The following is a 71,472-nucleotide window of genomic DNA, read 5'->3' on the forward strand; positions in this document are numbered from 1 at the left end:
ATATAGTAATAAGATTATTAGACTGACAAAAATGAAGTCCCGCTCTAGTACGCCAGTGTTTAAATTCTCCTCTGAACACCACACTATCCTAGAAGGGTGTTGTCGGTGTATCAGGAACCAGGGGTCCCTGAGTCCCGAGGCCAGGCCAGCCGTCCGTCACGTGTCACCATCCCGCGAGGTCCCTCCTGCGAGATGAGGAAAATCTAAGTTCCGGGTGAAGGTGCTCGGGGCCACAGCCTCTGGTCCCCGAGCACCCCAGTTCCCCGATGACCCGCAGAGTCCAAGTACCGGGAAGAAAGTGCTCGGGGAGGTGCCTGGTCACCCCCGAGCACCCTAGTCCCCCGACGATCAGAAGAGCTAAGTTCCGGGAGAAAGCGCTCGGGGGGCTGCGTGCGGCAGCCCCTGAACGCCCGGTTCCCCGAGGGTCAGTGCAAAAGTGCTCGGGAGAGAGTGCTCGGGGTTGCACGTGGCAGCCCCCGAGCACTCGGTTCCCCGAAGGTTCGTGCGAGAGTGCTCGGGAGAGAGTGCTCGGGGAGGTAAACAGTGCCCCCGAGCGCCCGGTACCCCGAGGGCAAGGGTAGGCATTCTCGGGAGAGGGTGCTCGGGGAGGTGAACAGTACCCCTGAGCACTCGGTGCCCCGACGACCCAGAAGGGCCCCCGAGGGGCCCGCCGATGAGGTGTCAACCAGTCAAAGGTCCGAGGCCGCATTTAATGGATGTGCGCGGCCTGACATCCCTAATTGCTCCCGCAGCAGTGTCAGTCCCTGCCATGCTTTGGCAGAAAGGCGTGGAGCCATTAATTGCACGGGTCCCGTCCCGTATCATCCGGTGTGTCTCGAGATAACATCGCCAGGATCAAGGCGTTCCGCCTGCCGCCCTGCCGTGGCAGAGGAACAAGACAGGGCGGGCGCGCCGGGTGCCTCTGTGGCTGCCCGGTGGGCCCTCTCAACGACGCCCGTCGCCAGGGCGTCCACAGTGACGAGTGACTGGACGCGCGCCGCGTTTTTCCACCGCCCCTGTCACTTCGCCCAGAGGAAATGATAACGCCTTTCTCAGTCGTGGTGTCTTGGAACTTGTGCCCCTTCCTTCCCGTTCGGGGTATGTCGTGGCCGGCAAGTGCATAAAAGGATCGACATACAGAGAGAAGAAAACATTGGATTGAACACAAGCCCAAGCAGTCGACCGTGCCACACTCAGGCGAAAAAAGACGAACCCCACAACGAACCAAGCCAACAGACGAAAACATTGCAAGCAAGCCTGAGCAGAGCTCCTGCCGAAGAACAAGGAGCCTCAAGCTCTTAGTTAGACACTATATTCTTGTAACCAGATACATCCCTGAGGGATCCCCCTCAGGATAAGTTATTGCATCCATACAGGAGTAGGGTATTACGCCCCCGTGCGGCCCGAACCTGTCTAAACTCCTGTGCATTTACTTCCCTTTGCACTAGGTCGATCATCCCCCACCACCGGTCGTTGCATTTACTTCCACTTCCATTTATTTCTCCGACGAACTTATTCAGAATCATCCCCCTGGCCGAATCTTTAAAAAGGGGTCTCTCAGGATCCCTGCCACAGGAGTTAATCCTCCGACAGCTGGCGCGCCAGGTAGGGGGGAACATCCCTGAATCTGTTCGTTTGTTTTCTTCCACAGAAAAATGGCCGGTGGACACCGTCTCCAGCGTTCCGGCTCCACTTCCAGTGAGGAAATGCTGCCCGACGTCCAGGTAGCCCCAGTCGCTGCTGCGTTCCAGCAGCAGCCACTATCTGCACGTGCGGCTTTCTCCTCCCAAGGGGACTAGGGTGCTGGGCCCAGCAGGGCCGCCGCCGCCGCCGTCGGTGCACCTTCCGACCCCCATCAGGTGGTCGAAACTCCGGCCGCCAGGTCCGCCTCTGGACAGCGCCGGGTGCCACTTCGGCGTAGACTCGCTTTCAGCGAGGCCGGCCCGGGGAGCGCGCTGCTTGCGGCGCATGCTCTCCTCAGGCATCCGCCTGTCCAGGCAACGCCGAACACTCCGGAAGGCCGGTGGATCCAAGACGTCGTCGCCCTGGTCGACACTGCTCGCCGCCAGGTGCTGGCCGGGAGTTCTCGCGCCACCACCCAGCGTAGCGCTGCCAGAACTGGCTCATCAGTGGGCAACGTTCGCGCGGGCCGGGGGGCCTCCATGCGGAGCGCCACCCCCCTGGCCGCGTCCGAAGCCCAGGACCTCCGCTTGCGTCTCAACGAGCGGAGGGGCCACGAAGATGCGCGCATCACTCTCGAGCACCAGCGGGAAACCTGGCAGGAGGTCGAGGCAGAGGATCAGGCTTCCTCTTTCCCGGCCCACGATCGCCAGGAATTCCCGGCTCGTCAGCATTCGCCACCAAGGACTACCGCCCGCACCATGGGGTACGACACCGGTTGCCGTTCCTTCACCACTGAGCTCCGTCGGGTCAAATGGCGCTCCAAGTTCCGCCCTGAGCTGCCGGAGAAGTACGACGGGTACATCGACCCCGTCGAGTTCCTCCAGATCTACACTACGGCCGTCCAAGCGGCCGGGGGCAGTGAAAAGGTGATGGCAAATTATTTTCATGTTGCCTTGAGGGGCTCTGCCCGTTCTTGGCTCATGAACTTACCCCCAGGGTCTATTAGCTCCTGGGATGACCTCTGCCACCAGTTTGTGGCTAATTTTCAGGGCACATTCATGCGCCCCGATTTGGATTGCGACCTCCACGCCGTCAAGCAACAGGAGGGGGAGATGCTGCGGCGCTTTATTCAGCGCTTCAGCCAAGTCCGCAACACCATCCCGCGGGTAGCCCCCCACGCTGTCATCGTCGCCTTCCGGCAGGACGTCCGCGACGAGCGGATGCTCGAAAAGCTAGGTACGCACGAAATCGAAACCACTGCGGAGCTCTTCGCACTGGCCGATAAGTGCGCCAAGGCGGCGGAGGCCCGGGCATGGCATGCTCCGCGCTCCACCGCCGACCAGCCAAGTTCTTCACGTTCCGACAGGCGGGAAAAGAAGAAGAGAAGAAAGCGCGAAGCCGCTTCTGTCGAACCGGCCCAGGGCCCCGCCCATAGGCCGGCCCAAGAGCCCGACCACCGGCAAGAACGTCGGGCGGCCGCCGACAGACGACCCGCGCCCGCAAGGGCCCCTACCAGAGCCCCTCCTCGGGACCCAGCCCCCGCGAGGGCCCCGGCACCAGTTAGGGCACCGGCTCCTGCAAGAGCCCCGGCACCTGGCTGGGCTCCTGCTCCAGCGAGGGTCCCCGCTCCCGCGGGGCCTGAGCCAGGCAAATGGTGCCCCATACACCAGACCAGATGGCACGATCTCACAGAATGTCGTACGGTCAAAGGTCTCGTCGAGCAACGCCAGAGGGAGCGCGACGAGTCCTGCGGGGGAGGCGATGCTGAGGCCGCCCCCGGCAACACCGAGCTCGGCTTCCAGGAGCCCGAGCATACGGTCGCCTTCATCGACGGAGGCGCGTACACGCGTTCCTCGCGCCGTGGTATCAAGGTCATGCGGCGCGAGGTGTGCTTGGCAACCCCGAGCGAGGAAGCCGCTAGGCCTCTAAGGTGGTCGGACGCCCCGATCACGTTCAGCATGGCCGACCACCCCGCGAGTACTGCAGCCGTGGGGCGACTACCCCTGGTAGTGTCCCCCACCATCTGCAATATCAAGGTCGGCAGAGTGCTGATTGATGGTGGTGCTGACCTCAACCTCCTCTCCAAGGAGGCTTTTGAAAAGCTGCAGGTGTCCTCCAGGCGCCTAAGGCCGTCGCTCCCATTCTGCGGAGTGACACCCGGGCACTCCCTGCCCCTCGGGCAGGTCCAGCTACCCGTGACCTTTGGGAGTCGGGACAACTTCCGCACGGAGAACGTCCTCTTCGACGTCGCGGAGCTCCCCCTCCCCTACAACGCCATCCTCGGGCGTCCGGCGCTCGCCAAATTCATGATGGCCGCGCATTATGCGTATCTCACGGTTAAGATGCCGGGCCCAGCAGGCCCCATCTCCGTGATTGCCGACTCCGGCGGTGCCGTCTCCTGCGCCGAGCAGTCGTACATGGCTCTGGTTTCAGTGTGGGCCGAAGTTGAAGGCTGCACAGGGGGCCCGGGACCCTCTTCATCCAAACCCCGACTCGCCGCCGACACCTCTGTTCCTACGAAGGAGGTCGTGGTGGGCGAAGGCGCTACCCAGGTCGTCCGGATCGGCGGTGACCTGGGCAGCAAATAGGAAAGCGCGCTCGTCACCTTCCTCCGGGCCATCGCAGACGTGTTTGCATGGCAACCGTCCGACATGCCCGGGATCCCCAGGGAGGTGATCGAGCATCACTTGGCGGTGCGCCCGGACGCCCGTCCGGTGAAGCAGAAGGTCCGGTGGCAGGCGCCTGAGCGCCAGGAGTTCATCCGGGAGCAGGTCAGCAAGCTCCTTGACGCCGGATTTATCCGAGAGGTCCTCCACCTCGACTGGCTGGCAAATCCAGTCATCATCCCGAAGGCCAACGGCAAGCTTCGCATGTGTGTGGACTACACCGACCTAAATAAGGCTTGCCCTAAAGATCCTTTTCCCTTGCCCCACATTGATCAAATTGTAGATGCAACCGCGGGATGCGATCTTTTATGTTTTTTAGATGCAAACTCTGGGTATCACCAGATCCGCATGGCCGTTGAGGACGAAGAAAAAACTGCTTTTACCACCCCGGTGGGGACTTACTGTTATACGTCAATGCCTTTTGGTTTGCGCAATGCTGGGTCTTCCTTCCAGCGCGCCATTCGCATTACCCTTGATTCGCAGGTTGGCCGCAACGTCGAGGCCTACATCGACGATCTCGTGGTCAAGTCCCGAGATCGCGCCACCCTGCTCGAGGACCTTGCCGAGACTTTCAACAGTCTCCGCACCACCCGCCTCAAGCTCAACCCCGAAAAGTGTGTCTTCGGGGTGCCGGCGGGCAAGCTCCTCGGTTTCTTGGTTTCCGGCCGAGGAATCGAGGCCAATCCAGAGAAGATCCGGGCCATCGAGCAGATGCGACCCCCGGCTTGACTCAAAGAGATCCAGCGTCTCGCCGGCTGCATGGCGGCCCTCGGGCGCTTCATCTCCAAGCTCGGGGAGCGAGGGCTCCCCCTCTTCAAGCTTCGGAAGAAGATCGGTCGTTTCGACTGGACGCCGGAGGCCGAACAGGCCCTCCGCGATCTGAAGAAGTACCTCACCTCAAAACCCGTGCTGGTGGCTCCCTCCGAAGGCGAGCCCCTACTGCTCTACGTATTGGCCACTCCTCAGGTCGTAAGCATGGTGTTGGTGGTGGAGCGCGATGAGTGCGCGGGGCCAGGTGCTGGGTCCCAGCTCCCGGCCGCCCCCGGGCACTCCCCAGTCCTCGCGGCTCCCCCCGGGCAGGGGGTCGAGCCCGAGCACTTGGCTCCCCTTGATCAAGGGGTCGAATCCGAGCACTCTACTCCTCCCGACCAGGGAGTCGAGCCCGGGCACCCGGCCAACTCCGACCACGCCGCCGAGCCTGGGGGCTGTAACAGCCCCTCGGGTGAAGCCGCCGCCTGGGCCCGCTGGGTACAACGACCGGTGTACTTCATTAGTGAAGTCCTCCGGGAGGCCAAAGCAAGGTATCCTCAGGCTCAGAAGCTGCTCTACGCCATGCTCATCGCTTCCCGGAAGCTGGCCATTACTTTCAAGCGCACAAGGTCTCGGTGATTACCACGTATCCACTGGGACCCATCCTCCGGAACCGAGAAGGCACCGGGCGAGTTGTCAAGTGGGCGGTGGAGCTGGCGGAGTTCGACCTGCACTTTGTCAGTCGCCAGGCGATCAAAAGCCAGGCGCTCTCTGACTTCGTGGCAGAGTGGACACCCGTCCCCGAGGTCGTCCCAGAAGAGATTTCTGCGTATCCCGGGCACGGCGCGCCCGAATACTGGGTCATGCACTTCGACGGTTCCCTCACACTGAAAGGCGCGGGGGCCAGAGTGGTTCTCACCTCCTCAACGGGTGAAGAACTCCGGTACGTTGTGCAGCTGCAGTTTCGCGCATCCAACAATATGGCGGAATATGAAGGCCTCATCGCCGGCCTCCGAGCTGCGGTGGGGCTTAGGATTCGTCGCCTCCTGGTCAAAGAAGACTCCCAGCTGGTGATCAACCAGGTGTCTAAAGAGTACCAGTGCACGGATCCTCAAATGGCGGCGTACGTGTCAGCAGTCAGGAAGCTGGAGAGGCGCTTCGATGGCCTCGAGTTGCGGTACATCCCTCGCCGCGACAACGCTCTGGCCGACGAGCTCTCCCGCCTGGCCTCCTCCCGTGCGCGCGTCCCTACCTGAGTCTTTGAAGAAAGACTCACACGGCCTTCCATCCTGCCTGCTGAACAGGACGAAGGGGAAACCTCGAACCCAATTCAGGGGACCCCGGCGGTGCCCTTAGTGGGAAGCCCCATCAGGGTGCCGCCGTCCGGCGAGTGTGCTGCACTCGCTGAATGTTCTCAAGATGCTTCGTGGATGTCCGACATCCGAGGGTACTTGAAGGAAAAGTCCCTCCCCAGCGATGAGACGTCTGCCGAAAGAGTTGCTCGGCAGTCCAAACGCTATGCTATAGTAGATGGGGATCTCTACCAGCGTAGCGCAGGAGGTGTCCTCCTGAAATGCATCTCCCGGGCAGAAGGCGGCGAGCTTCTCGCTGAGATCCATGAGGGCGAGTGCGGTGGCCATTCATCATTCCGCATGCTGGTCGGGAAGGCCTTCCGGCAAGGTTTCTACTGGCCTACAGCTCTCCAGGATGCTTCCGAGCTGGTTCAGCGCTACAGGGCGTGCCAGTTCCACGCAAAGCAGATTCACCAGCCAGCTCAGGCTCTTTACACCATCCCCCTGTCATGGCCTTCCGCGGTCTGGGGGTTGGACATTCTGGGTCCATTCCCCCGAGCAATCGGGGGCTATGAATATCTCTACGTCGCCATAGACAAGTTCACCAAGTGCCCGGAGGCGGTCCCAGTCATCAAGGTGACCAAGAACACGGCGCTCCAGTTTATCCGCGGCATCACCAGTCACTTCGGTGTCCCGAACCGGATCATCACCGACAACGGCACCCAGTTCACGAGTGCCCTGTTCGGGGACTACTGCGAAGACCTCGGCATCAATCTCTGATTCGCCTCCGTCGCTCATCCTCGAAGTAACGGGCAAGTCGAGCGCACCAACGCGGAGATACTGAAGGGCCTCAAAACCAGGACCTATGACGTGCTCGCAAAGCACGGGAAGGGATGGATGGACGAGCTGCCCGCCGTGCTATGGGCTAATCGGACCACGCCAAGCCGCGCCACTGGGGAGACTCCATTCTTCTTAGTGTACGGCGCTGAGGCGGTCCTCCCCTCCGAGCTCACTCTAGGCGCCCCTCGGGTGCATGCATATTCTGAGGGTGAGCAAGAGCAGCAAAGGCGCGACGACGTCGACTACCTGGAAGAGCGCCGGCGGCGTGCCGCCATCCGGGCGGCTCGGTACCAGCAAAGTTTGCGGCGCTACCACCAGTGCCACGTCCGGGCACTGTCCTTTGAGGTGGGGGATCTAGTTCTCCGATGCGTCCAGTCGCGCGAAGGAAAGAATAAGCTATCCCCTATGTGGGAGGGTCCCTTCACCGTGATCGGGGTCCCGCGAGAAGGTTCTTTCAGGCTGGCGGCAGAAGACGGGAGACCGCTTCCCAACCCGTGGAACATCGAGCACCTGCGCAGGTTCTACCCGTAGATGGCTATGCTCGCGGCTCAGGTCAACCAGGCCGGGGGCTTCCCCCCCCACCTAAGTTGACCGGGGCTACCACTAGCTGGGTAGGTAAGTCACCCAACCTTATAAAATTTGTCAATTCAATGTAAATATTAATGTGCAGTTGTATGTCAATTTCTTTTTTCCGGATTCCATATGTTTAATCTGTCTGGTGAGGTGCTCGGTTGTGCGAGAAAAGTTCGCTCTCTCTTTTTCCCCACTGATAAAAGAATCCCGATCGGTATGCGCGTGGGCAGCTGCCGCTGACTTACGTCCGATGTGGTAGGCTGTGGTGTTCGGTGTCCTGGCTGATCTCCGGGCACTACCGAGTCCCTGGGTGCTCTGGGTAATCCTATCGCTCGAGCCGCTTGAGTAGTCCGGAGCTCAGGCCCAAGGGGCAGGCTGTCGGTGCTCGGTCTGGTCTGTCATACCCGGGCGCTACCAAACCATAGGACCTCTGGGTTATGCCTCTGCCTGCTCTTGTCCGCCGGTCTGGGTATTCGAGAGGTCTCGGGTCGAAAACGAGAGCAGTCTATAACAAGTACCGCACTGACAGAGCGCACCAAGCAAAGAAATTCCCTATTCTCTCTTAAGTCACAGGTCGACAATCAAAGCAAAAGCAGCTCGACCGCGAGGGCCTCGATGCCCAGGTCGCTGATCGGCCCCAAGGGTCCTCGGGTGGTCCTACCGCTTAGGCATGAGTGGTCGAGATCACCCGACCCTGGGATCCTCGCGTGCCCCTTGACGCTCGGGCACCCCGGCTGAAGGAACCAAGCCCCCGGGCACCCCGAGCTCGGAGCGCACGCTCCTCCTGGATCAACCGGCCGAAAGGCCGACAGCTGTCCGGTGAGTGATTAAATTCAGATAAATTTATGTTCAACAGTATTCCATTCCCGAGTCATCCTCGGGGGCCCTCGTATTCTAATCTGCCCGGTGAGATGATCTCCTCGCGCACAAACCCTACCGTGTATCTACTTTTTCCTAGAACGACAGAACGGTCCGTAGAAAGGTGTACCGTACGTGCGATAATGCCCGACCGAAGTCCTTCGTGGTGGTCGTGGTGTTCGGTCCACTTTTAAGGGCCCCGAGCACTACCGAGTCCCTGGGTGCCCTAGGTAATCCTATCGCTCGAGCCACTCGAGTAGTCCGGAGCCTAGGCCTCAGGGGCGGGCTGTCGGTGCTCGGTTCGGTCCGTCTTAAGCCCGGGCACCACCGAACCATGGGGACTCTTGGTCGCATTCCCGCCCGTGCGTGTCTCCGGTCTGCTGACTGAGTGGTCGCGAGGTGAAAAAGTATTCACCGGTCATGGCGTGTTCCGTGCTGGATCGATCCATCTCCCAAGCAAGGAAGTTCGTGTCTTTGTCTTTTGACTTAGTCGATGCGGACTCGCGAGGGCTCGGGAACTGAACGCGCCAAGAAAGACGATCGGGACGACTTCATTCTCGGGGACGGAAAGGTCGGGAACGGTCCGACTGAGTACTCCCCGGGGCTTCAAGGCAAAACATCGGAAGAAACACAAAGTACTCAAGAACACTGGAGTTGCAAGCCCAAAGAAAAGCTTCCATTATTATATTCACAAAGAAAATACAAGCATTTCTAAGGGATCGCTCCCATATTTACATCCAGCCAAGACAAAAATAAAAGAAGAGGAAACTACTACAAAAGCCTAATCGGAGGCAGAGTCGGCATCGGAGTCGTCTTGGCCATCCCCGGGGGCTGGCGGCGGCGGCAGTTCCCGCCTGAAGCTGGCCGCCACCTCAGCAGCGGTGCTCCGAACTGCTTCCCAGGTGGCCTCTCCCTCGGCTTCGACCACTCCTTCCCGCGCTGGCTCCAGCGGGAAGTTCGAGTCTCTGCTCCGGTAACAGGCCAAGATGTGCTCGGCCACTGCTTGGGCCAAGCCACGTCCTTCCCGGGCGGCGAGCTCTTGGACGGCCCAGGGCAGCGCCTCGAGGCGCTCGCAGACTTGTTGAAGCCCCAGGACTTGTCGTCCGGGGCCATCGCTCTTCTTGTCCGTGACGAGTCGCCCAAGGCCGGCCCTCTCCACGGCCCGCCGCATCCACCGGAGTATGTCCTCCAACATCTGCTGCAAGTTGACCCGCGAGACAAAGGCAGTCTCGAGCTTCTCCTTCGCGGCCCGCAGCTGCTCCTCGAGTCCCTGGCCCTCGGCCGCGCCAGAAGAGCCGGCGTCGGTTGCCGGGCCAGCGGCTTGCTTCGTCCGCGCCACCAGTTCGTACAAAGCGCAATGGCCGCGGCCGCCGCGGCAGCCTCCCCCTCCCGGCGGGTCAGCGAGTCTTCCCGGGCGCCCAGCTCCGCCGCCGTAATCTCGTTGTCGACCTGCCGGATGGAGACGTCCTCCTCCCACCGTCGGACATCTCCGTCCGTTCTCTGGAGCTCATCCTTCCAACGTTGGAGGCTGGCGCGCGTCCGATCGGCCACGCCCTCTCGACGGGTTAGCTCAGCCCGGAGGTCCTCCGCCGCCTTCTCGCGGCCGGCGACCGCCTCCTCCCGTTCCTGCGCCTGCGCCTCCCTAGCAAGGGCCTCGGTAGCCTGCTGCCACGACGCCTTAGCCAGGCGGGCGGTGTCTTCTCGCTCCTGCGCGGCTTCGGCGCGGGCGGTCTTCAAAATCTCCCGCTCCCGCGCGACCTCCGCGCGGGTATCTTCCAAAAGCTTCTGCTCTCGCGCAGCCACCGCGCTGGCCTCTTCCCGGGCGTTCGCAAGCTGCGCCCTCTCCAAGTCCAGCCGGGCGCGCTCCGCTTCGAGCTGCCCCTCCTTCGCGTCCACCGCCGCGCCCAGCTGCTCGACCACCACCTGGACGCCTTCGATCGCGGCCAGGAAGGGGTCGGCAGGCCGGCCGGGCGTCGGTGGAGCACTGGTTTCCCCGCGGTCCGCCTCCGGGGGTTCGGGGTTCCCGAGGGTCGCCACACGATCATCCGCCCCGGGCTCGGCACGCCCGGGGTAGGTTTGACCGGCGCCAGGTGCTCAGGCGACGGCCGCGGTCCCACCTCGGCCGCCGCATCCGCCGGCCCCGGCAAGGCCGCTGCTTCCGCCATCATCCGCCCCGGGCTCTGCACGCCCGGGGTAGGTTCCACCGGCGCCGAGGGTTCGGGCGACGGCTCCATCCTCCCCTCGGCCACCGCTTCCACCGTCCTCCCCTCGACCGCTGCGTCCACTGGCCCCCCGCCATCGCTGCGTCCGCCTGCCTCGGCTCGGCCGGCGGGCTTGGCTCTTGCGCCAACGCTGGCGTTCCTTCGCCCTCAGCGGCGCCCGTGGGTGGCCTGCAGGAGATAGGCGAAGGTCAAAACCGAAGTCTAGTTCGGGCGAAGAGCGCCCAAGAAAAAGCAAAGAATGAAACTTACGCGGTCGTAGTTCCCCGATACTGCCATTTGGCCGCCGGGAGCCTGAACTCCGGGTCCGGCAGTGCCGGCCCGAAATCCTCCCGCCGCCTCTTTCGCCAGGGGCTCAACGGGGCCGCCGCGCGGTCTCCCGGTGCCGAGTCAGGCCCCATCCTCACAAGGCGTGGCTCCAGGGCCGGGAACGCCGCCACCGCCGATGGCGACGGTGGGGAATCTGGCACGGGGATGTAGATTCGTGGGTGCTTCCCCCGGTCTCCCGGCGCCACCGTCGCTGCGCTGTCGGCGGTGCCCTCTTCTCCAGTGCGGCGGCTGCTTCCCGCAGCGGCTCTACCGCTGGCTTGCGACTCGCTGCACCCGGCGCCCGGGCCACCGGCCCACACCGGGCTGCTCACAGCCTCCTCGCTGGCCACCTCGTCCAACCCCGGGAGCTCGGGGGCCTCGGGGCTCCGGCTCCTTGGCTGGTCGACGAGCCCCTGGGCATCGAACTCCGGCAGCTTCGCCAAGATCGCCGCGCGCTCGGGGTTAGCGCAGAGCGCCATCTCCGGCCACGGGAGCACCTCCCGGCTCGTGTCCTCCACGCCGGTCACCACTCGGGTCATGCCCCTCAGCTCCGCTGGGCCCAGATCCCAGCTTGCGCCGATTTGGGTCCGGGTGATTTCTACGGGCCCGGTGTAGAACCAACACAGCCAGGCCCGCTCCCGCAGGGGCGCCAGGCGACGGCGCAAGAAGTTCACCACAACCATTACCGAGGTCAGCCCGGAGTCGCGCAGGAATCTGATGCACTCGAACACCGGCTCCAACCTCACGTCCTCCGGCGGCGGCACCTCCCACGTCGACTTCCGGGGCTCCACCGCCACTTCCGGTAGAGCGAGACGATCATGGAGGTCGACGTCAACGAAGAACCAGTCCCGCCACCACTCCTTCCATTTGCTGCGCAGCACCTGGGGGATGTACTGCTCCCCCAAGCCATCTCGTAGCCGAAGATTGCAGCACCCCGCGACGTTCGCCGTGGAGTACCCCCTCTTCTTCCCGGCTGGCCGCAGGACGAAGAAATGCCGAAGAAGCGTCACCGAAGGCACCACCCCCACGAACATCTCGCAGAGGTGCACGAACACCGCCAACACCACGACGGAGTTGGGGCTCAAGTGCACCAGTTGGATGCCGTAGGTGTCGAGGACTTGGAGGAAGAACGTTGAAAACGGCGGCACCAACCCCGCCGCCACGAAAGACGTGAACAAGACAATGCGCCCGGGAACGGTCGTCGCCAGCGGGAAGTTCGCCGGCGTCACCACCGCGGCTCCCTGCTGGCCCTCAGGGACCAGCAGCTTCCTGATCTTATCAGCCGCCTCTTCATTCTTCAGGCGAGACTCCGGCAGCACGCTGTCCGGAGCCCTGTCACGACGGCCTCCTCCGGCTCTCGGCATCTCGACGGGAGGGGAGGTTGTCTGGTGGTGGAGAGGAAGGAGGAGAAGCGCTCCGATCGCCTGAAGGGTTTCTAAGGGCTCTGGAGCACGAAGGAGACAAGAGCAAGATCGCAAGAAGGCGTAAAGAGGGGGGCGGATCGATCCCCTCCCCCTTTTATATCTCAGAGTTCAAATGTCGCCTGCCAACGGTTCGCTCGGCGGGACGGCTTCCTCGGTCGACGCAACTGCCAGGCGAATCTCCCGCTGGTCGTGCGGCGTCAGCGGCTGCCAGGCGTATTTTCCTCGATCTGCATGGCAGCCGCGCGTGCCGCCCGTACCATTGTCATGCCCTTCGGGAGTTGTGTGGGCACGCGTCCTCCTGTCTCCCCGCTGGGCCGTACCAGAGGCCCGGATCTAAAGGGTCACCTCTTGAAAGCCTACCATGTGGCATCCACGCCAGCCTCAGCCTCGTCCGCGACGAAGGGCCCATCCGCAGTCTCCGTACCATCACCTGCCAATGGGCCCGGGGGCTACTGTCGGTATATCAGGAACCGGGGGTCCCTGAGTCCTGAGGCCAGGCTAGCCGTCCGCCACGTGTCACCATCCCGCGAGGTCCCTCCTGCGAGATGAGGAAAATCTAAGTTCCGGGAGAAGGTGCTCGGGGCCACAGCCTCTGGTCCCCGAGCACCCCAGTTCCCCGATGACCCGCAGAGTCCAAGTACCGGGAAGAAAGTGCTCGGGGAGGTGCCCGGTCACCCCCGAGCACCCTAGTCCCCCGACGATCAGAAGAGCTAAGTTTCGGGAGAAAGCGCTCGGGGGGCTGCGTGCGGTAGCCCCCGAACGCCCGGTTCCCCGAGGGTCAGTGCAAAAGTGCTCGGGAGAGAGTGCTCGGGGTTGCACGTGGCAGCCCCCGAGCACTCGGTTCCCCGAAGGTTTGTGCGAGAGTGCTCGGGAGAGAGTGCTCGGGGAGGTAAACAGTGCCCCCGAGCGCCCGGTACCCCGAGGGTAAGGGTAGGCATTCTCGGGAGAGAGTGCTCGGGGAGGTGAATAGTACCCCCGAGCACTCGGTGCCCCGACGACCCAGAAGGGCCCCCGAGGGGCCCGCCGATGAGGTGTCAACCAGTCAAAGGTCTGAGGCCGCATTTAATGGGCGTGCGCGGCCTGACATCCCCAACTGCTCCCGCCGCAGTATCAGTCCCTGCCGTGCTTTGGCAGAGAGGCGTGGGGCCATTAATTGCACGGGTCCCGTCCCGTATCATCCGGTGTGTCTCGGGATAACATCGCCAGGATCAAGGCGTTCCGCCTGCCGCCCTGCCGTGGCAGAGGAACAAGACAGGGCGGGCGCGCCGGGTGCCTCTATGGCTGCCCGGTGGGCCCTCTCGACGACGCCCGTCACCAGGGCGTCCACAGTGACGAGTGACCGGACGCGCGCCGCGTTTTTCCACCGCCCCTGTCACTTCGCCCAGAGGAAATGATGACGCCTTTCTCAGTCGTGGCGTCTTGGAACTTGTGCCCTTTCCTTCCCGTTCGGGGTATGTCGCGGCCGGCGAGTGCATAAAAGGATCGGCATACAGAGAGAAGAAAACATTGGATTGAACACAAGCCCAAGCAGTCGACCGTGCCACACTCAGGCGAAAAAAGACGAACCCCACAACGAACCAAGCCAACAGACGAAAACATTGCAAGCAAGCCTGAGCAGAGCTCCTGCCGAAGAACAAGGAGCCTCAAGCTCTTAGTTAGACACTATATTCTTGTAACCAGATACATCCCTAAGGGATCCCCCTCAGGATAAGTTATTGCATCCATACAGGAGTAGGGTATTACGCCCCCGTGCGGTCCGAACCTGTCTAAACTCCGGTGCATTTACTTCCCTTTGCACTAGGTCGATCATCCCCCACCACCGGCCGTTGCATTTACTTCCACTTCCATTTATTTCTCCGACGAACTTATTCAGGATCATCCCCCGGCCGAATCTTTAAAAAGGGGTCTCTCGGGATCCCTGCCACAGGAGTTAATCCTCCGACAGGTGTGTTTAGATAGAGGAATGATGGTGAATGGGACATGATGATCCATTTTTTAGGTATTCGGTTGAAAGATGGATGACCCCTTTGAGAAATATTCCTTATATATGCTGGATAGAGTAAGTCAAATTTTTTGGTCGGACGAGGCATCCATCTTATCTAATCTTGATCATTAGTAAAATGATTAGTACTAATTAGTATTTAATATTGTGAGATTATGATTGGTAAGTGTTATAGTGTGTGTGATTAGTGTATGATTATATCAATTAGAGTACAATTAGTGATAATTAACTTGCTCTGTTGTTAATTAGTAATTAATATGATAAGATTAACATAGATAAGTATTAGTGCGTAATTATTTGTTTATAATAAACTATTATTATTTGATATTAAGAGATATAATTTAGTTAATTATTCTAGTTATATCCATCATTATCCCCCAACCAAACACAAAATTGATTCATCATATCCATTCAATCAAACATGCAACTTGGATAGCATTATTCAAAAAATAGGGATGACCATAATTCATTCTACCTTGCTCTCTAACTAAACACACCCTAAATTGATTATCATTGACATTACACCTTAGTACATGAAACCAAGCCATTAAGGGTCCATTTGGATGGTTGGACGGAGCCGTCCGGGATATGGCCATCCACGTTCATTTGCTGTTTGGTTGCACAAGAGAGTGGATGGGGCGGCCAAGCATAGGGGAATATTCCTGTAGATGCTACATGGCTCAGTCCGGTCAAATCGGTTGGACGGAGCCATCCAACCTCGCGTGCTCGTTTGTGTACATGCACGTTACAAATTTTCATTTAACTCACGATTTTATTTAGAAGTATAAAAGTAGTCTTAAAATTCTAAACATTTTTATAAGCAATCTAGAGCTCACTAGCAAACCGTTTTAATTAGTTTGGTCAAAGAAATATGAATCAATATTTAATTAAATTTTTCTAGAAAACATACTTTTGTAACTTTTAGCAATTTTTAGCGCCTCAGATAAATTCCCAAAAATATGAAAAATCACTAATATTTTTCTATGTTATGTGCTATAAATATGAATAGATCATCATATCTACTATAATTTCATGAACCAAACAAAAAACTGACTCATCCTGTCCACTATAATCTCAACAAACAAATAAAAAATTAGCTCATCTCATCCATCCCAACCAAACAAAAAATTGAATCATTCTATCTAGAAAAATATGAATGACCCTATCCCATCCAACCTCGTCCTCCAACGAAACGCACCCTAAAAGTTACCAAATTTAGATAGCCAAAATTGACCACCTATATTTGGCCAACTTTAGAGAAGAAAAAATAACTAGGGAACAAGGAAGACAGAACCTTACCAAGATCTTGACATCGGAACAAACAATGTTAAATCCTATTAAGTTTTAATTAAATAAATAAACTTGAAAATACAGAGGTCGCCAAAAAATTTATGTGGCCAATTTCGGCCACGTTTCTCGTCAAAAAGGAATTAGAGAACAAAAACCGACAAATTACAAAAATTTAGCATCATTTCCAAAAGAAAAAAAAGAGACTCAACTAGAAATTGTTTTGTGACCATCTAGTCCAACTAGTACTAAGGAATTGGTCTCAAATTCTATATTTTAACAAGCCAAATCTACCGGTCGAACTAACAAAATTTATGTACTCTGGATCTGTTTTATACAAAATCTATCCATTTGAGTGGAAGGAGGGGTTGCCAATTGAGGCCTACTACGGTGCACAATTTATAGCGAAATAAGCATGATGCATGCCTACTTGCTCAGATAAACTCGTGATTGCCTGATGTTGGATGGTTAAGCCTAACAAGTTTAGCCGTGAAGCATTGACACGCTTTCAGGCGTAACACAGTGCCGACAATCTTGGCTAGGCATGACGGAGATAATTGTCTTTTCCATGTAGTAACGTGCCGATATTCAAATTAGATATAATTTTTTTAATAATATATTTAATTTGTTTTTAAACTAGTTACATACAACGGGTGCCGATCTAGTTACGAGTCTATTATCAAGATTTATTGTCATACAGTAATCCTCCTCGGCTTTCGCGGCAGACGAGCATCCCCAGTAGAAACTTGCTATGGATGAATTTCTGAATCACAAATGACAAACTCTATTTAGTCCTCCCAAGGTAAAAACATGAGCTTCCTCTCATGCTTCAAGATGTGGCCATCAGATAGAGAGTTTGTGTGCGGGAGAGATGGGGGAAATGTTACTTAGAGAGAGCAGAGATTTCTTTCATAGCATCCAACTTCCCAAAGAAAAAAAAGAGATCAACTTTTACTGAGAATCGAACACACGAGCAAACATAACAAATCTGCAGAACAATCATTGATAAAAAAAACTAATTCAGCCCTTCATACCCTGGAGAAAATGTGGTGGAAGAGGATGAGTGCCACCTCCAATGGCATCCAATTGTTACCCACATCGAATGTCTCTTATTCTTTTTCCCTTCTCTTTCCAAATGATTTTGATTGAAACTGCAAGGAGGAGAAATTACTAATAAAAAATAAAATCAATTTTTTTAACAATAGTTGAGTGCATGTGTGTTACAACGAATCTTAAAATATTCTTACCAATGTACACATCAACATACAACTCATTTGGTTGTTTCCTGTTTTTTTGGATCTTTCAAAAAAATTGAAAAGGTAATAAAAATGTACAAATGAAAATGATGCGGCATAATTACGACCTATACTCATATCTATCCTCTGTTACTCTCATAAAGTGAACAGGTAAGTTAAACATCATAAACCTAATATGGGAGGAATGTCAAAAGAAATTAAGTGACTTGCTTACGCTTTAATGTCCAAACACAATTTTTCTTATGCCAGTTTAGTTTCTAGCAACTCCATGTCATGATACCGCAACAATCTTTATTGAACTGGAGAAGCTAGCACAATTATATATTTGCTGATGTCTCTAGAGTTTACTGAATAACAAATAACATAACAATCCTTCTGTCATTTACAAGATGGCAAGTTGCTAGGGCACTGAACCATTATTAGATTCTATGCTTAGTTGATGCAATTAGTAACGGTCTTAGTAGTTTTAACAACAGACTTTGATCAATTTTAGCTTAGTTTTGGTTTGTGGTTTGTGTAGTTGTCTCCCTTATATTGAGCTTCGGTATGCCTTTCTTTCCTTGCTTTGTTGACAAGTGATCACGGACGAAGAGGAGAGAAGGACTAAGAGTCAATGAAAACTCGAGCTAGGATGTTATTGTTGTATTTTATGGAAATTTTAATGTGAGAAATCTCTTTTTGGGCCTCGAGTTCTGCTGCTTGGCCCAGCCCTTTTTCCTTTCGGCCCAGGCCCGCCTGTTCTCTGTATAAAAGCTGGCTGCTAGGGTTTCGGAAAGAAGAATAAGAAAAAGTGAGGGGAAGGGATAAGGGAGCTTGGGCGATGGGCGCTGGCGGCGGCTACCTCCGCTCCGAGTCCTGCGGGATTTGTGGTGCTGGAGGTGCGCCTGCTGCCGTTGGCGGCCAGATCCGAATGGAATCGTTCGGCTGGAGGGGAGCGCGGCTGGATCGGAGGGGGTTCTGATCCCTGGGATGTTCGTGCTCCTCTGAACCCCTATATCTATCTCCTCCTTTCTCCAATGGGTGCGCAGATCATAAGATTGACTCACATCTTTTGTTTTCCCTTCCATCTTTTGTGTTTACTTCTTGGCTGTGCACTGGGGATTTGAGCTCGAGCTGTTGTCGGGCTGTGGCCGGTGCGGCTGGTGCTGGGAAGTAAGAACTGGTGGTATTCTGAGCTGCAGTGCCGAGGTTTTCTCACACGTGCCGTCGCAGTGTGGTAGGGCTTTGTATCTCTGATCTCCTCTCCCTACCGGCAACGGCGGGTGATAGGTTTTCTGGGACAGCGGCCGATGAGCCGTGCCTAGCCTCTGTTATTCAGGCTTTTGAATGCATCTCTCTGTGAGTATCTTTACTTCTTCTTTGATCTGTTCAGAGGCTTGGATTTCTTAGTTCAGTGATGATTACTTGCATTGAAATTGTAGTGTAGTCTAAGTAAAGTAGCTTCAGACTTGTATATGATTTCTTAGTTCAGTGATGCTGCTTACTCAGACCATTATTGTTGCTATATATGGTATATGGTCTCTGATATGTTGACTCAGATCATCCTTATGGCTATAGCTGGTCCATGGTCCCTCTGAAATGTTTGTTCAGTATATTGGTGGAGGTGGTACTGTTATGTAGATGGTATGATCTGATTGTATCTCTTCTGGAGGTCTGATTTTCATAATTACAGCAGCACTGTTTATGTCTGTCCAGACTTTGATTTTTCTTATATACATGTTCTGAAGCTAGTTGAGACTTAGACTTAACTCAATTGGTGATATGCAATTTTGCAATGTTTAGGGAGCAGGTTCTATGAAACCTGGAGCCAAGTGTTGCAAAATAAATCTGAGAACAATGTTATGTTTAATTCCTGTCCTCCCTGTTCAGTTTCAGCAGCTAGAGTTCACATGATTAGTACTTGTTTATCTGTTATACTGCAGTCCTACTTTGTGCTATCATGTGTATTGGAGTCTTGTTGCTATTCTATAGCTTTTCCTCTGTGGAATATTGATATATATGCTCATATATTCGCACTATACTCAACAGTTATAACTCCAGCCACTCACCTAAGTAGACTTGCTTCCCACAATCCCTGCCCAAACAGGAAGCGGCAGTAGTGGAGAAAATTATTAGCAGTTTAATGAGTGAAATAAATTTAGATTCATCCAAAGCTATTAGAAGGGCCGGCGGCACTAGAGACTAACCAAATGTACAACTCCCACCATCATATTCTCGTGTATAAGTGACAACCTGGATTGCAAGCTCCGTGACCTTGGCCCCGACTGCGTTTTCTTGACCACCGCACTCTACCCCATCCAACATCCTCGGCAAGGCGTGGCTGCCGCACTAGCACCGTCGCCGCTGCACATTCCAGCTACACTCACGGCGCGATTGTCAAGGCCGAAGAAGTCTTGAGATCCGACGCCGCCCCAGAATGCCTCGGCATGCCCGGCTGGTGTTACGGTGATGGTAGCGCCCGCGGGTTTGTTGGCTTGCACATACGCATCGCGCCTACTCCCACGGTGCCAGTCGCGTGGAGCACGCGACGGAAGAAGCGCCTACCGCTGAGCAGTTCATCGCGCTTGGCGGCATTCCCTCAAGCGGATCTACACCAGCCCGCAGCATCGTAGGCTCGGCCGCCACCTCAGTGAGCCGCGCATGGAGTGCATCAGCCTCATTGCTCGCGGTAGCGGCGTACGCGAGAAGGCAAGGCTCGGTGTCCACTTAGGCAACGCGACGACCGTCTCCATCCCGTGATGTCCATCACACCGCCGCCTTGCCCATGCCACACTCCTCTCTCGCTGCTTCCCCCGTGCCCTGAGATCGTGAGGACAGTGCCACCTCATCTCTCTTTCTCTCTCAGCCACATAGATCTGGATGAGCAATGCCACCCTTCAGATCGAGCGAATTTGGCATGGCCAGATCGAGCGGCATAACCAGATCGAGCGCATCGATTGGAGGAGGATGAGATGGCGGAGGAGGGGAGGAGTGTGTCGACGTGGCAGGCGGTAAGGTGGAGGCGTGCAGGGGCGTGGTTGGGGGAGGCAGCACGGGGAGGAAGGGAGGAGCAGGCAGCCATGGTGGCCGAGGGAGGCGGTGCGGGGAGGAAGGGCGCGAACGCAACTGCGAGAGAAGAGAGCTACGATTGAATCGGGGAGAGACAGGGAAGTAGAGCCGGGGCTGATCGGGGTCAGGGGCAGCAGAGCAGAGCGAGGGCAAAATCGGGAGAAGAGTGGAGGCAGAACGCATGAGGGTACAGAAAGGCTTCAGGAACCATTTCGTGGGTATAGAAAGGCTTCAGGAACCATTTCGTATTTTTTAAGTAGTAAAGATGAGAACAAAGTATTGGTTTGGATGATTAGTGGAGTTAGTTGTACCAAACCCATCAGAGATCCAATCTGATCTTCAAGCTTTGTATCTTTGATCTTTAATAGATATTGCATGAGTACATGTATACGGTGATATGAATGTGTATGTGTATCTACAAATTATATTAGTGTTTTTAAAAATATTTTAAGTACCTAACAGAGTTTTGTTGCTTTATATTGTGCTGTAAAAATGTCAGCTGTCATCGAACATCTGAGGCTTAGGGCCTGTTTGTTTCAGCTGTAGATTCTAAAAAGCAGCTTATAGAAGTTGGATTATGAAAAGATGGATTGTAAAAAGCTGGATTGTGAAAAGCTTTTAGATTGTAGATTATAAAAAAATTTGATGGACAGTTTAGTAAAATAGATTTTCACAATCTATCAAAAGCTGAGAAAAACCAGCTTCTCAGATTCCCATAATCCAACCAGCAGATTTTAAAAAACTATAACCAAAAGCTGTCTGTTTGTTTCAGCTTCGGATTGTAAAAGCTGAAAGCCACAATCCGAAGCTGAAACAAACAGATCCTTAATTGCCAGAAAAAAAAATTCATCCCGAAACCCCTTCTCCTCTCCTTTCTATCTCCAATTCCTCATCCTCCCCGCTGAATCAGAAACCCTAGCTTCCCCACGCCACAAGAACGGATTACCCCATCCGCCGCCGACGATGGGAGCTCACGGACGCTCACCGTGACTGAGGGAGAGACCCGGGAGGAGGCGGTAGAGGCTGGTGCTGGGACTGCAGTTGAAGAGGGCGTTGAGGCCAAGGCGATGGAGGTGGAGGTTGCGCCTGTGGCTACGGCGGTGACTACAGTTGAGGAACCCCATGAGGTGGAGCCGGAGGTGGAGGAAGATTTTGAGGAGGCCACGGGGGTGGAGTCTGAGGACGGTGTGGAGGAGGATCCCGATGAGGAGGCGGAAGAGGACCTCGAGGAAGCGAAGGAAGGTGAGGCGAATGTGAGGGCGGAGGAGGAGGAGGCTGTGAATGGACCGGAAGCGGCGGTTAATGGGGGCGGTGATGAGGAGATCGTGATAGTGCCACTGGTGGTGGTGAAGCCCGGGGAGGCAGAGGAGGAGAAGGACAAACCTGAAGAGTCCAAGGACAAGGAGAAGAAGGAAGAGCCCAGTGAGGTGGATGAGGATTCCGAGGAGGCGGCGTTGGAGGAGGAACCCGAGGAGGTGGAAGAGAGTGCGGAGGAAGGCGAGGGGATGGCGAAGGATACCACAAAGGGCTTGGTTAGAGGCTCAGCAGTATACGGTATGTAGAGTCTATGCCATTTGAATATGCACTCTAATACTAAGTTTTAGCTGTAATGGTTATAGTCTCTCTTGTTTGCCACTGCGTTCCCACTAGATGCTATGTGTTCATTGCTGTGAGCGCAAGGGTTTAGGTGCTATGTGCGGTGGGGTGGGGTGTCACGTCCTGAAATCCGTAATTGTGTGTTTTAATCCTAAAACATGCAATTTCACCTTCATGTTCCAGTTTGGGTCACTGGAGCACCTCACTTTGAATCAATGAGGTGGGAGAAGGAAACTAAGAGAAATAAAGGAGCTAGAAGCAAGTCTGGACTTTTCCTCTAGGTAAATGAGGCCCACTTGGGTGGAAAATATCTCTCTATAGGTGGGCAACAACACTCTCTCTCCCCCTTAAACTTGCCCATACGTACTACTCACCCACTCCACCAAGTAAGGCTTTTTGAGGAAGCAAGTTGGAGTTGGCTGTCTCTCACTCTCTCTCTTAGGCTCCCTTTTTCCCCTTTGGATCCCTACCTCTGGGAGCAAGATCAAGGTAAGTATGTGGTACTCACGTGACCACCAGCTCAAGGATTACTCGTCCATCCAATTTATTTTCAGTTTCCCCGAAGGAATTCGAGCTGGTTCTGAACTTGTTTGGTGTTCTTTGGGAGAAGCAAGGAAGCAGCAGTTTTTCCTCTCTTCTCCAAGCCATTTTCCGTCGTTTCCTCCTTCAACTGGCGGTCACCAACCTCAGCAAAGGACATTGGGTGAGTCTGCTAGGCTCCCATGGCAAGTATGCTCATTTTGGTTGGATAGATCTTGAATCTGGGACTAAGGTTGCAAAGTTCTTAAAGTTCTTCAGTCTGGGAACAAATGAGGATTTATGTGGATTTGAGTTAGGAATCATGTTGCTAGGCGGTTGAGCAAAGTCTAGACTTTGTACATCCTTTTAGGCATTTTTACTTTTGATTTAGAGAGACTTCCAGGTTAGTTTAGCCCAGTTTTTCCCTTCGTAATGGCTGCTGTTCTGGAGCTGCACGAGGCTGATTTACTGTAGCACCCGAGACTGTTCATCCGAGCACTCCAGGGTAAGTTCACTGTTCATCACTACGGATACTGTTCACCCTGCGCACCCGAGCACTGTTCATCCCGAGAACTCCCGGGTACTGTTTGCCGAGCACCCGAGTACTGTTCATCTCGAGTACTCCCGGATACTGTTCACCCCGAGCAACCGAGCACTCCCGGGTACTGATCACCCCGGTACCCCCGAGCACTGTAGCAGTGGTCGCAGGGCGGTTATCAGGTTTTCCTGGAAGCTGGTAGCTTGTAAAATTTATAGTTAATTCGTACGAACTCCAAACTTCATGAGACCAGTTGCGTTGGCTTCGTAGGAACATGAACTACATGTTAAAAATGTTGAAACTCATTAAGTACGTTCTGAGAATTTATTTATTGATTAAATGTATTTCAGCTTAGTTAAAGCACAAATAGTCAATGCCATGTTCGAAAGTTGTGAGACCACTGGGAAAACTCTTGTCTTGCACAGTGCGATCTGGGAAAAATATTGTCATGTATTGTGGAGCATATTTTTCTTATATGGTCGCATTTCATACATGCTCATTACATTGCACGCGTTGCTCTCTATAGTGAACGCCGATCCGTCGATCCCGGAGGCCGTGGGCGATCGTGAGGCGCCCCACCTTTCTGATCCAGGGCAGCAAGGCAAGCATCTATCATATTGCACCGTGTCAATTCAAAATCTAATATGTTATCTACGCTTATGTATACATTGCATGTGTCGGGTACCGAGTTGGGTAGAACCTATGCCAATGCATTCTCCATTTTGGTCACGTGTCATGTGTTATTCCTTGGAGCCTAGTGGTGTCGTCGAGGTCTAATTATAGTTCGCTATGCTTAGTGGTACTTAGGCTTTCCGGTAGAAGTCGACGACGGCGTCCACCGTTGTCGCGAGCCTAGGGCTTATTACTTGTTCACACTTACGGTTGTGTTGATGATGAGTCGGTTTGGTGAGTGGTGAGTTGAGACGAGGTGTGGGTGGTGTTAGGGGTGTCATCTGCTCACGAGGAGTCCTCAGGCAGTTCGGGGAGGGAACCCGGACACCGTAGACCGCTTGCACCGGTTAAGGACCGACCGTCGGTGTAGTCGGCTTTAGCACTTACCTTACTCACCACATGCTGATATAATGGTAGGCGAGCTGATTACCTTCGCAGACGTGGTCATGTGGGTCTCGTCATAGACGGTGTGAGTCCGGTTTGAGTCCGGGCTTTTAGCGGTATTAGTTTGCTCGGGGAGTAGTTCTAATACCGCCGTGCCGAGCTATGGTTGATCCACATGGTTGGGCCTGGTTGGGAAAGGTTGTCACGGGTACCCCCTTGTGTGCATCTTAGCGGGTGGCACAAGCCGTATGGTCCCTGTGTCGTGTGGGTCCAGGAGTATCCCTCTGCAGGGTGTATAATCAGTTCGAACTGCCGCGCTCTCGGTCATGAGCATCGCTATCGCTTATCTCCACCGAGCGACCATGTTTTGGTCGTAGAGTTTCGATGTGGGTTGTGGCATGGTTGGATTGGGGTGGTTTGATCGGTATGTGGTTGGTGGTTTGGTGGGAATGGTTTGCTTTTATACACTTGTTGTTCATATATCTGTTCTGATCAGTTGGTTGGCAGGGTTTGAGTCGGTGGTTGGTTAAGTCAGTTGCTTACACCTAGAGTCTAGGTTGCTTACCGCTTAATGAACTTAAACATGTCTTAATCCTTGCTACAGCTTCAAATGCATGATCCTTGGAGTCGAGAATATATATACTCATACTGTGTAAGACTTGCTAGTACCTTCGTACTAAGGGGTGCTGCCCTTAAGTTGCTTTCAGGTTCGCAGGTTGGCGAGGAAGAGGCAGTGTTCAGCTACTTTGTGCCTGCCGATCAGAGTGGCGGGCAGGAGTAGCACCTTCTACTCCGAACTCCGGCGCTTTTGGTATGGAGCCTAAGGGCATACGGCTCCATACTCTTTTGTTGTATAGGTTTTTCTTCCGCTGCATAGTTGTTGTTGTTCCTCTTTTGTTGTAAATTGTGGAAGCAGTTGCATGTTTAATAATGGTAATCCAGTTTAATTATTTGCTCTCTATTAAACTGTGTTGTGATATTTGAGTTGGAAGGCATGTGTTCCGATCCTGGGCACAAAACACGTGCCGGGACTACTGGAATGGTATTCTGGTTAATCGTCGAGGTTGTGATTATGAATAATGATCCTCCTGATGATTAATTAGAATACTATTTGGACGGTTCCTCACAGCTTGGTATCAGAGCCTGGTTTAATTTAGTAGCCTAAACATAATTAGTGCGTTGTTTAGTAAGTCGACAACTTCACCTAAACAACCCATAATTTATGTTTATGCCTCTTCATGTCTAATATGTATTAAACTGCTATTGTTTATGCCCCTAAGTTAAAATGCGTATTATGAGTGACGTTTATATGTCTTATACCACATTATTTTGCTTTCGACCCTGCATTGATTCATGTTGAGCATTGCATCTTCGGCTTTGCATCGTCGGAAGGTAAGGTACGACGCTCGATGGCGGTTAATCACTGAGGGCTCAGCCGGATGCGAGGCAGGGGCCCGGCATGTTCCGTACGGTGATCCGTACGGGAAGTGAATACGCTAGCAATAGCGTATGAACATCCACCATGCGATGGGAGACATGGTCATCTACTCGTGTGGCGTTTACACGAGATGTTCCGTAGGGTCTACGGGAAGTGAATACGTCATTGTCGACGTATGGATTGTCGCTTGTACGGCATGTGGTACAAGGGCCGTTCGCGCTCTTACTCTTTCTAGCGCGAAGGGTACGTTCTGGATGTTATAAACTGCCTGTGATTTTGATGCTTGCAGGTGCGGTTCTTATTTTGAGAAAGAAGCGGTAGCTAGGTTCGAGCATGCATCATTTCATGGCATTCATGCATGCATTCATATTTATACAGGTATTACGGGATTCTAACAATATATCCGGCGAATGCATTGTGCTGAGTCGGAATTTGACGTTTCCCCTTTTAGTTTTACATTTCAGAATGGTTGTCACTCGGCGTGGTGGGGAGGTTCCGGAGGGTTCCGGTCAGAACAACCCTCCTCCACCGCCGATCATAGCGGATGTGCTCATGCAAATCAAGCAGAACCGCCAAGCGAATCACGCTCTCCTCCAGACGAACCAAGCGCTCCTGGAGGCTCTCGTGCGCAACGCGGCTCCTCATGGAGGAGGTGGGGCCGTGCGCCGAGACGACTTCTCGGACTTTTTGTGGACTCAGCCGCCGGTCTTCTCGCGAGCTGAGGATCCTCTGGATGCTGATCATTGGCTCCGGACGATCGAGCAGAAGCTCGCCCTTCTTCGCTGTAAGGATCACGAGAAGGCGCTCTTCACCGCCCATCAGCTTCAGGTCCCGGCGGGTGCGTGGTGGTCCGGCTTTCTGGCCATGCATCCCGCCTATCACCGCGTGTCATGGGCGGAGTTTCGCGAGGCCTTCCGCTCGTTTCACATACCGAGTGGCCTCATGGAGGCTAAGAGGCGGGAGTTTGAGGACCTCAAGCAAGGAGGTCGGGCGGTGATGGAGTACGTGCAGGTGTTCAACCACCTTGCACAATACGCTACCGAGGAGGTCAGCACGGATGCGCGCAGGCAGCGCCGCTTCGTGAATGGCCTGAACTCGAAGATGCAGGACCGGTTGTCCGCGCATAAGTTCGCCGACTTCAACGAGTTGGTGAGCACGTCGATCACGGTGGAGCTCAAGTATAAGAGCCACCAAGAGGAGAAGAGGCGGAAGAGGGGTTCCTCGTCTTCTGTGGGCGGGAGCTCGCAACGCGCCCGCTCTGAGAGTCAGCCTCCATAGTCTCAGGTGCCGTCGGCTGGCTACCCACGACCGATGTGGTTTGTACCACGTCCTGCGTTCTCCGCTCCACAGGGGCAGGCTGCACGACCAGCCGGCTCCCAAGTGAGCGTGACCGGTGGCTCAGGCGGTCCGTGCTTCAACTGCGGCCGTGTCGGCCATTTCTCGAGGGAGTGCCCGTATCCGAGGCCGGGAGCCGCGGTGAGTGCCCCGCGACCACCGCCGGCTCAGTCAGCACCGCAGTCTTCGCAGGCGACTCACGTTCCCAAGCGTGGTCGAGCTCGCCACACTACCGCCGACGAGGTTCAGGAGGGTGACACCGTCCTAATGGGTACGTTGGATATGAGTTTCAACTCTGACATCTTTTCTGCAGTGGTTTTGTTTGATTCAGGAGCCTCTCACTCCTTTATATCTTCGGATTATGTTTGGAAAAGTGGGTTGAGAGTCAGTGCTACCCACACGCCGTACCTTATAGACGCCCCAGGGGCCAAAGTTTTAATCAACCAGTGTGTGAATAAAGCGGCGGTAATTGTCAACGGAGTTCCCTTCTTTGTCAATCTGTTAGTGATGAACTCGAAGGGAATTGATGTTATTCTGGGAATGAATTGGCTCTCCAAGAACAAGGCTGTGTTGGACTGTGCTCGGCGGACCGTCACCCTCAATGGTCTGTCAGGTACTCGGGTCCAGTTAAAGCTAGAGGATGTCAAATCCTGCCTGTTCGCCGTAAAGGCTGTCCCCACCAGGGTTATGGAGACCATTCCTGTGGTGTGGGAATTTCCGGATGTCTTTCCGGATGAGTTGCCTGGAATGCCGCCTGGTAGGGCAGTGGAGTTCTCTATTGATCTCGTGCCCGGTGCGGCCTCGGTTTCGAAGAAGATGTATAAGATGTCGCCAGTTGAGCTAGTTAAGCTGAAGAAGCAGATCCAGGAGTTGCTGGCGAAGGGTTTCATTCGTCCTAGTTCCTCACCTTGGGGATGCTCGGCTCTATTCGTGAAGAAGAAGGACGACACTCTCCGGATGTGTGTTGATTACCGTCCGCTGAATGCAGTCACGGTGAAGAATGTGTATCCGCTTCCTAGGATTGACATCTTGTTTGATCAGTTGACTGGAGCCCGAGTCTTCTCAAAGATTGACTTGAGGCTGGGCTATCACCAGATCAAGGTCCGACCAGAGGATATTCCAAAGACAGCGTTCTCTACTAGATACGGCTTGTATGAGTTCACCGTTATGTCGTTTGGCTTGACTAATGCGCCGGCTTTCTTTATGTACCTCATGAACTCGGTATTCATGGAGGAGTTGGACAAGTTTGTCATTGTTTTCATCGACGACATTCTGATATACTCCAAGACTGAACAAGAGCACATTGGGCACCTCCGTATTGTTCTGGGCAGGCTCCGAGAGCATCAGCTGTATGCCAAGTTCAGCAAGTGTGAGTTCTGGCTCAGGGAGGTGGCTTTTCTGGGACATGTTCTATCAGAGAACGAGGTGGCAGTTGACCCGAGCAAGGTGCAGGATGTGCTCGACTGGGTTCAGCCCCAGAATGTCACTGAGATCCGGAGTTTTCTTGGACTTGCAGGCTATTACCGCCGGTTCATCGAGAACTTCTCCAAGGTTGCGAAGCCGATGACTGAGTTGTTGAGGCAAGGCAGTGTGTTTGAGTGGTCAGATGCCTGTGAGTCTGCCTTCCAGACATTGAAGAAGCTGCTCACGACCGCTCTAGTGCTTGCTCAGCCTGATGTGACCAGAGGGTTTGATGTGTATTGCGACGCGTCCGGCATCGGTCTCGGCTGTGTTTTGATGCAGGAGGACCGAGTCGTTGCATATGCATCCTGACAGCTGAAGCGTCATGAGGAGAACTATCCGACACATGATCTTGAACTTGCAGCTGTCGTGCACGCTCTGAAGATGTGGCGCCACTACTTGATGGGCAACTTGTGCCGTATCTACACGGATCACAAGAGCCTGAAGTACATCTTCACGCAGTCAGATTTGAACATGAGGCAGCGCAGGTGGCTTGAGTTGATCAAAGACTACGAACTGGAGGTTCACTACCATCCTGGCAAGGTGAATGTGGTCGCCGATGCTTTGAGTCGAAGGGCTCATTGTCACTGTCTTATAGCCTCGCCGATGGATTCCACGTTATGTGATGATTTCCGGCGTCTTGGGCTTGATATGGTGCCGGATGGTTTTATTGCCAATCTCGAAATCAAGTCCACGCTCATTGATGAGATTAAGGCTGCACAGAGGGATGATAAGGGTATGGCCCGAATTCGAGAGAAGAGGAAGATCGGGCAGGCCTTGTGCTTTACTGAGGATGATCAAGGCGTTATCTGGTTTGGGGACCGTCTAGTGGTTCCGAGGGTCGAGACGCTGAGGAAGAAGATCCTTGATGAGGCTCATGCTTCGTTGCTGTCCATTCACCCTGGCAGTACGAAGATGTATCAGGATTTGAAACCCCGTTTCTGGTGGACTCGCATGAAGCGGGAGATTGCTAGGTATGTGTCTGAGTGCGACGTCTGCCGAAGGGTGAAGGCTGAACACATCAAGCCTGCCGGCACACTCCAGCCTTTGCCCATTCCATCTTGGAAGTGGGAAGAAGTTGGGATGGATTTCATTACCGGCTTACCGAAGACTTCGAGTGGGTATGACTCTATTTGGGTCATCGTGGACCGGTTGACAAAGTCCGCGCATTTCCTTCCTGTCAGGACCACTTATTCTGCTAAGCAGTATGCGGAGTTGTACCTCACTAGAATTGTTTGTCTCCATGGAGTGCCGAAGAAGATCGTTTCTGATCGGGGTACACAGTTTACTTCTCATTTCTGGAGAAATTTCCAGGAGGCTATGGAAACCGAGTTGTTCCACAGCACGGCATATCACCCGCAGACGGATGGTCAGACGGAGAGGGTAAATCAGATTCTCGAAGATATGCTCCGTGCTTGTGTGCTCACTTATGGGAAGAAGTGGGACATATGCCTGCCGTTCGCGGAATTTTCGTATAACAACAGTTTCCAGGCTAGTATTGAGATGGCGCCATTCGAGGCCATTTATGGTCGGAGGTGCCGTACGCCGCTGAATTGGTCTGAATCCGGTGAGCGGGCTTTTCTGGGTCCGGATTTGGTCAAGGAGGCAGAAGACCATGTCCAGAATATCCGCAAGAGTATTCTCACAGCCCAGTCTAGGCAGAAGAGCTATGCGGATCTACGTCGCCGAGAGCTCACATTTGAGGTGGGGGATCACGTGTACCTGAAGGTCTCACCTCTCAAAGGCGTTCGTCGATTCCAAGTCCGAGGCAAATTGGCGCCTCGGTATGTTGGCCCATTTCAGATTCTTGCTCGGCGTGGAGAGGTCGCGTACCAGTTGGACTTGCCTCCGTCTCTCTCCGCCGTACACAATGTGTTCCATGTGTCACAATTGAAGAAGTGTCTCCTTGTCCCGACGGAAGTCGTTGATGTTGCACCCCAAGAGTTGCAACCGGATTTGACATATTGTGAGCGACCAATTTGTATCTTGGATGAAGCCGAGCGCAAGACACGACGCCATTCTATCAAATTCCTGAAAGTCCAATGGAGCAACCATATAGAAGCCGAAGCGACATGGGAGTGGGAAGATAAGCTCTGCTCCGAGTATCCTGAGTTCTTTAAGGACTTGTGAAAGATGTCGTAATATGGCATATTTGGAATCTCTCACATGAGTGTGCTCATCGTTCTCTCCCCGACTCGTACTGAATCTCGGGACGAGATTCTTTTTAGGGGGGGAGGTTTGTCACGTCCTGAAATCCGTAATTGTGTGTTTTAATCCTAAAACATGCAATTTCACCTTCATGTTCCAGTTTGGGTCACTGGAGCACCTCACTTTGAATCAATGAGGTGGGAGAAGGAAACTAAGAGAAATAAAGGAGCTAGAAGCAAGTCTGGACTTTTCCTCTAGGTAAATGGGGCCCACTTGGGTGGAAAATATCTCTCTATAGGTGGGCAACAACACTCTCTCTCCCCCTCAAACTTGCCCATACGTACTACTCACCCACTCCACCAGGTAAGGCTTTTTGAGGAAGCAAGTTGGAGTTGGCTATCTCTCACTCTCTCTCTTAGGCTCCCTTTTTCCCCTTTGGATCCCTACCTCTGGGAGCAAGATCAAGGTAAGTATGTGGTACTCACGTGACCACCAGCTCAAGGATTACTCGTCCATCCAATTCATTTTCAGTTTCCCCGAAGGAATTCGAGCTGGTTCTGAACTTGTTTGGTGTTCTTTGGGAGAAGCAAGGAAGCAGCAGTTTTTCCTCTCTTCTCCAAGCCATTTTCCGTCGTTTCCTCCTTCAACTGGCGGTCACCAACCTCAGCAAAGGACATTGGGTGAGTCTGCTAGGCTCCCATGGCAAGTATGCTCATTTTGGTTGGATAGATCTTAAATCTGGGACTAAAGTTGCAAAGTTCTTAAAGTTCTTCAGTCTGGGAACAAATGAGGATTTATGTGGATTTGAGTTAGGAATCATGTTGCTAGGCGGTTGAGCAAAGTCTAGACTCTGTACATCTTTTTAGGCATTTTTACTTTTGATTTAGAGAGACTTCCAGGTTAGTTTAGCCCAGTTTTTCCCTTCGTAATGGCTGATGTTCTGGAACTGCACGAGGCTGATTTACTGTAGCACCCGAGTACTGTTTACCCGAGCACTCCGGATACTGTTTACCCCGAGCACCCGAGCACTGTTCATCCCGAGAACTCCCGGGTACTGCTTACCGAGCACCCGAGCACTGTTCATCTCGAGTACTTCCGGGTACTGTTCACCCCGAGCAACCGAGCACGGTTCATCCCGAGCACTCCCGGGTACTGATCACCCCGGTACCCCCGAGCACTGTAGCAGTGGTCGCAGGGCGGTTATCAGGCTTTTCTGGAAGCTGGTAGCTTGTAAAATTCATAGTTAATTCGTACGAACTCCAAACGTCATGAGACCAGTTGCGTTGGCTTCGTAGGAACATGAACTACATGTTAAAAATGTTGAAACTCATTAAGTACGTTCTGAGAATTTATTTATTGATTAAATGTATTTCAGCTTAGTTAAAGCACAAATAGTCAATGCCATGTTTGAAAGTTGTGAGACCACTGGGAAAACTCTTGTCTTGCACAGTGCGATCTGGAAAAAATATTGTCATGTATTGTGGAGCATATTTTTCTTATATGGTCGCATTTCATACATGCTCATTACATTGCACGCGTTGCTCTCTATAGTGAACGCCGATCCGTCGATCCCGGAGGCCGTGGGCGATCGTGAGGCGCCCCACCTTTCTGATCCAGGGCAGCAAGGCAAGCATCTATCATATTGCACCGTGTCAATTCAAAATCTAATATGTTATCTACGCTTATGTATACATTGCATGTGTCGGGTACCGAGTTGGGTAGAACCTATGCCAATGCATTCTCCCATTTCGGTCACGTGTCATGTGTTATTCCTTGGAGCCTAGTGGTGTCGTCGAGGTCTAATTATAGTTCGCTATGCTTAGTGGTACTTAGGATTTCCGGTAGAAGTCGACGACGGCGTCCACCGTTGTCGCGAGCCTAGGGCTTATTACTTGTTCACACTTACGGTTGTGTTGATGATGAGTCGGTTTGGTGAGTGGTGAGTTGAGACGAGGTGTGGGTGATGTTAGGGGTGTCATCTGCTCACGAGGAGTCCTCAGGCAGTTCGGGGAGGGAACCCGGACACCGTAGACCGCTTGCACCGGTTAAGGACCGACCGTCGGTGTAGTCGGCTTTAGCACTTACCTTACTCACCACATGCTGATATAATGGTAGGCGAGCTGATTATCTTCGCAGACGTGGTCATGTGGGCCTCGTCATAGACGGTGTGAGTCCGGTTTGAGTCCGGGCTTTTAGCGGTATTAGTTTGCTCGGGGAGTAGTTCTAATACCGCCGTGCCGAGCTATGGTTGATCCACATGGTTGGGCCTGGTTGGGAAAGGTTGTCACGGGTACCCCCTTGTGTGCATCTTAGCGGGTGGCACAAGCCGTATGGTCCCTGTGTCGTGTGGGTCCAGGAGTATCCCCCTGCAGGGTGTATAATCAGTTCGAACTGCCGCGCTCTCGGTCATGAGCATCGCTATCGCTTATCTCCACCGAGCGACCATGTTTTGGTCGTAGAGTTTCGATGTGGGTTGTGGCATGGTTGGATTGGGGTGGTTTGGTCGGTATGTGGTTGGTGGTTTGGTGGGAATGGTTTGCTTTTATACACTTGTTGTTCATATATCTGTTCTGATCAGTTGGTTGGCAGGGTTTGAGTCGGTGGTTGGTTAAGTCAGTTGCTTACACCTAGAGTCTAGGTTGCTTACCGCTTAATGAACTTAAACATGTCTTAATCCTTGCTACAGCTTCAAATGCATGATCCTTGGAGTCGAGAATATATATATTCATACTGTGTAAGACTTGCTAGTACCTTCGTACTAAGGGGTGCTGCCCTTAAGTTGCTTTCAGGTTCGCAGGTTGGCGAGGAAGAGGCAGTGTTCAGCTACTTTGTGCCTGCCGATCAGAGTGGCGGGCAGGAGTAGCACCTTCTACTCCGAACTCCGGCGCTTTTGGTATGGAGCCTAAGGGCATACGGCTCCATACTCTTTTGTTGTATAGGTTTTTCTTCCGCTGCATAGTTGTTGTTGTTCCTCTTTTGTTGTAAATTGTGGAAGCAGTTGCATGTTTAATAATGGTAATCCAGTTTAATTATTTGCTCTCTATTAAACTGTGTTGTGATATTTGAGTTGGAAGGCATGTGCTCCGATCCTGGGCACAAAACACGTGCCGGGACTACCGGAATGGTATTCTGGTTAATCGTCGAGGTTGTAATTATGAATAATGATCCTCCTGATGATTAATTAGAATACTATTTGGACGGTTCCTCACATGGGGTGTATGGGAACTTAACGTACATTGTATAAGAAATCAGAGTTTGTTTAGCCTACATTATGAGATTGTGCGCGCTTAGTTGCATATTTTGTTAGATGATGCAAATACAGCAGTTTAATGTTTCATCTCTGTTCAATTTTGTCAGTTACCCTTTTAGACTGAGTGCTATTTGAGGTCATGTCTCTGCATAGTTGGAGTATTCATTCTAGTTTTAATCTATTAGAATCAATTATTAAAATAACAGGAGAAAAGAGTAAAAGAGGTCAGTACTGTATACTCATATTTATGAGTATGAATATTAAGATCTATTTACGCAATTTTTGTATTTAAAATATTTTTTGATTGCTCAGCTGTCAGCACTATAAGTGCTTATATTTCTTGCCAGGTCAATCTTTGAAAGTTCCCACTCATTTATAGTTGTGTTTCTGTGTCCTACCTTATTTGTCGAACCACTTGGTGGTGGTAAAAGAGTCACTTTTTCCATATATTTACTACAGACATGAACTAAATACTCAAAAAGAAACCTGGAGGATTTGGAGGTAATGGTAAGCATGGCGACAACAATAAGGATAAAGTTGCTGACATATCGAGCAATGATGGCGATGCTGGTGGAAGTGGATGTGGTGTTGTGCAAGACGGTGAACTTGCTGGAGACCTTGAAATATTTGTTGACGAATTGCCTAAGGACTGTGTTGAGGTAGATTTTACAATGGTCTTTGCTCAATGTGGGGAGATCAAATTCGTAAGGATAATAAAAAACTCATCAAACGGAAAGAGCAAAGACATTGGATTTGTTGGTTATGTGAATATTGAAGCTGCAAAGAAGGCTCTTGCTGAATTTAAGGAGGGAATTGAGGTTTTGACACAATCCCTTTGCATAGTTCTTTTAGTATGTCATATCTTAATGCATAATAATCATATTACGTTTTGCATATTGTGTTCATCAGGTCAAAGGAAAAAAGGTCAGGGTATCTGCTTGTCAAGATAATAATACCCTTTACCTTGGAAACATCTGCAAGAGATGGACAAAAGATCAGGCATGATATAACATACTTTACTTGATCTCCACTAAACTTTTCCTTTTATAATCCTTTGAAATTCGTATGACATTTTGGACATTTCAAATTGCTAGAGGCTATATCTTGAATATATTTGAAAGTGAAAATATTCCATTATTACCAAGTATTTATTTAGGCTGCTTCTGCAGATACTGAACTTAAACAAATTCAAGTAATCTTCATTTGTGTCTTTCTGTTTGGTATCTCCATGGTGTAAGTCTAAGTATGCTAAATTGTTCAATTTGTTCAAGCGAGTAAATAATAGTTATTTGAAGTCTGAACTATCGTGCTATTTTAAATCTTTAATTAATAACAAAAAGTAGGTTGTAGTCATTAATGAAGAGTCATAAACTACTATGAGCTGCTGCTGAATGTTTTCTTATAACTTACCTTGTTTAAACAAATACATAGAGCTGAAATGATTGTTAGTTAATGGCTTAATGCACATAGCTGAAATGATTGTTAGTTAATGGCTTAATGCAGCCATTGGAAGGCTGAAATAGCTATCTATTATAAGGAATAAGGTTTAAAGTTGATTTTTCCTTCTAATACACTAAAGATGTTAGAAACACTAATGTTTTATGTAAATTTCACAATACATAGATACATATAGCCATTGTTAATGAGTAATGTTAGATGTAAAAGTGTAGGAGAAATTACTTATTATGTACAACATTACTTGCAATTACAAACATGAGATATATTCTTGAATCCCGAAATTGAGCAAATTAGTAAGATTAAATAATAGGTTATATCTAGGTTCATTTACAAACTAAATTGAGCCAGGGGGCAATTTTTTAGTAAGAACTTAATTCTATCTTGAATTGTATTTCCTAGAAAGTTTAGATTGGCTAATCTTCTATTCATACTGAACAGTTTATACTTCACTATTTCATTCTTATGAAATAAAAGGAGAACATAGTTTCAGAATTCTCTAAATGATCACAATATGGAGAACTTTTATCATTTGTTTTATTTTTTTTTCTTTTTTAGGTGCTGAACACCTTAAAAAGTATAGGAATTGGAAAACTTGAGATGAATTATCCCACAGATAAAAAGGGAAGAAGCAGAGGGTTTGCTTTTCTTGAATTTGCCTCTCACTACTATGCCAGAGCTGCATTTCATCGGTTAATGAGACCAGATGCTATTTTTGGCATTGAGAGAAGCGCGAAAGTATCTTTTGCCCGAACCCCTGCAAAATCTAATGAGGAGTTTCTTATGGAGGTAAACATCCATTGCCAGTTGAATATATTCTAAGATCTTTTGTGGAGTATCAATATTGTTTTAATTACATATTCTAATTCTTTTAATATCAGAAGTCATTGAGACTAGTAATGAACTAGGTTTCATGAAAGCTTGTGTCAGAAATAGCAGTTAATAATATGCAGGTCCTGGTTATGGCTCTTGTTTTTTCAGACTAGTGGGGTACAGTTTGTTAGGTGGTTTGTTTGTTTGAACTTTTGGAAACAGATAAATTTTGGTTGTGCATTTGTGGAAACTGAATCGTTTACAACCTTAAGCACAATAAATGTGCCAAAAACATTGGTAATCGCCTCTTTTTTTTTCAGTTGATACTTTAAACTTGTAGTAAAAAGGATACCTTAAGCTCAGTATGATCTTCTTCCCATGAGTAGCAGAAGCTGATTGTCTTCTTATTTGGATGGATGAAACATAAACTAAGAAATGCTTAATGTGGCATTATGGCTCCAACAATATAGAGAAAACTTTAAAAGCCAACTCACATGTCACGGGCATTGTCAAAAACTACGCCATGACTCCAAAGTTTGCAGTAAATCACCCACAACTCTAATCAGCTGTCAAACAACACCCTAAACTTCCCTGTTGACCTGCTAACATGGCAAAAACCATACGTCCAGCTTGGTGTGTGTGACCTGCAAGCTGACGTGGACTTGAAGGGAGCCGACCCACTTCAGTTTCTTGTATCGGTGTCTTGCGTGTATTGAACAAGAGAAGGTGGCATACCTCTTGCACACTGGTGAAATGGAGGACCACCTCTTGTGCGGTGGCTCTGCATTGTCATCTGCCCCTTTGCTCCACTGCCTTCCTAGTGGTGAGCAACATTGTCACTGAAGCCCTAGTCTTCTTGTTTGCCAGCGCCTGCAAGATGTATGACACCTTTTCTGTTTTGCTGCGTGCGCTTGACTGGAACTAGAGAACATAAGCGAATGACTGCAACATTTTTGATCGAGTGATCAATCTCCCCGACTATCTATTGCTGGAACATTTATATCACGATGTAATGCATTCATTTGTCTTGTTTTATTAATTCGTTATTACCCCTTGACAAAAGAAAAAAAAACTAAAAATCAGCCCTATTTACTTCTAGCAACATAGTGTATTGGCACTTGAGATCCAATACGCAAAGAGCTCAAGAAAGGAAAAATCCCTCTATTCACCACGCTGAGGCCCCTCTAGCCCATTTTCTCCATTTTCCTCGTCGCTCAGAATCCACTCAATTTTCTTTTGTCGCCGCATCTCTCATTCTCCGTCTCCTTTAAATTGTGTGGTTGTCTTCCTGGCAGCTCCAGTCAACACCTGGGTGCTACGTGCTAGGTGCTTTCCACCAACGCTTCCTGTCTGCTTTCGAAGCTACCAGATCCTATTATTTCAAATTTTGGTTTAGCCAGCCTAGACGCCACCTGGGCGCTAGGTGCCACCGGCCGGACTAGTGCCTAATCGCTGCCTAGACTAACCAGTGATTAAGCTCTAAGCCACCCCACAGGCCGCCTAGCACCGTGTGCTTTCTAAAGCACTGCTACACGGATGGCATGGCACAGTTCATCAACCATTGGCTGTTCATTGCCATGTTTAAAATCTTCAAGTACTGCATGTTGGAAAGGACTATCTTCTGTCTATAGTCTTCAGAATTTATGTTCATTTTCTCATTCTGGATATCGGATTTAGGATCAATAAATTCTGTGATGCAGGTGCTCAATCCAGATCTCTAACTCCAGTACTTAGATCTGGGGTTGTCATTGACCTTTGACCGTGCTAACTACGTTTTGGGCAACTGGTTATTGGGGATGAAGAACTAATTTGAACCACTTTTAGATTAGGTGATTTTATTCCTAGCTAGCCAAATGACCTTCGCTGGAAAACCAGAAGCTTTTTTTTATATTGGTCTGTGAAATCCTAGAAAGGTATGTCAGAACAATAGGCAATTTCTGCATACCCCAGCCAAATGAAATATTACGTTTGGTATGCAGACCTGCATTTAACAATTGAGATGCACTTTCGACAATCTTTTAGTACTTAATTTGTCCATAGGTTGTGACATCATTTCTTTGAATCTGATCTGATCTCTATTCTTTGCAGGTTACAACTGTATACTTGGAGCATGTTCCTCTTTATTGGGATGAGGGGAAAATCGAAGAATGCTGTGACGGATATGGAAAGATTCAGAATGTTAACCTTTTCCAGATATCAAACAACACAGAAAAGAAATCTTTTTCTTTTGTTGAATTCTCATCCAGCAAGAGTGCAATAGCTTGTGTGGAAGGAATAAACAATGCAAAGATTGGTGAGGGAGGCTTTAAGGTACTCTGAATTCTGTTTTCTGGAGTCCTTTATTTGTTTTTGCTAGATTGCTGACATGGCTGTTCTCTTTCGTTACCTAGTTGTCTGCAAGTCTTGCTCAGCCTAAAGGTGGGATTAAGGTTAATAATGGTACAACTTCGGAAGATGCTAACACATCTAAGAAGAAAAAAGATGACACAGAGGTTGTTGAGAATAAGTCACCACATAAAGTGCCAAAACTTAATAAGAGCGAAGTAACCTCTCAGACAAAGGGGGTCGTCGTGAAGAAGAGTTCACCAAATGAACTGCCAAAAGGTAATGAGAGCAAGCTAGCCTCTCAAGGTACTACAGAAGTACTACAAACATCCAACCCTTCTAAAGGGAAAAGGACAGTTAGAAAAAATATAAATACCTCTGTAAACCAACGACCATTGAAGAAAAACCGGAGTAAACGTAGGTTCTCTCTCATGGTTCATTGAACTAATTTGATGAACCGAAACTGTTTCTTATACTTGTGAATTGCAGGTAGCGTTAATGAGAGCAGGCTCTCCTATCAAGGTGCTGCAGAAGTAATGCAAACATCCAACTCTTCCAAAAGGAAAAGGAAAGCTGGAAATAACAGAAAGACCTATATAAATGAAAGACCGTCAAAGAAAGCACAGAACAATTGTATGTTCTCTCTTCATTGATAAGTTATTTGATGAACTAGAACTATTTCTTATACTTGAACGTGCAGGTGATGCTCTGACAAGACCTTCCAACACAACACAGCTTGATGGTTATGCTAGGGGTACAGGGCAATCTGCAGAACCTCGATATGCATCTAACTCTCAAGCCTACCCCAGTGTGCGTGCAACTTCAAGATCTAAAGCACATTCCTCTGATCTGGTACTACTTGAAAGTTCTTGATCTTGACATTCTTATTCTCACCTACCAATTTATCATATTTTCATCTATGAATTGCTTTTGTATTAATCTTTTTCAGGAACCTCATGCTGGATACATTCCTCCTGCAAGTCGAGTTCACAGCACCCATGCGTATGATCAGCAAAGTTTTCAATTTTTGCAAGTTGTTACTTATTTGGTACTGTTTATATCTGGCTGAGCTTGAAATTAATTTTGGTTTTATTTATGCTCTCACAGAAGTGCACAGTACAATATCCATTAGACAGATGTTCTTCCTTATGCTAGAGGTACACTATTGAAAACTATATATTTCATTAGCTAGGCATTTGTTAATATTTATAATAAGCACACATTAATAGGCCTGAAATCATCGACATTCAAGTTTACCTTGAAACCATCTCGTTACTGTTTAAATGTTACAGTATTTTAAGGCTGCCGCAGTTTTTCATGTATTGTGTATGAAATACCATATTTGTGAATATGACAGTTTAGCACCAAGACAAACCATGCCTCTTTTGGTAGTTGCAGTATCTAGTTTTTAACCCTAATCAATAAATGTTGGGGTAACTATTATTATGTTTTTTTTAAAAAAAAATGTACATGCTTGCTTTCTACTAGCACATGTATTTTGATTAAACCTTAGGTGGACCAATACGTGATTGTAACAGCGAGAAACTTAATACATCAGGTTATATCTAAGGTGAGATACAGGGGGTTATGCGCTTCTAATATTTTTAGTGTATCTAATGAATTACACAAGAACAATTTTATGTTATTGTAGCGGTATGTAACTGTAGTGAACCATGTTATGGTATTGTAGCGGTATGTACCTAGTAGCAGTGGGTCTTGGCGAGGATTAGGAAGGGCTGTATTGCAGAGTTGTTGACTTGTCTTGCCCATAAAGTTAGGGGAAAATATTCAATGCAAACCGCCCACTCGGTGGAATCGTGAAACCCCCCAAAGAACCATATCTAGAAGTTCTAGAAAATTTCTGAAAAAAATCACACAAGTAGAGGAGGGGGTGACATACATGCATGTAAAATATCAATACCAAACTCAACTTAGTTTGTGAAATATGAAATCGACAAATTGCGAAGAAAGAGTGAAGAAAAAGAGAAAAAAAACAGTGTATGTGCTATTGTGCTGTATTTTTGTCTTTTTCTTCACGGTTTGTCAATTTCATATCTCACAAACTAAGTTGAGTTTGGTCTCGAAATTTTATATGCATTTATGTCACCCCACTGATTGTGTGATTTTCTTTCAGAATTTTTAATAACTTAGATATGGTTTTTTGGGTTTTTTTTCAGATTCCACCGAGTGGGTGGTTTGCATTGATTATTTTCCCGTAAGTTAGGATAGGAACTGAAAGATATGGAAGTTTAAGATAAGCTGTATATTAGTTTCCTTTTAAGTTAGATTGTTTTATGTCTATTAGTTGCTTTATTTCCTAGTTTTTACTAGTTCCCAATCTGATTTTTTTGTTTCTTCCTTGGAGCAGAAACAGCAGCTCCACACCCAATCTATTCTGATTACACAAGCCATGCTGGCTATCAGGTAACTCCTGTTACTCATGGTGATTCTATTGCTTGATTTGCTATATTGATTTCCAGTTAGGGTTAGTTAAAGTTAATATGAATTATCACTAGGGCGCATATAATGACTCATGTTTTAAAGTATGAATCATCGCTTATATATACAAGATAAAATTACTAAACTGACATGGTTTTAAAAAATAATCGTTTTAGAATGTATGATGATCATATCATGATTAGAAGGCATTTGATGCTCAATGTTCAGGAAACAAGAACCAGGCAAAATCCCGAACCTTGTCCTGTTTTTCTGGCAAAAGACCTTCCGATATTGGTTTGATATTATTGATTTTTTTCAATTCAAATGTTTCCACATACTGAATAAATTATTGTGCATACTCCAAGGCCTGTAGGGCGTAGACACCCCAACAGTTTTTGTTTGATAGGTCTGGATCGACACCCTGGATGCCATATCAAGTGCCTGATGTTTGCAAATCCTCACTGGATCTTTCTGAAGTTTTGCAGTTACATTAGCCATGTCTGAGTTATTGTTGTTGTCCTTGCAGGCTGGATATATGTGTACCCTCCCCCTCCACCTCCAAGTGGATCTTATTACCTAAGGAGAGGTGATTACTAACATCCCTCCAAGAAGAGGTGATTACTAACTAAAATACAAGTGTTGGCTCCGTGGTAACAGAATCGGTCCCGGTTGCCAGGCACCCTTACTCGGAAAGAAGTTTAGATGACCCCCATAAGTTCTATTCTGGTTGCGAACTGAGCTATCTTTGTGGTGGAACCTGGGATTTAAGTCTTAGACTCATGGATGCTCATATTTTCTCAGAATTAAATCTTTAGAGGTATTTCAGTGGTCAAAGCGTATACCTTCGCTATGCGAGTTTATGTTTTCAATCTTGTTTATGCATGTATTATGACAGACCTATATGGGGGTGTGTGAGTGTGTGTTGGACTTGTACTTTGAAAAAAATATTATATTCTAGTTCAAAGAATGTTGTTTCCCTTGAACCTTCCTATTTAGTTGAAAGGGAAGTGATGATAAAAATTGTGCAACCCTGCACCCCGTTTGCTTGTTAAAGAATAAAAATGTTCACCCTAATTGATAGAGTGTTTCAAGAGCGTGTGCTGTGCGTTTGCGTAGGTAGCATTAATACTGACCAGATTGAATGGTAGTCGAAGGCACTTGACCTGTACGCTGTTATTACTCGCTTGTCATCAACCCAACTGTCCCTATGAGCGGTTGGAGTGATGCCTTCCAATCGCACTATGGAAGACTCGTGGTGGTATTTAGGGCCTAGACCCTTGGAGGGACCCATGGATCAGTCAGATAGAGCCTATTGCCAATAGAATTTTGTATGGTGTTGATTAAGTGTCCAAGGACACTGTTGTGCAACAACCGCAGAGTAAAAGTACGTTTGGATCCGTGACTCAAAACATACAATAATTTGATGTATTAAAGCACCCCCTATAAAAATCCACCGTGTACAAGCATGTTTAGATCTGAGTGTTGGTAATGGCCTATTGACATATCGAGAGAAATCGTACCACACGCCACATGCATAGATGATTTACATCCTTCGTAGAAAATTCCAGGGTGAAATCACAATCACCAGCAAGTACTTCATAATTTAGCATATGGCACACTTCATCCAATAGTACAGTGCTCGCTAATTTCGAAATAGTTATGGCATTCGCAATCAGTACATACAACTAAACTTGACAATGTTAGCCAACGCTAATGAATTTTTAATCATCTGAAGAATATCAGTGACCTAGACTGATCTGGAGCGTAGACCTTGTCCAATCTCTATATCTACTTAGCATATGTCTTCAGTCTCCTGTGTTCGAATAAACCCAGCAAAAAAGAAAGGAAACTACCTCTATATCTACTTAGCATTACTCACCTACACCTGACTCAAACTATTTCTAAGTTTCAAACATATCGGACCGCTATTCCTATCTTATACTAAGCAACCTCAGACTTTGGAATGCTTGGCTTCTGAATTAGGAGTTTCCTCAGCTTTCCTCTTCTTGGACTGAGCAACCAATCTCTTAACATAAGAAATGTATGCATCAACGTCAAATTTTCTCTTGCAGCCTGCGTAATTCATGTAACGTATCTTTCCAAATACTGGGCGCTCCTTCCAACCCTGAAAAATTAGGTGCGTACATTTATTTCCAGAATGTGATTTATAAGCTGTTCCATTCTTGTGAAAAGCATTTATAAAGATTTTCCAGATTTCAGTTTGAACCAAATACACCAACCTGATCATGAAGGCCACATATAGACCACATGCAACCGACATAGCCATTGGGATCCCTGCCATCGACATGATACTGCAACAGACTAATTTATAAGGTTTTGTTGCAATTGAAAACAACCTTGAAGACAATTAAAAACCAACTTAAAAACTTGAAGGCTAACTACTACAGAACCAAATCTACCTACCACAGGGAAAAAAAAAGTACAAAACATAATACGGATATATCTTTGAGGAATTTTACATGCCCCTGAGATTTTATTTCTCATACCATCATATCTAACTTCTAACTACAAATAAATTAACCAAACCAAACAAAGGGCTTGCCTCCAGGCAACCTTAACATCTATTTGCCCCAAGTGGATTATGGCTTAATAACTAAAAGTAGGTAGTAAGATTGGTAGAAGACTAGGTGCAGCGTACTTCAAAAGGATTTCTAATCTATTCATGGCTAGAATTGTTACTTACTTTTATCCTAGCAACTAGCCTTAAACAGCTACTATTCATGGCAATACTATAAAGAAATGGGGGTGTTTGGTTGGATACCACAGCTTGGCGTGCCACACTAGCTTAGCTCCTTGTTTGTTTGCTTGCCAAACTATGGCGTGCCAAACAAAGTTAGGTGTCTGTTTCATACTTGACCATAGCATTTCTCGCCAAAAGTCTGGCGGATGATTCGTCCGCCACGACTTCGGCGCACGCGACGCGTTCGAGAAGGGCGTGGGCTACGGTCACCAACCCGGTGGTAACAGATCATGTGAAGACTCCACCCTCCCGTGCACTTTCCTCATCTCTTCTGCCATCTTCTTTCCCCTTCCGCTTGCTTCTCTTCATCTCTCCTTTGCTCGTCCAAAAACATCGAAAGCATAGGAAGTGGATGAGATTGGAATTGGAGAAGAAAGGAGATGAGCTTCCATTTTTAACGACTACGGGACCGACCGGCTCCTCCACGCTGGCACCGCATCCGTGGATCCCGGACGCACGATGCCATGTGCGCTCGTGCCGACCAAGTAACGAGCACCGCCGCTTCTGCTCGATCTGCAAAGGGGAAACCCTTGGGGTTAGGGTTCCCTAACCTATAGGCAGCTGGGCCCTAATAGTCTACTTGGCTCTTTGATCCTTAAGTGGTGCAAGGCTACGCACGACGCCACGTGCGCTCATCAGAGACACACTCCCACCAACCAAGTAACGAGCATCGCTGCTTCCGCTCGATCTGCAAAAGGGGAAACCCTTGTGGTTAGGATTCCCTAACCTGTAGGTAGTTGGGCCCTAATGGCTTGCTTGGCTCTTTGATCCTTAAGTGGTGTAAGGCCAGCACGACTGCCCCCCCCCCCCCTCTTTTTCCTTTATCCAACACTGGTTAAGTTATGTTAAAGTTGATTTGCTGCATTAATTACTTATTGGTTTGGATAGGAAACCATTAATTAGTGTATCACGTGTTAAATAGGCAAGAAAAGCAGGCCCAATTGACTTATATGAGCATGCAGTGGCAATCTTACCACTTCATAGATTAATGGTATGCAAGTTTGGCTACAAACCAAACAATTGCTATATGGTTTTGCCAAACTTGTGGCAGATGTTGTGGTAGTAATCCAAACGATTGCCTCATTCAGTTTGCCACAAGTCAGTTAGGCATGGCAGCCAACCAAACGGCTGTATTTTGCCACAAAGTTAGACACGCCATGTTAGGTGCAGGAATTACTGTTAGCACACAATGTTCACGTGCGTGAACAGTAACCACGATACTATAGCACATGATTGGTTTTTTCGTTTAACTCAGGTTCGGTTTAGGAGATAAGATAGAGTTTGGTTAGTTTATCAGGAGAGAATTAGAGATAAGATTAAGAAATAGAGTTGGATTTAATCTAGAGATAAGATTAGAGATAGAGTTGGTTTGAATGGAGTCTTTGTAGGCCGGCTGGCTGGCTGGCTATATAGGCATTAGCCGTCATTAATGAATCAAGCAAGAGAAACCAATCTAGTTCTTAGTCTCCTTCTCCTATGTCTTCCCTATAGTTCTAAGTCTCCCAAATCTGTAGTCCAATCCCTCCCCTAGCAACCGATGCCGCCCGGGCAGAGATGCTAGGTTCCAAACCTGATGTTCTTCGTGTCATGGTGAGCTACTTGATATACCCAGTGACCGAGGAAATGCTTCACCATGTCTTCAACCCATATGACGCTAAGAAGGTGCAATTGTTCGTGGTGGAAACACATATGGAGACGCTTGTCCGGTTTCGGTCATCACATGACGCAGGTCGAGCTCACGACACACTCCACGGGCGCTCCATCTACGATGACTGTTTCTACAACGACTGTTGTCGATTGGACATCCAACACATGCAACTAACACCAGAACCTTCGCTGACAACAAATTTGCCAAGTATCGATTCCAGTGAGGGCGCTAGCTCTAAGGTCATGGAGACCTTGGCCAAGGTGGTGGCCGACCTACAGAAGAGCGTGCAACAACAGACTGGCGCTTTGGCGCAGCAAGTGGCCACCATGTCCTCCCAGATGACCACCATGTCTTCGCAACTAGCGGTCATCGACAAGCGGTCACTGGACACCGCACATCAGCTGGCCGCATTGCAACATAGTTTGTCATCCAGTGTTGCAGCTTCCTCTCTAGCGACGACTTTTCCTGTGGCTACGGGTGACACTCCAGCGGCAACCCTCCCAGCAATCATTGCGTTGCCTCAATCTGCTGCGGTGGTGGCAGCGGCGTGCGGCAGTTTCAAGTGGAAGGAGGTTGGCGATGCCCGTCTTCTTGGTTAGTGCAAGCGCGATGCGAAGGCAGAGCCCGTTTGGCTTCAAGACGGGGTTGACGGCCATGCGTGGGTTGCCGGGGCGGGATAAGATGGTGGCGGCAATGACAGTTGGATGTTGAACCCGCCAATTCGGCAACGACGTCGTTTGGAGTGTGCCTGCTAGTTTGGTCAAGGGCGTAGATGGGGTCGGTGCGCGATGAAGTTCGACCGTCGTGCGCGCGTGCAGAGAGGAGTGGCATGGCTCAGCAGAAGCCGCTCGTGGGCCTCTAGGCGCAAGGCTACACGCAGTTGACGAGGCTGCCAAAGGCTACCACCATGGCCGCCACCATAGCTTGAGGACGACCTGTCTTGTAAGGATGGGTGAAGTGTTAGGATGCACGTGAACATTAACCGTGGTACTGTAGCACATGATTGGTTTGTTAGTTTGAATCAAGTTCAATTTAGGAGATAAAATAAAGTTTGGTTAGTTTAACTCAGGAGAGAATTAGAGATAAGATTAAGAAATAGAGTTGGATTTAAACTAGAGATAAGATTAGATGTAGAGTTGGTTTGAATGAAGTCTTTGTAGGCTAGCAGGCTGGATATATATACACGGCATCAGCCATGATTAATGAATTAAGCAAGAAAAATCAATCCAGTTCTTAGTCCCTTTCTCCTATGTCTTCCCTATAGTTCTAAGTCTCATCAATCTATAGTCCAATTCCTCCCTTAGCAGCTGACGCTGCCCGACTATCCTCCCGGCGGTGTTTACCCTAACACGCCACAAATTTGGCACACGCCTAAGATTAGTTGTGGCAATCTGTGGCGACGAACCAAACATGTTCATAGTCTCGAGGCAGCAGAACTCTTTGGTGATATTTTTTTCTTTTTTATTTGAAATGAGCTCTTTGGTGATGTTGACATGCTAAAAGCCATCAGATCAAAAGGGACAGAAGTACAACACCTAAACTGAACAAGTTCAGGAATTAGAAGCTTATGAGGAAAAACTGAAATTACAACTTTTGTGCCCTTCATAAAAACGGCAGCTGAAATTGAAAGTACACTTAGGTGGTGATATAGTAGATGTAATTGCTACCATTTTGTAGTTACTAGTACTAGAACATATTTTATCAAATTCAGGTTCTATCGAGTCATGGATATATCTTTCATGAGATAGGTAATTTCAGCTGGTTTCCCTTCCCCTGCAGAAAAAAGCAAGTTTCCCTTCCCCTGCAGAATTTCTTTCTCTTCCATGTATTTGGTGAATAAGGAGTTAGGACTACTTGCTAACAGTACCAGCAACAATATGAACAAGACAAGCATAGCAGTACAACTTTATAATACATCTCAAACATGCTCCATATATATACCTTATCATTTAAATATATTGCTATTGAAAGTGCTTCTTCAGGTCCACTGGTCCATTCTAGAATCTTTTTAGCCCAATACATTCTGCAGAGAACTACTGTATCAACACAGAGCAATCTTTTACAAAGATAATAAATACAGAAGCAAGCCTCAATGATATAGAACACAAATCCTTCTGGAAAAGATATAAAAAGTGGCACAAAAATAACGTGGATTGGTTTTTCCATAAAAAAAGGATGACTAACAAAGGATGGTAGTTGTGTCCAACACTAACCGATCTTGGAAAACTCCCACTTGGTACCAAAACACAGATTACAGAGATCATCATAAGTTAACTCACAGTCAAATCAAGTATAATTGAAGTACCAAATTGTTGTAAAAGGAGCACAAAAGTCTTGGCTTATTTCAGGATCTGTATCCCTTGAGATAGCACTCTTTGGGTACAAAGCTGGAATAACATATGAGATTGTCAAGTATTCTCAGCTATTTTTTAAGGCCTTTAGTGAGCTAATGGAGGACAGAACATGGATATTTGACTTTATTATGCGCTTATTCTATTAAGAAGTAAACTCCGCCTATGTTGTCTCGACATAGCCGGTCCCAAGCCCGGGTAAAGGAGGAGGGTTGTGATAGGCTTGGCGAGCCAACATAAAACTCAGCCACTCTTATGGAGATGAAACCCGAAAGAAAATCGTTGGGGCGTAACCCTCTTAGCGACGCGCTACATTGGAACCCGGATGTGGTGTTAAATGAGCAAGGGCCGGGCCGTCACCCCCTTAGTGGCGCGCCGTATCTTGATCTGGATACGGTGATAAGTGGGCAAGGATCGGGTCGTCGCATCCTTAGTGGCGCGCTACATCGGCGCCCGGGTGTAGTGAAAAATGAGCAAGGGTCTTCGCATTTGACTCGACGAGTGCGAAGGGTAAGGAAGCTAGCCGAGCCAAGTAGGATCCGCTTAGGTAGCTGGAACGTAGGGTCCCTGACGGGTAAGCTACGGGAGTTAGTTGATACAGCGGTGAGGAGACGGGTTAATATCCTATGCGTCCAAGAAACCAAATGGAAAGGACAGAAGGCGAAGGAGGTGGAGGATACCGGCTTCAAGCTGTGGTACACGGGGACAGCTACAAATAAAAATGGAGTAGGCATCTTGATCGACAAGAGCCTCAAGTATGGAGTGGTAGACGTCAAGAGGCAAGGGGACCGGATTATCCTGGTCAAGCTGGTCGTTGGGGACTTAGTTCTCAATGTTATCAGCGCGTATGCCCCTCAAGTAGGCCACAATGAGAGCACCAAGAGAGAGTTCTGGGAAGGCCTGGAGGACATGGTTAGGAGTGTACCTATTGGCGAGAAGCTCTTCATCGGAGGAGACCTCAATGGCCACGTGGGTACATCTAACACAGGTTTCGAGGGGGTGCATGGGGGCTTTGGGTATGGAAGCAGGAATCAAGAAGGAGAGGATGTCTTAAGCTTTGCTCTAGCCTACGACATGATCGTAGCTAACACCCTCTTTAAAAAAAGGGAATCCCATCTAGTGACCTTTAGTAGTGGCCAACACTCTAGCCAGATCGATTTCGTCCTCTCGAGAAGAGAAGACAGGCGTGCTTGCCTAGATTGTAAGGTGATACCTGGAGAGAGTGTTGTTCCTCAACATAAGCTTTTGGTGGCTGACTTCCGCTTTCGGATACGTGTCCAGCGGGATAAGCGCGCTAAAGTCGCTAGAACGAAGTGGTGGAAGCTCAGGGGGGAAGCGGCTCAAGCTTTCAAGGAGAGGGTAATTAAGGAGGGCTCTTGGGAGGAAGGAGGTGATGCAAACAATATGTGGATAAAGATGGCGACTTGCATTCGGAAGGTGGCTTCTGAGGAGTTTGGGGTGACGAGGGGAAGTAGAAGCGAAGCGAAAGATACCTGGTGGTGGAACGAGGATGTCCAGAAGGCTATCAAGGAGAAGAAAGAATGTTTCAAACGCCTACACTTGGACAGGAGTGTTGACAACGTAGAGAAGTACAAGGTGGCGAAGAAGACCGCAAAGCGAGCAGTGAGTGAAGCAAGAGGTCGGGCGTATGAGGACCTCTACCAGCGGCTAAACACGAAGGAAGGGGAAAGGGACATCTATAAGATGGCCAAGATCCGTGAGAGGAAGACGAGGGATGTCAACCAAGTCAAATGCATCAAGGATGGGACAGATCGACTTCTGGTGAAGGAAGATGAGATTAAGAATAGATGGCGAGAGTACTTCGACCAGCTGTTCAATGGAGGAGGTGAGAGCTCTTCCATTGAGCTGGACGACTCCTTTGATGATGCCAACAGGCGTTTTGTACGAAGGATTCAGGAGTTTGAGGTCAAGGAGGCTTTAAAAAGGATGAAAGGAGGCAAGGCAATGGGCCCTGATGGTATCCCTATTGAGGTGTGGAGATGCCTTGGAGACATAGCAATTGTATGGCTAACTAAGCTTTTCAACCTTATTTTTTGGGCAAACAAGATGCCCGAAGAATGGAGGCGGAGTATATTAGTACCAATCTTCAAGAATAAGGGGGATATTCAAAGTTGTACTAATTACCGTGGGATTAAGCTGATGAGCCATACGATGAAGCTATGGGAGAGAGTCATTGAACACCGCTTACGAAGCATGACAAGCGTGACCAAAAATCAGTTTGGTTTCATGCCTGGGAGGTCGACCATGGAAGCTATCTTCTTGGTACGACAACTTATGGAGAGATACAGGGAGCAAAAGAAGGACTTGCATATGGTGTTCATTGACTTAGAGAAGGCCTACGATAAGATACCGCGGAATGTTATGTGGTGGGCTTTGGAGAAGCACAAAGTCCCAACAAAGTATATTACCCTTATCAAGGATATGTACGATAATGTTGTGACAAGTGTTCGGACAAGCGATGGTGACACCGATGATTTTCCAATTAGAATAGGACTGCACCAAGGGTCAGCTTTGAGCCCTTATCTTTTTGCTTTGGTGATGGATGAGGTCACAAGGGATATACAAGGTGATATCCCATGGTGTATGCTCTTTGCAGATGATGTGGTGCTAGTCGACGATAGTCGGACGGGGGTAAATGGAAAGTTGGAGCTGTGGAGACAGACCTTGGAGTCGAAGGGTTTTAGGCTTAGTAGAACTAAAACTGAGTACATGAGGTGCGATTTTAGTACTACTAGGCACGAGGAGGATGAGGTTTGCCTTGACGGGCAGGTGATACCTCAGAAGGATACCTTTCGATATTTGGGGTCGATGCTGCAGAAGGATGGTGAAATCGATGAAGATGTGAGCCATCGAATCAAAGCCGGGTGGATGAAGTGGCGCCAAGCTTCCGGCGTCCTCTGCGACAAGAGAGTACCACTGAAGCTAAAAGGCAGGTTCTATAGGACGGCAATTAGACCTGCGATGTTGTATGGCGCAGAATGTTGGCCAACTAAAAGGCAACATGTCCAACGGTTGAGTGTAGCGGAGATGCGCATGCTGAGATGGATGTGTGGCCACACAAGAAAGGATCGGGTTCGGAATGAGGACATACGTGATAGAGTTGGTGTAGCACCAATTGAAGAGAAGCTTGTCCAACATCGTTTGAGATGGTTTGGGCATATACAACGCAGGCCCTCAGAAGCGCCTGTACATAGCGGAAGAATAAAGCGTGCGGATAATGTCAAGAGAGGTCGAGGTAGACCAAACTTAACATGGGAGGAGTCGGTAAAGAGGGATCTGAAAGACTGGAATATCACCAAAGAACTAGCCATGGACAGGGGTGCGTGGAAGTTAGCTATCCACGTGCCAGAGCCATGACTAGACTTGCAAGATCTTATGGGTTTCATCTCTAGCCTACCCCAACTTGTTTGGGACTGAAAGGCTTTGTTGTTGTTGTTGTTGTTGTTTATTCTATTAAGAAGTAGATAAGCACAAACATTACTCATTCTTTATTTGGCCAGCAACAAGATAAGATACTCAGGCAATTCCAGTAACATCCCATCGACATCAAAATACAGAAAAAACACATAAAATGGGCTAAAACAATGATATATTAAGTCCAACTTATTCTACCTCATGAATCCATGCATTTTTCCATGGTGCACCATCTCCAACTGTGATGCATTCCACAGCTGATAACGGTTGGGAGAAAAAAAAGGAAAGCATGCAACTAAATTAGGAAGTGAGGGAAAATTGACTTCAATATCTGCAGTAGAGTACAACGCGTTCGCTAATACATACATGATCAGATGTTTTTGCATTCTCAAGCTGCTCCCTCCTGCAAGCCAAAATAAAATACTAGTTAACAAATAACCATGTAGAGCAGGAGCATTTTTCCTCAGTACTGTCAAGCAGTTAAATGTACTTGCAACTTACAACATGTAAATTATGAAGGACGACTTACGTATAAATATACTCTCTTTTATCAGCAGCATGATCCATTAATGTCTTCCTAGCCCACTCCCATGCACCAGCCAGCGAGTCATAGTGAGGCTGGTAGTAGCAGAAGTTGTCAGCTAGCTCCCTCCTTATTATCAGTTCCTCCAAGAATGCGTCCACTGACTGTTTCCAAAGATATGGTATTACTTGACAGACAAATGGACCTATGTTTTAACACTAAAATTCAGATTTGCAGTTTGGTCGGTACAAAGATATACGCATCCTTGTAATATGATTCTTAATCTTCTGAGAGAGTGAGAGTAACTGAATATGAAGCAAGGGTACCTTTGGACTAAGATGACGACACTTTTTTGCCTCCAGAGCACACCGCTGCGCAGAAATGTGCCCAAAATGCAAGTAAGGCGAAAGACAAGACAATGCACGTGGCTTTGTAGGATCATTGCGGTCTGTGTCATAGCTCTTGATCCTCTTAGTCAAGAACCCGTCCTTGCTCCCCAGAAGCACCTCCTTTGCTGCCACCTCTCCCGGCTCGCACCAGTCAATCTCTGGCACATTCTCTGCCTCACTATTCCATGAACGAAGAATCATAAAATGCTTTCAGTGCACCCCAGCTTTCCATAAACCCTACACAAAATTGTTACCCAGTTCACAACGAAAATTCCCCGGCCACACCTGCAAACCCTGTCAATCAGCGCGTCCCAGTCGATATCCTCCGGTTGCTCCCCGTCCCACGGTGCCATCAACGGCATCTCGGGGTACTCCACCAGGTACTCGTCCATCACCTTGCTCACCTTGCCTCTGAATGTCTTGGCCGAGTACTCCAGCTTCCCCGACGCCGCCCACACCGGCACCACGTTGTGCGCGTCCACCTGCGCCAATGCCACAGCATCCTCACCACGTCTACACCGTATCCATCAACCCCAACGATTCCAACTTTCTTGGCATTCTCACCTGGTGCACGGCCACGCTGGCGGCGTCGCGACTAAGCTCCCCGACGACGGTGTCAATGGCCTCTCGCACGGGCCGCAGTGGCGAAAAGTCGGCAACGAGGGCCGACGCACCGAGCCGACTCACGAGTGCCGGCACCTCCTTATGCCCGCCTTCCAGGAAAAAGAACGGGATGCCGCGTGCGCGGGCGTCGGCGGCGAGGAGGCGGAGGCCGCGGAGGAGGAAGCCCAGCTGGCGGCGCCGCGCGCCGAGGAGAAAGGGACGCGGGAACAACGCGAAGGCGACGGCGACCGGGACGGCCGGGGTCGCGGCCGCGGCGAGGCCGACCGCGTGTAGGAGCGCCCAGTTGTCTACGAGACGCTGGTCCCGCAGCATCCAATACACGACCGGCCCGGGCGTCCGGCCGTTGCCAGGGCGGAGAACCCGCACGCGAGACTGGTGCACCGGGCTCCGGGTCGCCGGCGCGGCGGCCGGCGGCATCGCGTCTCGCGGCAAGAGATGGCGGCGGGGAGGAGAGGGAGGGACGCGTGGTTTGGGTGGGCACGGAGTTCGAAGGCTGGACGCTGCTTTCCGCGGCGGCGGTTCGGTGGAGCGGGATGGTGGTGCATGGACCGTGCCTTGGTAAGGAGGGGGTGGAAGTTGTGGCGAGGAAGCGGCCACATCGGCGGTGTCGTGGGAGTGGGGCCGATGAATTTGGTTTTGGATACTGGTGTATAGGTGTTGGGGGATCACTTGAAGCGGCGCCCGTTGGATGCTGACGGGACATGGGAGCGAACCATTGGATGTTTGAATCTCTTATGTGTATTCAGCGTAAGATTTCTCAAAGGAGGCTCTGCCACGTCATTAGTTAAAGCACAGTTGTTCGATGGAGTGTGACGTAGAATCGCTATCGTTAAAAAAAAAAAAAAACTAGGCGAGGCAGTGGTGCTGCCACGGAGGCAGCGTCGTTCGAGAGCGGATCAGACGGTGGCCCGTCTAGGCGTAGGCCGCCACGTCGCTAGCTTCAGGAAAGATCGAGCGAGACTCGTCCGTCCAGTATATAGAAGAATCAAGTGAGAGTATAGGAGATTGGGAAACAAAGAAAAAAGAAACTAAGTACGAGCTCTCTCTCCTGTGAACAACATCTCTGCAAACCACATCTTCGATAGGTAGTGCTCAAATCAAGGTTGCTTCCCATTGCTTTTGCTTCCCGATTGCTCTTTAAAGCTTGATTGAACAAAGAGGTTCGAGGCATAAAAGATTTTGCAAAAGACTTCTGTAACTGTATCGATTGGGAAAAAAAGGAGACACATGTAAATCAAGTGTTCTTGCACATTCAAGATTGATTTCCGATACTTGTCTGATCTTACTTGTGAAATACAGAAAGAAGTCACAATGTTGAATGAGCATTTGTTCTGAACCAGCATTTTTTTAAGTTCATATAATTCATATAATCCGTGAGTTATTCCTAAGCTTAACTCGTAGTTCCTTCAAATTCGGTACTCTCAACTTGTTAAACCCTCATTTCCCCATGAAGTTTGCTGCATTTTATTTTTCTTGACTTACAGAGGCTTTGTTTTGCCTTCAATCTTGTTGTGTTTGTTGGTGGGTTTTCTACAGTCCTTATGCAACTATTCAGCGTAAGATTTCTCAAACGAGGCTCTGCCACGTCATTAGTTAAAGCACAACTGTTCGGTCGAGTGTGACGTAGAATCGCTACCGTAAAAAAAAAAACTAGGCGAGGCACTGGTGCTGCCGCGGAGGCAGCGTCGTTCGAGAGCGGACCAGGCGGTGGCCCGTCCAGGCGTAGGCCGCCACGTCGCCAGCTTCAGGAAAGATCGAGCGAGACTCGTCCGTCCAGTATATAGAAGAATCAAGTGAGAGTAAAGGGGATCGGGAAAAGAGGAAAAAAGAAACTGAGTACGAGCTCTCTCTCCTGTGAACAACATCTCTGCAAACCACATCTTCGATAGGTAGTGCTCAAATCAAGGTTGCTTCCCATTGCTCTTGCTTCCGATTGCTCTTTAAAGCTTGATTGAACAAAGAGGCTCAAGGCATAAAAGATTTTGCAAAAGACTTCTGTAACTGTATCGATTGGGAAAAAAAGGAGACACAGGTAAATCAAGTGTTCTTGCACATTCAAGGTTGATTTCCGATACTTGTCTGATCTTACTTGTGAAATACAGAAAGAAGTCACAATGTTGAATGAGCATTTGTTCTGAATCGGCATTTTTTTAAGTTCATATAATTCATATAATCCGTGAGTTATTTCTAAGCTTAACTCGTAGTTCCTTCAAGTTCGGTACTCTCAACTTGTTAAACCCTCATTTCCCCATGAAGTTTGCTGTATTTTATTTTTCTTGACCTACAGAGGCTTTGTTTTGCCTTCAATCTTGTTGCGTTTGTTGGTGGGTTTTCTACAGTCCTTGCTTGCAAGCTCAGATTCGTTTGTTGCCTGTTACTAATTTTATCAAGTACCCGTTGATGCACTTAGAAAATGAAGATGCAACTAACCAACTATAATAATTAGTAATGTTCAGAGACAACAAAAAAAAAGTCTTTGATGTATGACGCTATACCATTAACAAGTAAAAGAACTGCCTTTGTTGTAAGTATGCGATAAATGCTATGCTATCAGAAATAATCTTCTCACGATATAACTTTTAGATCTCTGTAAACTACAATACATTTTATTTATTAATTATTTGTTTATATATTTTCTGATTTATTCCTCATGGTCTGTATAGTGAAAGAAAGTACCGTGTGAAATATTCATACGGTTCTGCATCTCTATACGGTAAGATAATCTGGATTCTGATGGGAAGCGAAATTTCTATTGGGTAAGAAGGAGCAAATACATGGTGATAGGATGTTCGAATATTTGGATAAGATTTGTCAAATCTGTAGCAAAAAAGGTGGAAACACGCGTGTTTGTAATGTTCAGAGATTACAAAAGTCTTTAGTCTACGATGTTATATCTCTAACAACCGAAATAAACAAAATATATCTAGATAGTACTAATTTGATATATTTTCATAGAAAAATCAGCATTGCAAATATCATTGTATAAAGTTTACATGCTTCTTCCTGTGATTAAAGATACTGTTGTCTTGTAGTTGGACCTGAAGATATCGTCTGGCAGGTTCTGTTGTCTTGGTCGTTATCAGTTCATTACAAGTTTACATGGTTCTTCCTGTGACTAATAAGATGGCATAACTGAGCAAATCACACGTTTATTTACCCCCTATTAGTTACTTCATAGAATTATCACAAACTCTGTATCTATTAGAGACTGTATGAGTTAAATATTTAGAGCTAAATTAAGTTGTAGCATGATTAAAACAATGAGTAACACAGAACATTGATATAACTATTTAGAACTAAATTAAGTCATCGTGAAATAATATGTATTGAAACGTTCGAAAACATAATTAGTAAATAAATAAAAGATTTTTGACATTTTCATCTACTTATCTAATTTCAGGGATATCTCTATATTGGCTACATCAAGAACAATCTACTTATCTAATTTCAGGAATATCTCTGTACTAGCTACAACAAGACCAAGATCAGCGAAGAGGAATATCACAGATAGGTGAAAAAAAAGGTAATAACATAGAATATCCTAAATACATATATTAATTTTATCTCCCCTGATCTACAATTATATTAATGATGTGATACATTTTGGCTGTGTGCATTGCGTTAAATAGAATGACAATGATAAGGATTTCATTCATTGATCTACTGCGTCAAACGTTGCCAACAATTAGAGTGAAATATGCTTCATTTGTAACTGAGTGTATGGAAGATGGAACTGTGCTGGCAGGACTCGAGATGGACACGCCCAAATCACAATATTTGCAATCAGAAAAAACAATCTTCTTTTGGGCTAATGCAAATGATGATATTAATCTTCAAAAAGAGCAAATAGTATTAGAAGCTCTACAAGTTCTCCAAACAATATATAGATTCAATGTACTGGACTACAATTACTGCAAAGCGCTATTATACAAGAGAATAAGTAAATCAAATATAAATGTAGGACTAGAAGCACTTAATTTTAGTAGCAAATTTATTTGTACCAACAATCATACTGATATGGAAAGATATCAGAATTTTTTATCCGAATTTTCAAACTTCTCGCGATGGTTGTAATTATTTTTTATTCGCTTTGTAACAGCACCTATGTTTATTTTTTGAACTAACCATTTATGTAAATACTAACTATTTTTTCCTTTTAACAATTCATCTACTACAACAAATATTTAAAATATAGATTATGGAAAAAACAAATCGACAAAAGTATTCTACTAGGAAAAACCGGAATGCTATACAAATCTTAGGTGCTGATAAGGAAAACAGTATTAAAGAAAACATGAGTCATGTTGAAAACAGGGCAAAAAGATATAAAATAACTAAGAAAAAAACAGAAAATGACGCAGGTTCAACATCCTTATTTGTCAACACAACACAGAATGATATACTTTACTCCAGAACACATACAATACTTGAAAGAACCATACAACGAAAGATCATACTTTGGAACATCAGACTACACATGCAAATATTGTGGATCAATATTTTGGTTTGAAGAACATCTAAAGAGAAAAACTACTGGTCGTGAAAAAAAAATCTTACAATAATTGTTGTAAAAATGAAAAAATATGTATACCACCATTTCAAGAACCCCCAGAGTTTCTATCTAGATTACTTAATTATGATGGAGATAGTCGATGTAAACATTTCATTAGAAAAATAAGACAATATAATAGTTGATTTGCCTTTACATCTATGGGTGGAAATATTGACAAAACAATAAATAAAGGAGAAGGGCCTTATGTGTTTCGAATCAATGGACAAATACATCATAGGATAGGCTCACTTCTACCAAAACCGAACAAAATATCTAGATTTGCTGAATTATATATATTTGATACTCAAAATGAGATTGAAAATAGAATACGTGCTTTAAACAAAGAAGAACCAGAAGAAACAGATATTGATCCTAATATAGTTGCAGGGCTAAAGGAAATGCTTGATAAATCGAACCCTTTAGTAAAGATATTTCGGTATGCACGTGATCTACTCAAAGAACACAAAGGAATTGATATTAGTATTAAAATAATTGGAGCAAATAAAGGTGATCTAATACAATATGAAATGCCAAATAGAGAAGAACTAGCTATATTAATCGTTGGTGGTGTATCATTGGAAAATTGCAAAAGAGTCATTATTGTTAGTACACATAGTAAAGGACTACAACAAATTTCAATATTTCACCCTGCATATATGGCACTACAATATCCTTCGTTATTCCCATATGGAGAAAGAGGTTATCAACTTGGAATACAATATAGAGATAATTACAAAAAATGAAAAAGCAACAACAAAAAGAACAAAAGTAACAATGCACGAATTTTTTAAATATCATATACACTTTAAAAATAATCAACCAAATCCATATCTATGCTACGGTAGACTATCAAAACATGTAATAGTAGATGCAAGAGCAATGGAAGATGAAGATCGTTTATTGTATATTGCAAACAATCAAGATAAATTTAGAATAGAATATGTACAAGGTATTACTAATGCAATAGAAAAAGGACTAACAGAAGGCGACCAAATAGGAAAAAGAGTATTGCTTCCATCCAGTCATACTGGTTGTAGATGATATATACTACAAAACTATCACGATGGAATAGCAATTTGTTGAGTATATGAAGCACCTGATCTCTTCATTACATTTACATGCAACCCTAAATGGCCTGAAATAATTTTGTCAATATTACCAGGACAACAACCTAATGACAGGCCAGATATTATTGTTCGAGTTTTCCATATGAAACTTGAAGAACTAATACATGATATACGATCGGGATCTATATTTGGTAAAATACACGCGATCCTATACTCTATTGAATTTCAAAAAAGAGGATTACCCCATGTTCATATTTTAGTCTGGCTAGATAAAAATGGTAATGAGATAACAATAGATATCATAGATAAATACATTTCAGCTGAAATACCAGCGCCTTCTACTGATCCACTCGGATATATACTTATATCAGAACATATGATGCATGGACCTTGTGGTGATAAAAATCCAAATTGCTCTTGCATGAAGAAAGGAAAATGCTCTAAATTTTATCCAAAAGAGTTCCAAGACGAGACTACATTTACTGATAATGGATTTACGGTATACCGTAGGCGTGATATAGGTAATTATATACGTAGAGACAACCATAATCTAGATAACAGATCGGTTGTCCCATATAATATGGTGCTACTAAAAAAATATCAAGCACATATTAATGTAGAATTTTGCAGCAAGAGTAAACTCCTAAAATATCTATGTAAATATGTCAATAAAGGTCCTGATAGAGCAAAAATAATATTTGAACGCGTAAAAAATAGCCAAGATGCACCTGTCGATGAAACAACGAATAAAATAGATGAGATTAAGGAATATCTAGATTGTAGATATATTTGTGAACAAGGTGCTCTATGGAGACTTTTTAGCTACGAAATACATCACCATGCACCTACAGTAGAAAGACTACCGGTACACCTACCTTTTAGGAACACAATTATATTCAGAAACAATGCAAATTTACAAAAACTTATGGAAAATCCAAATACAAAAAGAACAATACTAACAGAATGGTTCACAACAAATAAATATAATGAAAATGCTAGGGAACTAACATATTGCGATTTTCCATTAAAATGGAGATGGGATGAATCAAACAAAAAATGGATAAAAAGATTACATGGTTAAAAATAGGACGCTTATATTATGTAAACCCAACAAAAGGAGAATGCTTTTATTTACGCATGTTACTAATGATAGTAAAAGGAGCTACAAGCTACGATGATATTAAAACATATAAAGGAACCATATATCAGACGTTCAAAGAAACATGCGCAGCTCGAGGATTATTAAATAATAATAATGAATGGTATATAACATTTAATGAGGCAGCAACCTAGGCAACATCCACACAACTAAGACATCTATTTACAATAATGTTGTTATATTGCAATATCAATGATGAAAGGAATTTCTTTGAAAAAAATTGGCAAAAAATGACTGATGATATCGAGCATAGAATAAAATTAAGATACCATCCTATTCAATACGCAATTCAAGAAAATGAGGTACGTGATATATTATTACAAGAGCTAGAGGAAATAATGTATAAAAATGGAGTAAACATAAGTATGTTTAATCTACCTCCTAGAACAAGTCAATTTAAACAAAACTCTAACAATCATTTAATACAAGAAGAAATGAGCTATGACACTAATTACTTAGAACAAGAAGCTAATATATTATACAGAAAATTAAATAAAGAGCAAAATGAAGCTTTTCATAAAATTATTGACAATGTACTAAACAACAAAAAAAACTTTTATTTCATATATGGATATGGAGGTACCGGAAAAACCTTCTTATGGAACACTATAGCTTCATACCTTAGAGCACAGAAAAAAATAGTACTAACCGTGGCATCATCAGGAGTTGCATCTTTGTTAATTCCAAATGGACGCACAGCACATTCAAGGTTCAAGATACCAATACATATCGATGAAACCTCCATATGTGATATAAAACGTGGAACAATGTTAGCAGAGCTATTGATTGAAACGTCTCTAATAATATGGGATGAAGCTCTTATGACAAATAAACAATGTTTCGAAGCCCTAAATAGATCCATGAGAGATATAATGAGTCAAATAAATAAGGATGCAGATAACTTACCATTCGGAGGAAAAGATATTGTACTTGGAGGAGATCCTAAACAAATATTACCAGTTATCGAAAATGGATCAAGATCTCAGATAATAAATGCCTCTATAATTAAATCATATCTTTGAAAATACGTACAAATAATTTATCTTACGGAAAATATGAGATTAAAAAAATAAAACCGGAAATCAATAACTATCGAGATACCGAATTGTTCAATGAATGGATCCTAAATTTAGGCAATGGAACTATTACATCATCAAGCTCTACACACAATAAAGATTGCACAGTGATAGATATACCGAAAGAACTTTTACTATATACAAAAGGGCCAAAAATTGAAGCTTTAGTACAAGCTATATACCCTGAGTTTACTAAAAATTACCTTGACACGAATTATTTAAAAGGAAGAGCAATATTAACACCTACCAATGAAATAGTTGACGAAATAAACTCTTTCATTCTAACACTTGTACCAGGTGAAGAAATAGAATATCTAAGTGCAGACTCCATATACAAATGCTTCGACACATGCAATGATGTGGATATTTTATATCCAATCGAATACTTAAACACATTAGATGCAAACAATTTTCCTCAACATAAAAGACGATTGAAAGTAGGAGCACCCATCATGCTACTTAGAAATCTAAATCAAAGTATTGGTCTATGCAATGGTACAAGACTGATTGTAACATACTTAGGAGACAATGTAATTGAAGCTATTATAATAACTGGGAAAAATATTGGAGATAAAATATATATTCCATGTATCAATTTAACTATAAGAGGTTCTCGATGGCCCTTTATTTTGAATCGTAGACAATTTCCTATAAAATTGTGTTATTCAATGACAATAAATAAAAGTCAAGGCCAAACATTGCCAACTGTAGGCGTGTATTTAAAGAAGCCAGTGTTTACTCATGGACAACTATGTGTTGCTGTGTCACGTGTCACGAGTAAGGACGGGCTTAAAATACTAATAGAAAAAGAGGATGGAACATGCGGCTCTCAAACACAAAATATAGTCTACAAAGAAATTTTTAAATACATATGAGAAATGTCGCACAAATATTCCAATCTATATCAGCAGGAAAATGAAGTTCGTTTGGTCAATATCACCATCACAAACTTATCAAAGTCACATTACAAAAATACATACATCTATACACTACATAAAACTGCTGCACGCCATTGCATGCCCCAATATATATAGATTACACTCTGAAAACTATATTGGTTAGTCTCATATACATGTCCTATTCGTGTACATGCTTTTCATTAATGGCATCCTTGTTTAATATTTGTCTACATCCAACAAGTATTTTCATATACACTAATAAACTAAAAACTATCATGTCTAATATTCTCCTTGATCCCCTACATATCACAGAATCTATCTATGTTCTTCTTAAGTGAAAAAAACTAAATAAAACATCTAAAGCTAACCAACAAAGCATAGGGTTCGTTACAAATTGACGTTAACGATGTAGTTTAACTGACAAGATGTAGACTTTTTCAAAAACTTTGTTACTTGTTACTACGAAGACAAACTCAACCTTAGCACTAATGTTGATTAACATTATTAACATGTCTTAAGTTTTCAAATTGTTTGGTTATGGCATTATTTTGTTCTAATCTTCAAATTGTATGAAAAAATTAGTCTGTAGTTGTTTTCTTGCATCACTACTACAGAATATGAGATATGCCTGACAGCCCTATCATTAACCTTAGTTTTGGCACATGTTTCAACAAGTGATTTATAATATCATAATCTTAGTTTTCAAAACTTAGTCTCAAATAATTCTATTTCTTTTTCACATGCAGATGAATATCAGCCTTTTATCACAGATACAACCGGGAGGATTCACCTATATACTTTGTGTTAGAATTTCAAGAATATGGCAATTTTGAGGAAAAAATGATGATGATCCAGTGAAGCACCTTGACCTTGTTGTCATAGATCAAAAGGTAACAATACCTTCATACCTATGCAGTCCACGTACTGTAAGTAATATATACATTACTATAAATGATAACAGTTTACACAACATCCATCATAATGTGTGTGTGTATATATATATATATCATACTAATATTTCTAATATATTCATGGCCCTTTGTTCCTTGTATTGTGCTCCCTTGCCAGCCAATTTCTCTATCTCCTAGAGATTCTTTTCTGAACTGGTTTTTTCTTTAGGCGTGAAGTAGTGAATTGTTTTGGTATAAATAATTAGACTTTGAAATAAAACAACATTCCTTAGATCTGCCTACTTCAGTGAGCAAATTACAAAATTTGTATGACAACTCTCCTAAATAGTACCACTCTGTACTGCTAGTATCTTAATATTTATCATATCAACAGGCTTCAGAGCATGGGTGCACAATATTCCTATCCCCTTAAATTAACCACAATTGCATGAAGCTGTTTGTTCTAATGGATTACCAATAACTTTGCATTCCTCTTCGAATGTTGGATCTTCAGAAGCATACTCTACATTCCATATATCCAATTAATAACAATATGTTGCATAGAACTGGATATGGAATCCAATTCCATATAGAGGGTAATTCGATATATCGGATTAGATAATGAAATATCGGATTAGATAATGAATCTAACTTATGAATAAATAAAATCCCATATACATATGTTTCTTCTATTTTGTTTGCGTATTTTCTCATTTTCTATTGAATCCGATTCCAAAATCATTACTTAGAAAGCCGCACAAAAGATGACGGTCTTATAGACATTAAGGATATAGATCTAACCTAATTCTGCCCCCCTGAATGCATATATACTTTAACAATTCCGTAATATAGTCTATTCTCTCTCCTACAACTCTAGGTTGTATATTCATAGGCATTTCGAATTGTTTAGTTTTCCAACCAGGAGGATTATCTGGAACCATGCATGAATTGGGCTAAGCTAAAAAAAGACTATTTCAAAAACTAGTCAATTCAATGATGACCTTCCATGGATTCACCTATATAGGCTGCGGCTAACGTTGCACTATCTCGAATTATTTTTGTTTGCTTAACCATAGGATAACTCGGCAACTCCAATAATATTATCCATTTTGTCTTCAAAACATCGAATGATCGTTCGATCACATTTCGTAGAGATGAATGAAGATGGTTAAATATTTCCTTTTTACTACTAGGACGTGGGCCCTATCAAAATTCTTGTAAATGGTACTTCTTCCCTTTGTATGGAGCTAAAAAATCCACTCGATTAGGATAGCCCGAGTCAACAAGATAGTATTTTTCTGAAGAAAAAAAATGTCATATGAGCAACAATTGCGATAGTGTGGTAAATGAGATGACAACGAGCTAATGTGCAACTATGCCTTGTGGAGGATATGGAAGCTTATTACTATATTTGCATATTGCATCATCGAACACCCTCATATCATTAACTGAGCTTGGCCACCCAGCAACAACAAAGGTGAACCTCATGTAAGTTAGATACTGCTAACACATTTTTAGTGGAATATCACAGTTTTTAGCTTTGACAAAAAGCTTAGTAGCCATGAAATGCTTGTCATTTTCTTCTATTTCTCCAGACTCCACAGTCAAACGCATCACTTCCTTAATTGACTCAGACCTCATTTTACCTTGCAACACCTTGTTAGTTACAGCACTAGAAGACTACATATTTTCCATTATGTCTTTCATTATCTTAACCATAGAGTTCTTTCTATACTTCTTTGGGCTATCATTGTTAACAGAAGCATTTCACTTCAACATATTGGCACCCTTCTTATTTATGTTGTTTTCCTTGACGCCTATATCACCTGATTGTTCCTTATTATTGGCATCTGCTCTCACTCCTTCACCAGGAACATAAGAGGAAGAACTATGACATGATTGTTGTCAAACATCCTTTCAAGTTCTGAGAGATTTTCAGGGGATCGTTTCGAAGTTTCTTCCATTCTGCATGTCCCTAGAAACCAAAAAAGGTAATGCTAGCTTGGCTATAATGAAATGAAAAGTAACAAAGATAAAAAAGTGATTACCTTTGTATTGTCTTTCCACCAACTGTCGCTTGCCACAACTGTTCCTTTAGCATTGTCCCATCCAAGTCCAGTTGCTTTATTAATGGTTAACCAAAAGTTGTATAAACCCTTCAGTGCATCCCATCGATTTTTCAGTTGCAGTTTATTGTGTTTTCTTCCTGTCTTAGCGAAGAATTTCTCATGCAAATTCTTCCTGTCTATTCCCAGCATCTATTTTCTCTACAAAAATTTCACAAAACACCATATTGTGAAAGGCATCCCAATTGGCTTTATCTGGCACAAACTCCTCCATCTATTTTCATAACAATAGGTAAGCTATAATGTAACACCCTGATTTTTAAATTTTACAATTCTCTAAATTTTTTCTAGATTTAATTTGAGTTTAAACAAATAGCATAGGATAAAATCTAATTTCTAAATGTTAAATTCAAATTAGAATTAGAATTAGAATTATTAATTGTTTGAATGCATTCATGCTGGAGTTAGGCATTTAGGTTTTTGGTTGACTTATTTGACTTGTTTGCTTGAGAATAGAGTTAGCAATGTTTAGAAAAGAATAGAAAATAGAATTGGAATAAATAAAAAGAAAAAAAGAGAAAAACCTAAGTCTACCAGGCCTCCCTTCTTTCCCTCTCACCCCTTCGGCCCAGTCCAACCAGCCTGCCTCGACCTGCTTTCCCTGGCCCAACCCCTTCTCCCTCCCCTCTCTCTTTGGCCCATTTTCCTGCGTCGGCTCGCTTCCCTCTTTCCCTTCCGCCTGGGCCACGCCCGAGCTGGCCCAGCCAACCTCACGCGCCCGCGCTCGCCCGCGAACACGCCTTCTGCCGTGCCGCCTTCGCCCAAGTAACTGCCATGTGGGTCCTGCTGGTCAGGACCATCTCCTACCTCCGGACGGAGTCCGAACTGAGCACGAGACCGCAGCGCCGCCGCCTTCTTCCTTGTCGTTCGCGCCCCGGACTCCTTGGATCTCCGCCTATAAATAGCACCCGACGCCCCTCCGTCCCATCTCGCCAAAAGCCATTGCCTCCCGTGCTCTATATCGTCGAATCACCGAGAGCCTGCCGCCGCCGCCATTAGAGCCGACCGAGCTCGCCAACTCGTCGATTTCGTCGCGCTTTGCCGCCGACTAGCCGCCTCGAAGCTTCTGCAGTGCCTCTCGAGCACGCCCCTGCCCTCTCCTTTGCCTCTGGGTCACCGGAGACCACACCCCGATGACACCCCAAGCTTCCCCGACGCCTTCGTCGACGCCGGCCAGTTCCCGTGCCGTTCCAACCCCGGTAAACCCTAAAACGAGCTCCCTATGCCCGCCTCACCGTGTTACGCCGCTCGCCGTCGAGGACCGACGCCGGCGACGAGGTCTGCGCCGATCTCCGGCGAGATCGCTGCCGTGATCCCCTCGGCTCAGCCGTGTTCATCCTCTCAGCAGCCCCTCCCTCTCTAAGCCGTCCGATCTAGTCCGAACGGCCGAGATTAGATCGCACCTATACCTCTTCAGTAGCCAGTAGCAAGTCACCACGTGTCATCTCTTTAAACACAGTCAGCACCTTAGCCACGTCACCCTGCCACATCAGTGCCACATATGCGCCACATCAGCCATATGCCCGATCATCTACTCAGTCAGCAATTCAAGCTTTTCCAGTACAAAGATAAATCCAAAAATTCCAAATAATTCCTTTAATTGGTAATTTTGCAGAAAGACCCTTAGACTTTTCTATAATTACCTAAAAGCCCTTATCTGTTTACAGTTTAGTCCCTGAACTTTTTCATAATTACAAATAGGTCCCTCTATTTTTACAAAAAGGTCCCTATACTTTTCCATAATTACAATTAAGTCCTTTTCTTAATTAAAATAAACCCTAATCTTGTTTTTAGTGTATCTTTTCTGTCGTAGCTCCGATATAAGCGATTCTTACGCCGATAGATTCGTTTCTCCGAGCTTTATCTTTCTAGATAGGTTTTGTCTTGTTGTTTCTCTGGTTTGTACTCTGTTCTTAGTATGTTTTGTTTGTGTGCTTTGCCGGTTATTGTGCGATTAGTCATCAACGCCCCGGATCAGTTTAAAGAATATCAAGACCAGGAGCAAGAATACACTGAGCAGCAGCAAGGAGAAGGAAAGTGTCTTTGATCATATTGAACCTACGTTTTTAAATGTTTTATTTTACAAAACTGCATGCATTGTCCGTCAATATGATGGGTAGTCACCTATGTTAGGGTTTTTCCCTAGATATTCCTTTATCATCCCTTGGAACCTAGATGGTTTATGGTTAGGAGTCTTTTATGGGTAGACTGCTTAGCCTTGCTTTTGGGATATTGGGAAGTGTCATAATTTTGACTAATGAACATATGCAGTAATAATGGTTAATATGATGATGATGATTTAGCAACATGGAACCTTAGGCCTTAAGCAAAGTGGTTTTGATGGTTGTCATGGTGATGATGTTGGTTTAGTGTTTGCTCAAGTAACCTAAGTAAGGACCGGTTCGTGGAGCGACAACCCGAGAAGTTTCGTACAAACACAAGATTGATATGGGAAGGCTTAGCCGATTAATTAGGGTTCTTCCAGTGTTGTGTGGGCCAGAGGGGAGGCGTGGATGAGAGGAGGTAATTCTCAGAAACCACATGGCACAAGAGGGGGCTTCTAGGTGGCAGCACCTAGCGGTGAAACCTGGAGTGTTGGTGACACATACTGGGATGATTCTTTGTAAAGGCTTTGTAGTGATCTCCTGGCAACACACCATTAGCGTGTGTATAGTGCTTGGCCGGCATTGCAACATGGAGACTTTAGTCATCTGCTTGCAGGTGATGAAATCACGACTCGTGGGAAAGGTGTACAACCTCTGCAGAGTATAAAACTGTTATAACAGCCATGCTCACGGATATGAGAGACTTGGATCCTCACATGATTAGATGGTGGATTGGTTTTGGTTCTGGTATAGGGAGTACTAGATGGTGTGGTTCTGGTCTTAGTACAGGGAGTACTAGACGGTTGTGGTATGCAGGGTGGGGAACCTTGTATGCTAGATGATGGATTATTGGGTTACATTCACTTAATGACTGTTTAATGCTTTTGAGTCCAAAAATGTTTTCTTTACTTGCATTTTCGCAAAAATACCATATGTTAGCCTATTCTTGTTGAAAGCCTGCATATCATTATTTTCCCACACTTGCTGAGTACTCCATGTGCTCACCCTTGCTATCTCCCACAATACACATGCTGCTCAGTGGAAGACTTCCAAGACTTTCAAGATGACGACCTGATGTTCTAGGAGTGTGTCTTCCAGTCGGTACCTGTGGAGTGCTTGGTCGTTGATGCTTTCGTTCCGCTGTCGTCGTTTAATAGTTATAGATTGGTTAGTAGAGTTGTTTAGGTGAAGACTTTATGTAAGAGTTTGACGATTGTAAGTTAAAGTATTGCTTTTGTTACTTCACCTGTGACGTCCTTATGTGTGTTGAACATCCTGAGCACACATAAGCCGCATCTGGTTTTGGCCATTTAAACCGGGTGCGACAGAGGTGGTATCAGAGCTATACTGACTGTAGGACCGCAAGCCTAGATAGAATGGTCGTGCCATAATGTCATAGTTACCATCCCGTGCTTTTTTGACCATTCAGTTTCTCTCTCCCGGTTTCCTCCGATCAAGAAGAATGCACTTAAAGATCTCACTAGAAGCTTCTCAAGCATGATATAACAACTCCTGAATATAACAAAACAAAATTCTATCGATTCAATATAACAAAACAAAAATAGTACCAAGTTCCATTCTCTCTAATCTGATCTGCCTTTTCTCGCTACCTTTTTCCTGCACATCAGCACAACTATTCCGAGGCTATAGACCTGAAAGATGATTGCTGCCAGGCCTTTTCTGTTTTTATTGTGTGTGCTACATTATCAAGAAAAACTGCAGTTAACCACTGCTGGCCAATAGCCATTTTCCAACCGGTTCACACTGATCACCCAAAGCCTGGCCAAATCGGTTCTCCCATGGCCATGCTCGGCAAAAGAAAGAACAGAAAGGTGACACCTATTAAAAGTGATGAGAAAATCAGCGTGGTTCCAAGCTTAAAATGACATGCTGATTTTCTTATCCAAAGATCAAAGATCGTGTGTCAGTATGCAAAAATGCGCAAAACTGAGCGAAATTGTTGGTCTCTACAATTTTCTCGTTTGAATTCAGAGCCAAGAAGGACACGAGAACTTTATTTTCAAAGATTGAAAATTTGAAAAATGAAACAACTGCAGATCTCCATATATGACACGCAATTATAACCAAACTCTGCAAATGATCTTGTCTGAAGAACTTTTATTGGCATAGATGGGGCTGCGAGAATTTTGCCATGGTTAGGAGCTAACGAATGAACTGCCTGACACACACATTAGCCAGCGATATTACAACACGACATGTTCAGTTCACATGAACACAAGTACTCTCTGCACCGCAGGTGGCCAAATCCATATGCAAAATTTGCAGGTTCTGATCGGTTAGTCACTTCAGTCAACGTATTCCACAGAACTATCCAAATGATTTTGACAAGCTAGGATTGCACAGCCTACATACACAAACACACGAGGAGTGGCATTCACAACCTACATCAGGCATCAAAAGGTGGGGGTGGGCTGGACACGGGCGCTGGTTGGAGTGGCGCTGGGGAGGGGACGGGCTGAGGGGCGCCGCCTGGAGGGGTGGCGCGGAGGGGGCGACCGGACAGACACCGGCTGGAAGGGCGGCAGGGAGGGGGTAGGCAAAGGGCTCCAGGGGTTGGAGTTCGGCGATGGGAGATCGGGAGAGAGCGGGGAGGCGATGGAAGAAAGCTGAATAGAATAGAAGGCTGAAGGAAAACATTTCGGGGAACATAATGACATTGGTAAGTAATTACATTATGCTTGTGTGGGCTTTTTTTAATTTTCTAAAATCACAATCTGCAAAAAGCTGGTTAGTGATAGATTGTAGATTGCGATTGAAAAAGGGGTCAGATTTTGACAAATGGATTGTACAATCTAACGGTTTGTTTTAGCATCAGCTTTTATAAGCTTTTTAGAATCCAAAGCTAAAACAAACAGGGCCTAAACCCTCTCACAACCATACAGGCCCCACCATACATTCTCTCTCTCCTCAGATCTTTCTCTTTGTTGGATACTGTTCATAGTCGGGTGCTGTTCATCCATCAGAGAATTGCCATGATTCTTCTCTTTGTTCACACCACAATCGCCTCTCTCCTCTCCCTTCACTTGCACACACCCGAGCATACATACACAAACACATCACACACAGCACCCCGAGCTTCCTTCATTCTCTATGTTGTCATTAGCCGCCTCTGTTTCGTTGTCGAGTTGAGCCTGGCCGGCCTTAAGCTGCTGCACCACCGCCGAGCATGACGCTGTGCGCGCAACTGCACACGACATGCCACTGCGTCGTCCAGCGCGCTCAAAAGCCGTGTTGCCCAGCCGCCACGATTATTCCAACCGTCATGCGCACTACCGTCGTTCGCGCCGTCGTCGTGTGTCCACGGTGAACACCACCACCTCCCTGCTTTGCTCCTCCCCCCTCCCCTCTATGCTCCTTCGCACCGCCGCCGTGCAACCAGCCTCGGCGCCACTGAGCCGACCTCTACTGCATAGCTGCGCGCCACACCGCTCTGTTGCTCCACGTCACATCGCCCACGCGCGTTGTGCCGCCCGGCCTACGACCCAGCCTAAGCCACCGAGCTGAGCCTCACCTCCCAGCTGCCCTCAGTAGTAGCACGCTGCACTACGCACGTGCGCCTCCAGCTCCGTCGTGCCCTACTCCCTCGCTGCTGCCATCGCGCAGCCAGGCACAAGGCCAACCGCCGCCCGGCCGCGCATCCTGCCCACACGCCACAGTTGGCTCCCTCCGGCCAGTCTCTCACCCCGGCTCCTCTCTCCCTCTCTTCGACTGTTGGGGGAACGCCCCAGCCTGGAAATATTTAGACTTTGCACGGTGGTATTACTATAGATATCATAGTATCTTACCACCACGTTCTATGTGAAGGGGTGGAATACCAAAAGTTCCCCTCTAGATATAAGATTGTAACATAATATCTTAGGGGCAGACCGATACTTTTTCCTGCCCCTTCTCCCTATAAATAAACCCTCCAAGGGTAGGAGAGGGAGGACCCCTAGTGGTTTTTTCTCATTACACAAACGATATTTCTCTCGCTCTCCCCTTTGCACTCACAGGCTCCGTCTCCAAGCTTGAGCCTCCTCTTATGAGTAGGGCTCTCGCCGTATCTATTCGAGGCATGCTCTCATGCCCCAACAGCGCACAATATGTGGGGATGCGAACAAAGAGCCTTGCTGAAAGGAGAAACCAAGAGAAAGCACCAAGCGCTGCAAGCAAGACACAGGCATGCAGGATACCTCCATTCTGGATGTGTCGTCGCCACGCGAGCAGACGCGGTATGATGCACGCGCAGCGACCATGCCCTCTATGCAAGCAAGCTGTGGCCAAAACTGTGTTCATACGTGCACGCTAGCCCGTACTTGGCTACAACTGCAACTCTGAGCCGGAGTACACCGTCGCCCACCCTCTGGAGAGAATGTGAGGGCCTCTCGGGCTCCTCCAAACACATCCGGGATAAAGGGGATGCAGTTGCGAGCGCCACTACGTATGCATGGCTCCATTGGCATCTTGTGAGTGAAGAGCCCACGCTCGCATCGGCCCGGGCGAGCGTGAACGACGACTGTGGCGTGCTGCGAGCCGCTCCCGAGACCGTCCGGAGGCAAAGCATGTACGAGTGTGGCTCCCCATGCCCCTCCGGCCTCGAGCAAAGGCTAACCCAAGTGAGAGCAAAAGCAAAGGTAAAACCCATGCGAACCTCCACACACAAGGTAAGTGCATGCACCCATTTATTGTGTTGTAGTTAGATATACCTTGTTTATTACTAGTGTCAGCTGGTGGTCAGTTGGACCTGCAAGTGGACTAGCTAGTACTCCTACTAGTATTTTCATCGTTACATGCTATTCTTTGGGCAAGCGTCCACTACACCTAGTCGCTATCAGCTTTGGAGCGTTGGAAACCTTCATTTATTAACACCAAAGATCTGCGCCCAAGCTAGAAAGATAGGTGAAAAATGGAGTAGACCCGTTTAAAAACCACGAGATAAGATTATAAATGCTCCACCGTGCATGTAGTGGCAGAGATAGAGTAGGAAGCTAGCAAAAAATAGACTATCCCACCTGATGCACACACTATCCACAGCAGAGCATGGCACCGCAACACTTGACAAAAGCTTTTGCGTTCACACTATGACCCATGGATATTTAATCTCGTGGTGTAAGAAATAGTAGTATATTTTATTTACCATACACAGAAGAGATAGTAGCATGAATGTGGACGGTACGAGAGTATAGCTCTTAACTTTTGTGGTACCCACATTTTCTTGCCGCTAATAAAGCTTATCTTGTGTCAGTGTGTCAGAATATTTAATGCACCTTTACTGTGGCCACTAGCTCCTATGGGTTGTCGTACCACATACACATATTCTAACAAATGCATGTAGCTAGCCGAGGGC

At 47.0% G+C, this 71,472-nt stretch overlaps 2 protein-coding genes across 3 annotated transcripts; one reads left to right on the forward strand and one right to left on the reverse strand.

Moving 5' to 3' along the window:
• Positions 1-21,214: 21,214 nt before the first annotated feature.
• Positions 21,215-41,380, forward strand: LOC133907208 (heterogeneous nuclear ribonucleoprotein Q-like). Its single transcript, XM_062349221.1, has 11 exons — positions 21,215-21,679; positions 33,971-34,306; positions 34,398-34,487; positions 37,845-38,066; positions 38,147-38,498; positions 38,571-38,714; positions 38,782-38,933; positions 39,031-39,083; positions 39,189-39,238; positions 40,450-40,505; positions 41,047-41,380. The coding sequence occupies exons 1-9, from the start codon at positions 21,215-21,217 to the stop codon at positions 39,211-39,213; spliced, it is 1,839 nt and encodes a 612-aa protein (XP_062205205.1). The 3' UTR covers positions 39,214-39,238; positions 40,450-40,505; positions 41,047-41,380.
• Positions 41,381-42,075: 695 nt separating this feature from the next.
• Positions 42,076-52,950, reverse strand: LOC133907406 (deoxyribodipyrimidine photo-lyase). 2 transcript variants are annotated; one of them, XR_009907959.1, is made up of 10 exons: positions 52,192-52,950; positions 51,913-52,109; positions 51,565-51,805; positions 51,245-51,402; positions 51,082-51,118; positions 50,914-50,972; positions 46,871-46,952; positions 42,761-42,832; positions 42,374-42,645; positions 42,076-42,300 (listed from the first exon to the last, which is right to left on the reverse strand). XR_009907959.1 is itself a non-coding variant. In XM_062349442.1 (9 exons), the coding sequence occupies exons 1-9, from the start codon at positions 52,666-52,668 to the stop codon at positions 42,472-42,474; spliced, it is 1,497 nt and encodes a 498-aa protein (XP_062205426.1). In that variant the 5' UTR covers positions 52,669-52,950; the 3' UTR covers positions 42,076-42,471. The 2 variants fall into 2 exon arrangements, 1 of the variants encoding a protein (XP_062205426.1); XM_062349442.1 differs by having other exon boundaries at positions 42,076-42,645.
• Positions 52,951-71,472: the final 18,522 nt, after the last annotated feature.

This window comes from Phragmites australis, chromosome 24, assembly GCF_958298935.1.
Source record: "Phragmites australis chromosome 24, lpPhrAust1.1, whole genome shotgun sequence".
Taxonomy (NCBI): domain Eukaryota; kingdom Viridiplantae; phylum Streptophyta; class Magnoliopsida; order Poales; family Poaceae; genus Phragmites; species Phragmites australis.

What these genes read in the sequence shown, in the direction of transcription:
- LOC133907406 (XM_062349442.1), bottom strand. Translation starts at nt 52,668, where the DNA reads ATGCCGCCGGCCGCCGCGCCGGCGACCCGGAGCCCGGTGCACCAGTCT. An exon ending in GTCGTCATCTTAGTCCAAAG is followed by an intron (nt 51,403 to 51,564) that starts GTACCCTTGCTT and finishes CTTTGGAAACAG; the next exon opens with TCAGTGGACGCATTCTTGGA. An exon ending in CAATATATTTAAATGATAAG is followed by an intron (nt 42,833 to 46,870) that starts GTATATATATGG and finishes AGTCTGTTGCAG; the next exon opens with TATCATGTCGATGGCAGGGA.
- LOC133907208 (XM_062349221.1), top strand. Translation starts at nt 21,215, where the DNA reads ATGGAGGTGGAGGTTGCGCCTGTGGCTACGGCGGTGACTACAGTTGAG. An exon ending in GAAGAAAAACCGGAGTAAAC is followed by an intron (nt 38,499 to 38,570) that starts GTAGGTTCTCTC and finishes TGTGAATTGCAG; the next exon opens with GTAGCGTTAATGAGAGCAGG. An exon ending in CGAGTTCACAGCACCCATGC is followed by an intron (nt 39,084 to 39,188) that starts GTATGATCAGCA and finishes ATGCTCTCACAG; the next exon opens with AAGTGCACAGTACAATATCC.